The following is a 72089-nucleotide window of genomic DNA, read 5'->3' as shown; positions in this document are numbered from 1 at the left end:
TGACTGTCCGGAATGCAGTAATCAATATTGGGAGTTTAGGCAATCTCAAATCAACCGCCGGTCTATCCATGCCCAGAATACATATCATCATAATAACATGGATCGGCGCTTAAAAAATAAAAGTATTCATGATCGGCTAGGAAAGAGAGTTGTTGACCAAGACTGGGATGATCATGAAGAAGGAAGCAATCAGAGGGAGCATGTTTGGCACGAAGGCCAATGGTGCCCCAGAGGTTTAACAAGGAGCCAGAAGAGAAGAATGCAACACCTAAGGAATAAGAAGTTGGAACAGACTTAGGCATCCAGTAAAACTCAAGTATGGCATGCCAAGCAAATAGCCGATAGAAAGCAACCATTGGCTAATATTCGAATGGTTTTTCTATTGCTGTCAAAGTTCGGAGTCAATGGTGAAAGCCCACAGTCGATCCAAGCAGTCGGCTTTGAAAGTTTATTTTAATGGATAATCCAATAGATGGTACAGATGGTAAACTAGGACATGGCTTCACATCGGCTGATGAATTGGAAGAAGTGGATATTGGCTCTAGAGATAGACCTAGGCCGACGTATGTAAGTGCTAAATTGGATCCAGAGTATAAGCAGGAATTAATTAATTTATTGAAAGAGTTTAAAGAATGCTTTGCTTGGGAATACTACGAAATGCCTAGTTTCGACAAGTCAATTGTTGAGCATCGGTTGCCAATCAAACCTGGATATCGGCCATTCAAGCAAGCTCCAAGGAGATTCAATTCGAACATGCTTAATGATATTAAAAAAGAGACTGAAAGGCTACTAGAGGCAAAGTTCATCTGACCATGCCGATATGCAGAGTGGATATCGAATGTTGGCCCTATATATAAGAAGAATGGAAAATTAAGAGTTTGCATTGATTTCAGGGATCTAAACAAAGCCACACCCATGCATGGATATCCAATGCCAATAGCTGATATGTTAGTAGATGTAGCAGCCAGACACAAGGTTGTTAGCTTCATGGACGGCAATGCAGGGTACAACCAAATTTTCATGGCTAAAGAGGACATAGCGAAGACCGCTTTTAGGTGCCCTAGCGCAATCGGCTTGTTCGAATGGGTTGTGATGACCTTCGGTCTGAAGAATGCTGGTGCCACTTATCAAAGGGCAATGAATTATATTTTTCATAAGTTGATCGGCAGGATTGTTGAAATCTACATTGATGATGTGATGATAAAATCAAAAGGATGCAAAGAGCATCTAGCTGATTTGCGGGAAACTCTAGAATGCATGAGAACACATGGTCTGAAGATGAATCCTAATAAGTGTGCCTTTGGGGTATCAGCTAGGCAATTCTTGGGTTTTATGGTCCATGAGAGAGGGATTGAGGTCGGTCAGAAGAGCATGAAGGCAATTGACGATGCGGTGCCCCCAACTACTAAGACAGAGTTGCAATCTTTGCTTGGCAAGATTAATTTCATTAGAAGGTTTATTTCAAATTTGTCGGAAAGGGTTCTTCCATTTTCTCCCTTGTTGAAATTAAAGAATGATCAAGAATTCAGATGGGGTGACATACAACAGAAGGCGTTTGAAGAGATAAAAGAGTATATGAAGCGTCCACCCATGCTAGTTCCTTCGCAGTAGGGTAAGTCTTACAAGTTGTACATATCGGTCGATGACAAAACAATTGGATCGACCCTGATGTAAGAGTTTGAAGGAAAGGAGCGAGTGGTTTTCTATCTAAGCAGGAAACTTCAAGACCTAGAAACAAGATATTCTCCCACCGAAAAGTTATGCTTGTGCTTATATTTCTCTTGCACCAAGTTGAGGCATTACTTATTGTTGGCCGAATGTACGATTGTTTCCAAGGCTAACGTCATTAAGCACATGTTATCACTGCCAATACTAAATGGGAGAGTGGGAAATGGATTCTTGCGTTATTAGAGTTTGACTTGAGGTACGAATTGGCTAAAGCAGTCAAAGGGCAGGTAATAGTCGATTTTGTCACCTAGCATCGTAAACCAAGCATGAATTATGTAGAGCCGGTACCTTGGACGTTATTCTTCGATGGATCATCTTGCAAGCAAGGTGGTGGCATTGGTATTGTTATTATTTCACCTCGGGGGGCAAATTTTGAGTTTGCCTTTCCAACCAAGCCAATGGTTACCAACAATCAGGCAGAATATGAAGCTGTTCTAAGAGGGATTCAACTTCTTCATGAGGTAAAGGCCAAAGCAATTGAAATATTTGGAGACTCACTATTAATTATTAATTAGTTGATTGGCCTATACGAGTGCAAGGAAGACACTTTGAGGAGATATTATGACAAGTGTCAGAGGTTGCCCAAAGAGTTTCCTCATGTCTCATTTCAGCACATTCCGAGGGCACAAAATCAAGAAGCTAACCGTTTGGCTCAAAGTGCATCAGGTTATCGAGTAATTCAAGAAATCTTGAGCAATGAAACCTTGGATAATGACTGGAGAGTTGAGATAGTAGACTGCCTTAGAGATCCGTCATGAAAAGTTACCAAAAAGCTAAGGTATAAATCAACTAAATACGTTTTGCTGGATGATCAGCTGTATTACAAAACGATCGACGGAGCCTTACTCAAATGCCTGAATCAAGAAGAGGCTAAGGTGTTGATGGGCGAAGTGCATGAAGGGACATGTGGAGCTCATCAATCGACTTATAAGATGAAATGGATTATCCGCAGAACTGGATATTTCTAGCCAACAATATTAGAAGATTATTTTGAATATTACAAGGGATGCCAAGACTGTCAACGTTTTGGTAATATCCAGAAGTCGCCTGCATCGGCCATGAACCTAATAATCAAGCCATGGTCGTTTCGGGGCTAGGGAATTGATTTAATTGGCCAGATCTTTCCACCCTCGAGCAAGGGACATAAGTTCATATTGGTAGCAATAGATTACTTCACCAAGTGGGTTGAAGTAGTCCCCTTGAAAGCAGTAACTTCAAAAAACATGGTTGATTTTGTCAAGGAGCATATTGTGTATTGTTTTGGGATTCCTCAAACCATCACTACCGATCAAGAGACCATGTTCACATCAGAAGAATTTGGAGATTTTGCTACCAGTATGGGGATCAAGCTACTAAATTTGTCTCCTTACTATGCTCAGGCTAATGGTCAGGCAGAGGTGTCCAATCTGATTATGATTAAGCTAATCAAGAAGAAAATTGAGAAACAGCCCAGGAAGTGGCATTCAATGCTTAATGAGGCACTATGGGCATATAGGATGGCCTGTCATGGATCAATTAAAACATCACCTTATGAGCTTGTGTATGGCCATAACGCCATCCTTCCTTGGGAAATGCAGACTAGATCAAGGCGTGTTATGTTACAAAATGATTTGACAGCCGAAGTCTACAAATATCTTATGATGGATGACTTAGAAGACTTAAGTTGCCTTCGGCTGCACGCTCTTGAAAATATTGAAGCCAATAAATTGAGGGTCGCAAAATATTACAGTAAAAGGGTCAAGAATAAGCAATTTTTTGAAGGAGATTTGGTGTGGAAAGTGAAATTGCCGATCAGGTCAAAGGACAGTAAGTTCGGCAAATGGTCACCCAATTGGAAAGGGTCTTATCAGATCAAACATTGTGTGCCCGGTAATGCTTATATTTTGGAGACACTAGGAGGAGAAGAAGAGTTTGGCTGAGCAATCAATGGGAAATATCTAAAGAAATATTATCCCAGCGTTTGGATTAACACTTAAGTAGCTGATTTGTTCGGTCAACAACTCTAATAGCCGATATCAGAAAGGTATCGCCTCTAGTACAAAAAATGAACCCAAAGGAAAAGAAGCCGGTACGATGCGTATCGCCTATAGGGGGAAAGCAAACATGGATGAAGTGATACGTATAATATGAAATAAGAGACAAAGGAATTGTTTGCTAAAAATCACCTATTACAAGCTACGGGCCGGAAAACAATTTGCTCACTACATCATCGGCCAAAGTATTGAAAGCTATGGAGTTGGCGGCACTAAAGAATTCCTCAATCAAACGCTCATGATCCTTGGGAGGCACTGCATCCAGAAAACCATGAGGAAGGAGCCAAAGATTGTGACCTGAGTGGGCTTGTGCAGTAGCCAACGCTGTGGCAGCACCATGACAAACGCCATGGAGAGCAACCTCCCTAACGTGGTTTGGGATGTCATGCAAGCGGATTACTAGAACGGCGCCCCTAGCATTGACAAATCCTGCCACGTGGTCTATGAATGATCAAAGGCTTTCCAGCTAGGCAGTCAGATCTAAAAAAATTCAAAGGAAGGATTGATCAGAAGGTCTCGGAGGCAAAGTTAAGGAAAAGCGAAAGAAATTGTGGTAGCCATCTTACCTGTGATTTTGACTTTAGCCCTGGCCAACCGTTCCCTCAGATCAGCCTCGGAGGACGATCGGATTTGAAACATGGCCAGAGCCGACTCCGCGAGGGAAAGACAGTTGGTTAAACTTTGATCAGTCCAATCAATGGAAGCGATTATATCATCATTATCGATCTGCTTCCTCAGACAACTAGGAAGCCGGTGATGAGTCAGTGTTGAAGATGATATTGAAGGTTGAACCAAGTCAACCCTGTGCTCCGGGGTGGTAGAGACATCCCGAGTAGTGCCTTCTCGGCGATGAAGACACTGACGTGATGATGCGGACTCATTAAGAACTTCCTCAGCAAGCCTCTTGCTATTCTCCATGATCTCAAACCTACAGAAAAGCAGGGACTATGCTAAAGACGCAGGAGGTTTGAGATGAGACGGGTAGTTTTGAGCCCCAGCCATGGCCCGCATATATAGCCCAAGGAGGCGAGGAGGTAGATTTCGCCGAGGATATGAAAACTAAAAATAGATATGGAAATGGATCAACACTGGAATTTTAGGGGAGAGATAACGAAGAGATAACAGATTCGGACTTATTGCTTCCCCAGATTATGAAACGTCGTGGGATGGATGCGAAGAATTTACATTTAATCAGAAATCAACCCACCAAGACTTCTTTGGATTGAAGGGAGTCCGGGCCCCACAAGGCCAAAGGTCATCATGAACCAGGTTACATCGGCCAGATAATGGAATTCTACTAGGAGAAGGGGAAAGGCCGCTCGCTTGGTAGATTGGGAACTGTGGGAAAGAAGCCTGTGGCTCTCCTAGCAGGCGTTTGATGAAGCAAACAAGGGGAAAGTGTCAGCACATTTTAGCCCTTGCAAACACTAGAACAGCTTTGCGAGCATGGAGAGAAGACTCAGGTGGTACCACAAGACTTCTTCTAGCCACAATAGCTGATCCTCTTGTTCGACAAGGCACTAGAATGAGCGATACAATCGCCCTATACACAAGAATTCTTCTAGCCACTCAAAACCTTCATAGCAAAAGATGGACTATGGAGGGTCCGGCAAAGTCAGAGCTCGAGAGGGTAGGTAGAAGAGAAGCATAGCTGAATCGTCAAGCTGCTCTCATCGGGGGCGGATAGGCATTTTATAGCCAGCCTGGGAGGATGAATCCAAGTGCCCGTGAAGTGATGATGCTCTCAAAAAAGTTGTGAAACATGGGCTCATGAGCTGACATAAGCAGCGACAAACAGTAGACCCCAGATCAAGATTCTCTACCCGTGACTTCAGACCCATCGAAGATGAAGACGTGATAATTTTGGAATAAAATTACTTTTATTCCAAAATTGGGGGGCATGTGTTTACACCAGAATTTGGAAGAAGAGTTACAGGGGTTCGAAAGCTCCCAAAAATCATGTCATCATCAAGGAATCAACTACGTGGAGATCGGAACTAGTTGATTCGAATGCACTAGAGTCAGCTTTCTTCAGATAGCGCCAGCAGATGACAACAGAGGCTACGATCGGCGCTGGGATGAGATATACTGGACTCTACAAAAAGGGAAAGATTAGAGTCCAAGTTATCTTAAATTATGAATATTTTCATTATACCAAAGATTGTATTGAGTCGTACTCGAGTAAGGTTCAAGTTTAGACTCTAGGTATAAATATCAAACACCGGCTATTGTAAAAGGAACAATCAATCAAATACAAAGTCAATTACTTTTTCGGCTCTGGTCACCCCTTAGAAGTAGGAGTATAGTAGATCTTGGCGAGTCCTTCAGTGAGTACGGCTGCATCGATCCGGTCGACCTCCACTGCTCGTCTGTAAGTACCGTCATGGTTTATACCTCTGTTCGTATGGCTGCATCAATCCGGTCGACCCCCACTATGACTCTGGTATAGGCTAGTTATCGATTCTTGTCTAATTCAAGTATGGCATGTGTGATTCTGCCTCACACCCCACTGCTTGAATTAGATCAAGGTCAAGTTATTGGCTCTACCTTAGTATGGCAACCTTTGGTAGATTCATTAAGTTACTGATATTGCTTATTGCTTTCATCGTTTATCTAATTATAGCAATATCACTCTGCCCGATTGAGATTGATCTGGATCGGCCTTATATCTTATTTAACCCATCGTTTGCTAATCTAAAGTTGATCTAATCTACATCTTAAACGATGAGTTATGTTTTATCGGCTATTTTATATCAATCTTAATCGTGCATAGCGTGCGATTAAGGCATGTTCGATCTTGAGTAGATCTATTGGTTAGCGAGAACCGTTTCATGGCCCATTATCATGGCCTGTGGGATTTTGCCTCTCACCCCACTGTTAGCACCGTAGAGTGGGGATCGTTAGTTGGTAGATCTATTCTTGAGAAGGCATGACCTTAATTGGGCGTTATGCCTGAATCGGCTATTTAGCCGATATCGAGCACTTTCACGAACAGCTCATATTATGAGATCATTGAAGTAGAGATAAGTTGAAAGATTTGTTAGCCCCATGATCTTATTATTGTATTACGGCCTGCATGATTCTGCCTTATGCCCCACTAATATTAGTAATGAGTTAGGGTCGTCGAGTCTATTGTTGTTTCTACGGCCTGCATGATTCTGCCTCATGCCCCACTGGTCATGGCGATGGATGAGATCTAACATGTTCACTAGATTTATCTTTATTAAATGATTAAGCGGTGTTGAATTGTCTCTTTATACAAAAAGGAGTTCGGTTACTTGTAATCATTGGCTTAGCATAAACCGATCATCATTGATATCTTATTGCCATTGATTAATATTTGCTTAAATAATATTTATCCTGAATGATAATCGATTCTTCTTATACGACCCCATGAGCTTTAATCAATTTATTCTTATGAATACGCTGGAATCGACTATTTAGTCGATCTCCTCTCATATCGGCTCTCAGAGCTACACATTCGGGACTGTCCGGCAACACCGGCACGTTCTGCCCTTAATTCCTGATGAGCTTTCTCTCCTTGTCAATTGCAGGGTCAAATTGACTGGCATGTCTTGGGAGGATTGCGTAGGATCGACCACCCTTGCACTGAAGCCAGGCGAATCTGCTCTATCGAGCGGACCCTTCTGGCTTGCTGCGTGTGTCCTCGGCATGGAGGCGAAAATTATGTGTCGACAGATATGTTATGATCCCGTGATCCCTGTAATATGTTATTACTTACCGGTTATCTCCTAGATCTAACCGACTTGTAGCCCTACCCCCAGTTATATAAGGCGGGTAGGGGACCCCCTCAAAACACAAGCAATATCATACGATAGCCAATACAAACAAACAGATCACAGAAGTAGGGCATTACGTCGTGCTGACGGCCCGAACCTGTCTAACTCTTGTGTCTCTATTGCCTTCTTGTTCTTGATTACGCGCACCTCTGCCGATCAATCTACCTTCGTAGGATACCCCTCGGAGGACTGTCGAGCATCTTTTGTCGACAGGGAGAGATGCTTCAATAGATCACCAATAATCTCCCCTAATACGTATGATCCATTTGTCGGTTTTTTCTTCTTCCTTGGTCCTTCTGCTCTCTTCCATCGCTCGCCTAGATCCATCAGCATGGCGATCGGCCACACCATCAGTGGTCATGTGTTGCTGACCTGCTGCACGGCCTCGAGCATCTCGTGCTCTCAAGAGTCACCACGGTAGGACAGGATGTCTTGCGCTCCTCCCATGACCATGAGGACGACGCTCATCCCGCGACCATAAGGATGACTCGGTCCTAGTAGGTGGCGCTCCTCCCACGAGCATGAGCAAGGGTGACTCGATCCGAGCGAGTGGTGCTCCCACAGCCACGAGTGAGAACAACACCTGGGCCCCTCGGACGGTGGAGCGTGCGATGCTCCCATGGCCGCGCTCGGTTCGTGAGGCGAAGCCTCCCATGGCCGCGACTGAGGACGGCGATGCTCATGACAGTGTTCGGCAAAGGAGGGAGGTGACAGTTATCATAGGCCCAGTCTACTAGGGGAGATGCAACTCCCCCCTTTGAGGGGAGATGAGTATGATATTGGTGGTCGCAAAAAGGAGACTTACTGGGGGACTGCTGAGCGAGAAAATGAGCTATCTCCCCCAATATGACAGTTTTATGGGGATAGGGGAGGGGATTGGGGACGCTGGAGATGCTATTTGGTGAAAAAGACCTGGTTTGGTTTCTGAGATATATAAATCTACATATTAATATAGTCATCTTATTTGGGGTGCCATATTAATTCTCACGAGGTGTTTAGAAAAGAGTCCACCTTAGAAGTGTGATATGGGCCTTGCAAACCCTAGCAAATAGGAATTTTTCGAGAACGTGCATTGCACGTGTTTCATTAAGTAGAAGCACGGAATACAGGATCAGGGTGGTCCGGCGAGTTGGCTGGCAAACCCTGAGAACGCAACGCGAAAGAGAAACACACAACACACACGAGGCTTAGCGCCGCTGATCTAGATTGTTTTCAAATCCGCGACTAGGGATCTAGGTGCTTCCAGAATCAACCATTTTGTAAGTGCCGCCAGCTACGGCAAAAGCCCCAAACCCTATCGTGATCCACTGTCCTCCCTCGATAATGATTCCCCCAGCGATCTGGTGTGCTGCCGAGGACACCCGATCGAACTACACTGGTAGGGTCTTGAACATAGTTTTTTCCTTTTCTAAATATATAGTAAAAATAACATATCAAGAAAATCAATGTTTTATAATCTAAAATGGAGAGAGTATAAGTTAATGGAAGGTTATATTGCGTTATTTGTGTTCAAATACCTTGTGAGGAGTAGGAAACACAGTCCCTTACGACTGGATACGTCACCCACGTGGCCACGTTGCGACGAGTGAGAACACATATGGTCAACGTTTCTTTCCATTGGCATTGCAGCAGTTCCTCGCATCGCAACTGGAGCAGGCAAGAGGCTCAACAGCTCTCCGGCCCCCTGCGGCCCAGCATCGAGATCCAGTCGCTGCCTGTGGCGTTGACCCATCCTCTCGTTTTCCCTTCCTCCCGTTCGCCTGCTGTGCCCACTATCTCGCTCGTGGCCTTCGTTTCCTCGCGGCGACGACTGGGTGGGCGGTGGGGCGAGTGGCGCCGCCCTCTGCTAGGTCTTCATCAGCCCTTCGCCGGCGACTAGCAACCACCAGGTATGTCCGCCCCTAACCTTCCCTTACTGCTGTATGAAACCGAGTAGCTCAAACCCTAATGTAAGCTAGTATTTCTCTTTCTCTTCGGATCTGGCCCATACAGCTCCTTTTTTTTTCTTCTTCTTCTTTCTTTTTTTTGCAAAAAAGTATTGAATTTATATATGCACACAGCACATCCCTGCTCCTGAATCCTGAGCATGAGCGACTAGTCTGGAATTTCTAATTGGATTTTTTACATTTGTAGTTAGTATTTTCGCTTCTTAGTTTGGGCATCTGCTACTGTCATTTTATTGAGTTTTCCGTACTTAGGCATAAATTGACCAAACTATCACAGTTCACAAAGCTAAAGTAATTAGTGTGAAACTACAAACTCAAGGGTTCTGGCAGGATGTCCAAGAACTTTGCAGAAGTTTTAGTTGTTATTACGTTAGGCTACTATATGACAGCTGTCCAAATGGGCCCCAAATGCTGTGGAAGAGAACCAGGAAGGAGGACCTTCAAAAATCTATAATTCCAGACAGATTCCTTGCTAAAATCTACTTAAGTATATATTTGCAATAATTTGATAGTTTTTTATAGTTTTTTTTGTTTATTCCTGGCAGGATATCTTTTTATAGTTTTTTTTTGTTTATTCCTAGCATATACGCAGACTACTTGAGATGTATAATTAATGTAGTCAGTAGTCCATCTCTAGTCTTTGTTTGTGAAATGAACTCAAATCCATGATGATTACTTGAATTCTAAAGTGGTCCACACCTAAATTAAGTGGATTCTTGTGCACCCTTGATTCACACTGCAAAGTTCGTATTGATGCACACTTAATCATAAATATAGATTGGCATGTAACATTAGGAGGTGTATAACTAATTTTATGAGCTAGTGTTTGTTATTCATGGTACGATTGTGTTAGGGCCTGTTTGGCAGAGCTCTGAAACAAATAGGGGGCTGGGAGCTGAAAAAACTACCCTTTCCTGATTCATTGCCCATAAAGAATGAGTTCCTCCATAGAGTTTATCCTCAAAAACTATAGAGAATTACTTTTACCCACAATATACTTCTCTCAGAATCCAACACTGGACAAGCTCTACCAAACTATCCCTAAGATTACCTATTGATTCCCTGGAATATGAACTGTTTTTCAGTAGATATAGGAGTAATCAATGTTTTCGTATCGTATTATCGAGGCTAGTCGTATGACCACCGATCAGACGACTAATCGCGATTAGTCGTCGATAAGGGTCGATTAGTCGGTCCTAATCGGTCTAATCGGCTAGTCGGACATTTAGTCGTCCTTGTGCCTAGATGGCCTGATCGACCATGTATATACTATATATATGATGTAATACACAGCAGCAGAGTAGAGACAATAACCTTCAGAGGAGGCAGAGTGGTGGGACTGGTGGCTCATCTTGATGCTTGAGGCCTCCCGTGTCCGTCCTCTAGGCGTCGAGGAAGGAGCCTCAGAGAAGGGCGGAGCTACTGGGTCCCGGCAGGGGAGGAGACAGGAGCGAGCGGAGGTGGAGGCGTGGGTGGAGCTGCGGGTGGAGCTGCGGACGGAGCTGCTGCGGGCGGAGCTGCGGACACCGGCGAGGGGCGCGGACGGAGCTGCGGACGCCGGCGAGGGAGATCCAGAGGCAGGCCGGCGGCGGCTGCGAGAGAGAGGCAGAGAGCAGCAGGAGCTGGAAATGTGCCGTGTGGCTGCAACTCAAGTCACTCACTCACTCCTCTTCTTCTTACCCTAATGGGCCAGCTAAAGGTGGGCCGAATTCTTTAGCTGGGCCAAATTCTCCCTCCCCCGAACTAGTCGTCCGGCTAGTCTGATCGGACGACTAATCGTGATTAGTCGCAACTTATCGGATGATAAGTTTTCTAATCGGTCTAAACTAATTGAGGACCCTTATCGAGCACCTGGTTACGATAAGGACGACTAATCGCGATTAATCGTGATTAGTCGTCCGATCTGAAAACACTGGGAGTAATTGAGATAAATTACAATGTTTCAAATTGGAACTTTAAACAAGCACCTAAACTGTTTGGACTTTTTGCTGTCTAGAGTACTTTAATTTGTTTTACTTTGTTTTGACACAAGATAATTGGATTCATACTCAGGATTTGAACCTGTGAATTGGGTTTTAGAAACCTGTGTGCCACCAAGAGTGCGTCAAAAGAAAAGTAAAATTCCTCATCTAACGTGTCTCGCATATAGTGTCCACAAATTCAAGTAATACCCACTTTATCATTTGAGCTGTAGGTGGTTAATAAAGTGCACTCCTTGTGGCAAATTTGCTTTCAAATTGTTAGTTTAGCCAATCATTGTCGGAGTTTGTTATGATTTTCTTGTCTGGTGACCTGACTCATAGTACTGTTGAGCAGGCTATGCACTCATGAAGACAGAGATAGAAGAGGTAAGCATTGGACAGTTCTGGACTGAGGAAGACAAAGCCCTCTGTTCCTCCGTGCTGGGCTCGGATGCCTTCACATATCTGACAAAATGTGGTGGTGCCATATCTGAAGGTCTTGTAGCAGCATCTGTGTTGGCAGATTTGCAAAATAAACTCCAGAACCTAGTTGAGGCTGATGATCAGAGCATTCGTTGGGATTATGCCATCTTCTGGCAGCTCTCCCGCACAAAATCTGGTGCTGTTGTCCTTGGCTGGGGTGATGGATCTTGCCGTGAACCCCATGATAGTGAGATTGGCTTTGCTACATCTATGAGTGTTGGTGATGCATCTTTGGTGTCCAGACAGAAGATGCGGAAGCGGGTGCTGCAGAGGTTGCACACAGCATTTGCTGGGGCTGATGAGGAGAATTATGCTCCTGGAATTGACCAGGTCACTAACACTGAAATATTCTTTCTAGCATCTATGTATTTTGCATTTCCACGTCACGTTGGTGGTCCTGGGAAAGTTTTTGGTGCAGGGGCGCCCCTTTGGATTCCAAACAATAAGCACAATGTTTCCCCAGCAAATTATTGTTACCGGGGATTCCTTGCAAACGCAGCGGGATTCAAGACCATTGTGCTAGTACCATTCAAAGCTGGTGTACTTGAAGTAGGTTCAATGCAGAATGTACCAGAGAGTGCTGAAGCTCTGCAAACTATAAGGTCAATGTTTCTTGTGACATGCAGTAACAGGATAGCAATTGAGAAGCATGAGGATAATAGTTCTGTTCAAATATCGCCAGGTTTGACGAAGATTTTTGGGAAGGATTTGAGTATCAGCCAACCTTCAGACAGCAAAGTAGCTGATCCATCAAAGGTGGATGAAAGTTCAATGATTGCACAGAAGAGTGGTGGTGGTGAGAGCAGGTTGCTACCTAATCTCCGGAAAGGTTTGCAGAATTTTTCATGGAGTCAGTCTCGAGGCCTGAATTCGGATCAGCAGAAGTTTGGCAATGGTATCTTAGTTGAGACAAGCGAGACTGCAAATTGCAGCAATGGAGCTTCACATAGAACCACAGTGAGCGCATTTCAGCTTCAGAGTCCACAGCAGATCTTGGCCCAACAAGCATCTCAGCCCCGGGGGCCAATGCAAATAGATTTTCGTGTAGGGTCCAGTTCCAAGTTTGGTGTTTCGATTTCTCAAAAAGCCATGTTGGATGTGGGGAAGGGCGATGCCAATGACTTGTTCAATGAGGAAAGGGAGGGTCGACAGCCAAGGAAGAGGGAAAGGAAACCAACAAACAGGAGGGAGGAACCACCGCTTAGCCATGTTGAGGCTGAGCGTCAGAGAAGGGAAAAGCTCAACAAGCGATTCTGTGCTCTGAGAGCTATTGTGCCCAACATCTCAAAAATGGACAAGGCATCCATTCTGGAAGATGCTGTAATGCATATCAGTGATCTCAAGAAGAAACTGGAAAAGTTGGAGGCAGAGCGGGATCGACTTTCAGAGCAAACACCTGGGCCAGAAGTGGACATCCAGGTGGTGCAAGGTGAGATTCTTGTTCGAGCGGTATCTCAGATTGAAAACCATCCAATACAAAAGGTGCTGCAAGCATTTGAAGATGCAGAGGTCAAAGTCGGTGAGTCGAAGGTCACAGCCAACAATGGGACAGTTGTGCATTCCTTTTTTATCAATTCCCCTGGCTCTGAACAGCATACACGAAAGAAATTGCTTGCCTCTATTTCTAATGCAACTAGCTCTGTGTAGAATTGGGTGACTACTTGTTATATTAGACAGATTATTTTTGGTAGCAGTCAACTGATAACAACTGATGACATCCGTCAGTATTGGCACTGTCGGTATACAAGGCATTTCCACATATAACTCAGATCCTTACATAGAAACAAAAATCTGTAAGTACAGAACCGTCGTAAAATTTGTAACCGTCTGTTCTGGCTATTCATCAATTGCTTGTCTTATGGGAGACTGGTGACAGTGCAGTTGAAATGGGAAAGGGTGCTCTTACATTTGAATGAACAGGCGTTTTGGCAGTACTAACATATTGTATCTGTGTCATTCAATTCTACCAACTTAGTCATATGATTATATAACGTTCGGACTGATACCTTTTCTGTAACACACTAACACTATTTGATGAAATGTCATGGTTTCATGTGTAATTTTTTTTTTGGAACTCGATGATAGCTGTGGGAACTTTGCATCCATATATATATGAGAAAAACAGCTATAAGAATTAGAGAGTTTTAGACACCACTTGATGAATCAAGCATAGAGATAGTAGTAGGAACTTGCACTTGCATTTATTATTATATTTGGTATAATCTGTGAACGTATGTTCTTATGATAGGTGGATTAATTTTTCTGGATGCATCCATCATAGTTATTAAGGCGGTAAGGCGAGGTGCGGCGCCCGACCCCCTTCTAGACGCCTAGGTGTTTAAGGCGCGAGGCGAGGCGACGCCTTACTAACGTCTTAATATATAATACCACTAGAAATCAGAAGCAAATCATACCATATAATATCATAATAAATAGAGCTGCGTACCATGACGTAACATAAAGTAGCAAACTAGCAAATTTGAAATCTCTCATCTCTCAATAGGAGCAAATTAGACTCTAGTGACATAACATAACTTAATTACTAGTGCTGCTAGTCCATAGCAGCCACAGATAGCAAGCAACCAGCGGAGCAGAGAAGGAGCAAAGCAGAGGAAGAAAATGCATAACAGAGTCCACACAGCAGAGTAGAGGAAAGAGATGCTGAGCAGAGGAAGGAGGGAGAAAAGGACGCACCGAAGGCAAGGGGCAGATCAGGTGGGGATTGGGGACGACCTCTTCTCTTCCCCTCTCTCCTCTGTTTCCCTCTCGCTCTCCGGACGGCGGACGGAGCAGTCGCGACGGGCGGGAATCGCGGACGGGGTGGGAGTCGCGGACGAGCTGAGTCGTGTGGATGGGGCGGAGTCGCGCGGGGCAGCCGCCTGCGGCGGCGCCGGCACCGAATTTCAGGTGCTCCACCGCCCTCTTCTCTCTTCCTCTCTCCTTCCTTTCCCTCTCCCTCTCCCTCTCTCACTCTCTCGGACGGAGCAGAGTCGCGCGGACGGGCGGCCTCGCGCGGCTGGGACGGACTTGCGCGGGGCAGTCGCCTGCGCCACCGCCGCCGCCGGATTTGAGGTGCGTCGCCGCCCTCTCCTCTCTTCCTCTCTCCTTCCTTTCCCTCTCCTCTCTCGCTCTCTCAGACGCGATGGGGATTGGGAGCTTTGGCGGGAGGTGTAGGCGTGGCGCTGCTGCTTTTCCCGCGCGAGGGCGTCGCGCCATTCTTTTCCCGCCCGCTCGAGCGCGCGGCGCCGCTCTTTCCCCGCGCCTTTTACGTCCGCGGCGTCCACCTCAGCGAGGACGACGACTAGGCGACACCTTCGACCGCAAGGCGACGCCATACGCTGGGACGGTGCGGCGACAGCGACGCCGCGCTTGAAAATCCGCCCGGACGACTAGTCGTCGCCTAGGCGCTGGACTGCAAGGTCAATATCCATTGTAGTACTTTTAGATGTTGTCTCAGCCGCTAATCACAATCAACTTGCTGTATTGCTTCATGCATGTTTTAAGTATTTTGGGATGGTGCCTACGGTAGTTGAGCAACAGGATTGACTGCTGATGCCGAGCGGTATCACTGATCGTGTCGTCGCTTCCCAGTCACGGCTTAGCAGAGCTATAGTGGGAATGCTCGGTTGCTGTGGCGCGGACGGCCGGCAAACCATGTTCTTGCGGCATGAACCGAACTGCGAGGATATGTCAAACGTAACAACAGGAAAAGAGTAACAAAAGAATGGAAGATGCATTTGCTCGTCCAATGTAAATAAGAAAAAATATAAGAGATAGGAGCTTGTGTACGAACCAGCAAGACAGCTATGAAGCAATAGAGCGTGAGCTCTACAGCAATGGCCCCATGGGGCAAGATGTCAAACACCTTTTGAACTGGAACACAGTGTGACAAAATGAGGGGATCGATACAACAAAGCAGGGAGGCGATGTCATAGATCGTAGTTGAGGCAAGAGAGTTACAAAAATATAGGAGCGTGCGGCCACTTACTAGGGTGTTCGGCGCCATAGCCCATAGATGACGATGCGACAGGCAGCCATGCTGGATGACGATGGCAGTGCAGTAAGGTTTTTAAATACGTAGGTGGTGACGGCTCAGTTCAATCGAGCAGTTTCTTCCTAATTAATCTCATTTGTGGCTGCATTTGTGTTCCTGGAAGATCACGGGTCACAAACTCACAACAATGCAAAAATCAATTAAGGTTGCGGATGGTGGGAAAGAGAGCAGGGGAGACTGGAGAGGCGCATCAGCTGCCTAGTCCTTTACCAACGGATTGGCTGCCTTCTTCGGTGGCTATGGCCCAGTTCGTTTTACTGAAAAGCCAGACTGAGAAGTACTGTTCACTGATTTGTTGTGAGAGTAGCTGATAAGTTTAAATGAATAGGACCTATGAGATAATGATGATGATGTGTTAGTGGAAGTCAGTTTTAGCTAGTGTGAAACACTGGTGAGGAGAGAAGTGATGACGAAATTGTAGAGAAATCAGGATGCGAAGTGACTTGTGAACGTGGGACCCGGGATGGGTGACGTGGCCCCCGGATGGGTGACGTGGCTTAAGGAGAGAAAAATAAACTAATGTGGATCTCCTATTTAGCCCTTGTTTAGTTCGCGAAAAGTTTTCTCAAAAAATGCTTCAGTAGTCATCACAGCAAATCTTGCGATACGTGCATTGAGCATTAAATGTACATGAAAAAAAACTAATTGCACAATTTGGTTGGAAATCGTGAGACGAACCTTTTGAGCCTAATTAGTCCATAATTGAACACTAATTGCCAAATAAAAACGAAAGTGCTACAGTAACCCAAATTCCCAAAATTCGTAAACTAAACAAGGGCTTAGTTACAGAAGATACAAGATACTACGCTGTCCACAAGACCAGAATGCTTCCTCATCAGTCGCTAGCAGGTTTCTGTTGTCTTTTTTTTCTTTTTTTTGAGAAGACACTCAAAAGAGTACCATATCCGATGCAACATCTCTAAGAGTTCCAAACATTTTTTTCTAAAACCATGAAGTTTTTGAACTCATCAAAAATTGTGGCAGAACCGTCCAATTTAACCTAATCCCAAGTGTACTTATCAGCCATTTGACACTAAGTACATAAGAGATTAAATTAAACCCGGTAGTCTGTCGAGCACACCCAACGAGAAAACTCAAAAATCCACATTTTCATCAGGATCATAAACAAGTGAATAAAGCTTACAATATTTGTTAACCATTTCATACATCACAAGATTACATAAAATCAGAGTTAAAACTGATTTCATACAAGCAGCACAAGAAGGGTTATTTTATACAAGAGCAGCGGAAGTAAACAGTTTTGAATATTAAAGTAGGAGTATAGATTATGAGAGTAAAACTACTACGGTCGCGACGATAAAAGAAGCCTCGCTGAGTCTACCAGGAGGTATCCACACACAACAATAGTTAGCTCTAGCATCCACCTGCTACCTGCTACCTGCAACAGGGGGAATAAAACCCTGAGTACATAATGTACTCCGTAAGACTTACCTGACTAGGTGGGAGTAGCCTCTCGAGTCTGAAGGATATGCAGGAGCTATTCGGATAGCTATTTAGTTGTTTTGCAGAGAAACGTTACTAATAGTGCATCCTTATATTCAAAGTTTTAGTGGTCATATCAAGTTCATTACTTAACCATTCTAGGTAAGCTCCTGAACTACTTTCAAGCATGTGGTAAGCAATCAGAATATTTTTCATCCGGCAGAAGGCTCATCATCTCCATATTCCAGTTGTGTTAACTATGATGATAGCGAAATGACAAGTGGTATCCATATCCGAGGAGGGCGGCGATTACAATCGATGTATATCTAGCTGGGCAATCCCAAACACACGCCCGTACTTCTCTCGACGGAGCATGTACAAGGCAACCATTCCAACCGTATGACCAAGGCCCGAAAATGACCTGACCACCCCGGCGAACCCACCCTATGAGGCCCGCCCCGTGAACCGGAAACAGGTTTCTCCCCTCATAAGTTTTACCATGGACATTCCCCTCCCAAAAACAACCGCCAGAATGGCTAGAGAAACACTTCGGTAAACGTTTTGCGCACCTTAATCATGAGGAAGTACTAAGCTTCATAGTGAATTATAACTCAGGCCCCTGTTATGTGTTCGATACCTTCAAACTTGTCAAATGGCCACCAACGAACGGTCATTAATCGACACAAGCGGAAAAATGCAACCAGAGCCTCACTCTGTATAACCAACCATATCCAAACCAAAGCCCACAGTCCCGCCTGATCTTCAATTATTATCCATACCCAAACCATGTGATAGCAATAATAATATAACCAGGACCTATTTCTCGCGAGTGACAGCACATCACTTGACTTCTACCATAAGTTATATAGCATGGCATACTATACAATTTCTGTCATACTAGTAGGACTCATAGGATAGAATATTTATGCAGGTGAGTTTCAAGCAAATTCTATAACTTAATGCACGAACAACATAATAATATAAGTGCTATAAAAACAGGGGTTATGCATCGGGGCTTGTTTGAGTAAACCATCATTATACTATGTTAGTATTTTTCCATCTTCAGGACATGATCAACATCCTCCATCTTCTAATTTGACCACCATTACACCGGCTTCTGGTTCTACTTCATAATCCGCCAATTGATCCATCAACCATCATCGACCTAAGTGGTATGCATAGATGCAATGCATGCTTCAATCAAACAAGCATAACAAGACATTTACAAAACACACTACAAGACAAGCAACACATCATCACGGTGAAGGGTAACTAAACATTGGAGGTTCGACTCTCATCCTCTCTTAGCGACTTACTTGCGAGTTACTATTATCACACAAGCGAGAAAAACAACCATTTGCATTTCAAACATACAAGTGAAAGCTTATCATAACATGCCAAGCGCACTTCTACTTATTAAACAAACTTTGCCTAGTGTGGGAATATGGCCCTCGGTATCCACAAGACAAGACATGGGCCGCACCATCAGAGGTGGCCCAGCCCACAAAGATCAAGACGTGCACGACACTGGTCGACGTGCACCACAAAATATTATATAGTATCAAATAGAATACTTTCCTTGTAACTCTACTCCTCCAGAGTATATAAGGAGATGTAGGGGTCCCCTAGTCGACATCTATATACATCTTAATACAGTACACCAAAGACACAAAACGTAGCGTATTACGTCGATCAGACGGCCCGAACCTGTTTAAATCGCTGTCTCTACGCCTTGTGTCACCATCCGGTTCTTGATTACGCGCACCTCCACCGATCAATCTACCTTTGTGGGATACCCTTCGGAGGACTGCTGAGCATCTTTTGTCGACAGTTGGCACCCACCATGGGGCTCGTGCGCACTGATCTCTGACGAACCAGATGACGTAACTCAAGATCAACATCCTTCGCAGCAACTCGGCTAATTACGTCGACATCCTTCAACAACCACGACGCATCCCCAGGTAGCACGCGTCGACCGTGGTTCGCCGGCCACCGGCAGCCATGTGCACCGCATCTATTGCATCTTGCGCCACCAGGAGTCTCTCTCTCGAACGCGAGGATATGGACAAGCACGTACATGACTCCGTACGTCTTACACAACTAGGCGAGCAACCAACATGCTAATTGTGCCTGTACGTGCACGTGCATGTCTACATCACGCATGCACAAGATGGCTTCCCTCGCTGGCAACGCATCACTTTCATCAACGACATGGGATCGACTATGCGGGTTCGCCTGGGATCGACTATGCGGGTTCGCCCACGACTCCACGCACCTGACTGCGTCAAGCCGCCCGAGCCGCCAAGTGAGCCGCTAAGCGAGCTGCCTATATCGCCGACTAGATAACACCATACGTTGCCGACCCTACGTTCTGTCTAAAGCTAAGTCGTGCTTTAATATTTTTCTAAATATTCTTCAATCTTCGTATATCGTCATAATGTTTCTCCAAGCTGTTTTCTTCGTGTTTATTCTCCAAATAATTTTTTTCATATATACCATCTTAAAAATGGCATACAACTAAATCTAAGGTAAATCATCGAATAGTCATGTTGATGCTCGGGTGTCTCAGAGACGACCCTGTCTCCGGCTCCTCCCTACACGTGCACGAGAGTCTGCCCTCTACGTTATGGGTGGTCGACAGCGGCTCCTTAGCGACGCTTTGTTCTTCCTACACGCATACGGGCTCCGCGCTCCGCGTTATGGTTAATGGGCTAGCTAGGGCTGTAGACTCAACTACACACTAACTAGTCAGACGATTTATATTAAATATAAATACATCTTCACACCAACAGATCATCGAACTGCCTAAGCTATTTCATCACCATTGCTGATTCTTCTTTGAAGTTCATATATTTGACATCATGTACTACCCGTTCTATATATTTATATTGCAGGATCATCGTTTGGGTGATCGGACCACCTGGTGTTTGGACTTCTTCACCGATCAACTGGTCGAACCGCTAGGTTCATGGACTTCGTCGCTGACCAGTTGATCGAACTGTTCGCCGGTCGCTTCTACTCAATGCTCACTTCGCTGTCGACCAGTTGATCGGACTGTTCGTCGGTCGCTTCTACTCAATGCTCACTTTACCGCTGACTAGTTGACCGGACTCCTCGGTGCTCGGACATCGCCAGCTACGCGGGGGACTCCTCGGTGCTCGAGCATCGCCAGCTACGTCGGGGACTCCACGATACTTGGACATCGCCAGCTAAGCCAGGGACTCCTCGGTGCTCGGACATCGCCCGCTACGCTGGGGACTCCTCGGTACTCGGACATCGCTAGCTACGCCGGAGACTTCGTGTTGCTCGAACATCGCCTACTACGCGGGGGACTCCTCAGTGCTTGGACATCGCCAGCTACGTCGGGGACTCCTCAGTGCTCGTACATCGCCAGCTACGCGTAGGGACTCCTCGGTGCTCGGACATCGCCAGCTACGCCAAGGACTCCTCGGTGCTTAGACATCACCAGCTAAGCTGAAGACTCCCTTGGTGGTCAGATCTTGCTACATCTCATCGGTGTGCTATCAAGCTGCTCCATGCTGTTCGGATCAAGGTGCTGATCTTGGGCATCATGTCTAGGGTCTTGATGCCCGCATGTCAGATGACGTAGGCAAGCTGTCGGACTTCTTTTCTTTAACCCTGCTACAAGATTCATTATTCATCTTTCAATATGCTCGGGGACTAAGTGGCTACACTTCACCTGGCGGTGAATGTAGTGCTTATTTCTTGATTTACCCTCTTTATTGACGGAGTCTAAGTGGCTACACTTCTTCTAAGTGGAAGAATTTTCAATTTTTATCTTGAGCCCCTTACATCCTTCTAGCAAACCTTACTTGGCTAAGTTCAATGTCTCCTAACCAGTTAAACTGGTCAGCATTGACTTTTACCGCCTAGGTCACCAGTTAAACTGGTCGGCACTAACTTTCAACGCCTAGGTCACCAGTTAAATTGGTCAGCTTCGACCTTCACCGCTTAGGTCACCAGTTAAACTGGTCGGCTTCGACTTTCACCGCCTAGGTCACCAGTTAAACTGGTCGGTTTTGACTTCCACTGCTCGGATCACCAGTTAAACTAATCGGCTTCACGTCAAACTGATCGGACTTGTTCAAGACAGCGTTGCTCAAATGATACAAGGTGCTTGGGAACTAGCTGTGGGGATATGACCCCTAGTATCCATAAGACAAGATATGGTCTGCACCATCAGAGGTAGCTTAGCCCATAAGATCAAGGCATGCACGACACTGGTCGACGTGCACCGTAAGATATTATATGGTACCAAATAGAATATTTTTCTTATAACCCTACCCCTCCAGAGTATATAAGGAGAGGCAGGGGTCCCCTAGTCGACATCTATATACATCTCAATATAATACACCAAAGACATAGGACGTAAGGTATTACGTCGATCAGACGGCCCAAACCTATCTAAATCGCTGTCTCTGTGCCTTGTGTCACCATCTGGTTCCTAATTACGCGTACCTCCATCGATCAATCTACCTTCGTGGGATACCCCTCGAAGGACTGCCGAGCATCTTTTGTTGACACCTAATCATCATGTAAAACAAGTAGTATAGACAACATATATTAACCCTAATCTAAACACTTAACATATATAAAAACTTTAATAATTATAACCAAGGAATAAAAAGGTGATGCATCAAACATCTCTTTTGGACATGAAAAACTTATGGGTGATTCATTTTAACTAAACATAACTACTGCATAAATTTCATAATTTCTGTATAAGAAGATTATTTACTAACAATTGATTAAGATTTAATGGTAATAAAAGCATGTGACACATGATAAATCAATAACTCAGTAAATAAACATTCATTGGACATGGAATTTTTACCAGAGCACACACACATCCATACTAGTTTACCATAAAAATTTCGGTGCATTTGCACTACCCAAACATCCTCTATTAATTATACACATAAAAACTTAAATTATCTATACAACAAAAACCTTATACTAAAGCACAGATATTATATGTCTAATGCACAGATCTAGTCATGTGGAGTATAACAAAACCGGTTTGACATTTTTATGATTTTATATGATTTACTATGAATTATAGAAGTTTCATCTTATTTACACATGAAAGAAAAAGAAAATAGGAAAAGAAAAACACGCTTTGCATCGAGAACCCTAGATTTTCTCCAAATCTATATTTGCCCTTCCACCAAAACTTTGTCTCTAGTACCTTTACAACTGGAACCCTGGCCTTCTTTCTATTTCTCTTCTCACGCCCTTCTTCTTCTTCTTCTTCTTCTTCTTCTTCATGGAACAGAGCAGAGCACGCGCTCAGAGCGACCGATTCCGGTCGGCACGGACTCGTTGGCGGTAGGGAAACGGGTGCTGGGGAGTCTCCATGGCGTAGCAACCGAGGAAGGTCGATCGAGGTGGGGCTGGCCACATGCGCCAATAGCCACGGCGATGGCTACTTCGTTGACTCGGGGCAGCAGGCGGCAGTGGTGCTATGAGGCACGGCGGCCGATGAGGAGGGGTTGTGTGGCATCGGGCGAATACGGCGCACCCGTAGTTGGCACCACCGGCATCGGGGTAGGGCACAGCGGCCTACTCCGCGTGCGTACTGTGCCGCGATAGCCCGAGTAGGGGCCACGGTGGCTCTCGACTAGCGAGCGCGAGCGGGGCACAGAGGGGAGTGAGGAGGAGGTGGTGGTGCACGCAGTGGGGCGCGAAGGAGCTCAGAGGCAGGGGAATAGCGACAGTCGCGGGAGCTCCCCCGGTGGCCATGGCGAGCGACGTGAGCCACAGAGCAGGGAGAAGGCACGAGCGGGAGTACTAGAGGGAGAGGCTGAGAGTGAGCGGGGCGAGCTCGGCGTCCTCAAGAAGCCAGAGGCGGGGTCAGCGCGACATGGGCGGGCGCAGAGGCACAACACGATGAGGACGCCCCCGCTGTGCATGCACATGGCCAGAGCAAGGCATGGGCGATGGTAGTGGCTAAGTGCCCCTCTTGGAAGCAACCTGCAGCATTTGGTCAAGCTGTGGGGCCCACATCTTGTACAAAAAATCTTCTACACGGTTCACTCTCCAACTTTGGTTAAGGGATCATGATCATTAGCCAGACTGATTAGGAGAACATGGAGCGTTAATATTGCAACGTCGATGAACTTCCAACACTAGGAAACTTTCCAATCTCCCGAGGGAAACTGAATCTGATTCAAACTTTGGAGCCTTAACTAATCTATCAAACATGCAAACTAAGCACCAACAAGCACTCCACCACAAAGTTCATAACTTGTACTAAGTTTTTCACACGGACATATTTCAGAGTTTATTAATTAATTATTTATTTATTCGGCCTTTAACAAGCTATCAAGCAATTAACACCGATTATGGTTTTTGACATTTTTAAGCATTTTCTTCATATTTTTCCAACATGAATCCTAAACAACTTTTGTTCACAAACTCATTTAGAGATGTTTAAGCACAAAAGCAAAGTTGGGTGACATCACATATGTTAACTCTATATTAACAAAAGGTGATTCAAACAAAGAAGGCCTTGTCATTTTATGCTCTTTTGATTTCAATCATTATGCCAGCACCACATACGATCCAAATACACTTAGGTTCATGCAAAGCACTTAAGCAACACTATTCATGCACATTTTTATTACTAACAAAAGATTTATCTTTCCCTAAAAAGATTTAAGTTGGCTATAATTTAAAAGAACTTTTACTCCACATTTTTAGTATAACAAACAAGAGATCATTACAGAGCACATGAAACTTACTAATCAAGTTTTATTCTCTTTAACCTATCGCTAATTAGGTATTTAACACCAAGGGTGTTACAAAAATTATTGGGAGGAATAAATGAGACAATGTCCAACAATTTCCAATAATTCACTCCTAAAATATAGAAGATAATTTTACATTAGTAATCCTATACTATTTTTAAATTATTCTAACCACTTTTATATATTCTTTTTCTCTTGTACATTTGCATCAGGAATATTTTTCTACTCTTTATTCTTTTTCATGACCTCCCACCTTGAGATTGGCACATGGATACGCGCGTCTCCCTTCTTTTTTGTTTCAAGCGCGAAAAGATTTGGAGGTGAGATTAAGAACTGTTGGAGATGGATTTTTTCTATTTTTATTAAAAAATCCTAGATTGAGAGACTTTATTAGAAATTATTGGAAATGCTCTTATCGGAGTAAATATTCCAATAGTTTTCTTCTACTTAATGACATGTTGCCTCTGATACCGGGTGTACATCTTTAGTTCATCATGGTATGGGAACGCATCTGGATGGTAAACCTTACTGTTCTAGTTCCACGAAGAATAAATATAAATTAGAAGCAAATGGAATAAACATAAATTAGAGGACTACCTGCAATGCTTTTGTCTAAGAAGGGATAAGGCAAAAGTTTCCAGGCACTGAGTACTTTAGTTTATATATGACATAAATGCTGAACTTTACACTTGAACCGCAAAACCAAAAACTATGGGTCTGTTTGGAACACGGTTTTTTCAAAGGAAAAGTGAAGGAAATCAAAATGGAGGAAAGGAAGATGGTCATAGCGTTTGGAACAAAGGAAACCAGCGAATCCTTTCCTCTGGAACACTGTAGCGACAATGTGATTTCACGGGGAAAAAACATCTGCTCCTGCCTCTGGTTTTTTTATCCTGTGCGGTTATTGTCTGCTGGGTGGAGAAGATTCCTGTGTTATAAATTCCCGTGTTCCAAACAGCCTAAATTTTCTGTTCCTGTGTTTTGAAATCCCGTAGTTTTTCACTTTTCATCATACCTTATTCCTACGCTTTTTTCTATTCCTATGTTTTGGATTCCTTCGTTCCAAACAGGCCCTATTTGAGGGATTTGTACTACTAGAATTCAGCAGCAACACCATCTGTGGTTTCTCCTTGCAAAATAAAAGAATAATAGTTAAACACGATGCCGATGGACATGTATGGTTTAGAGAAAGGGTCTATTACTTTAACATATTACTGTCAAAAGTAGAGAAAAAGTCTAATCTCATCGATAAGGCTCCCTTTGGATTGGAGGAGGTTTTCCTGTTTCCTCCGTTTTTCCGATAAAAATTAACTAATTCCAGTGAATGTGAAATCCCCGCGTTCTGAAGAAGGCCTAAAAAAGAACAACCGTGGGTTACACATCTATTTCCTTCCGTCTCAAATATACAGATGCTGTTTTTATGTAAGCAAGTTGATCAATCAGTTCCAACACAATCTAATTACCAAATTAGAAGAACACTGCTGCAAGAAGGGATGGAGTGCAGCAGAGTGGCGTACATGTTCCTTAATCAGTGACGCGGCAGCGGTGCCAAAAAAAAGGAAAAAAAAAAAGCGGCTGCAACTCTATTCTCCCAACGTTCTTGTTGCGCCGAGGCCCAGCGCGTGGAGGGCTGGACGGTAACGAACGTGCCTAGAACCTGTTGGGAACTGCGAGCGGAAGCGCGGACGTTCGATCCGTCTCCTGAGACCTGACACCTGACTGCTCTCTGGGCTCTGGCGTCGTTCAGGGTGAGGATCCCGTTCACCGACCGGGCGAGCGCCGCCGCCACCCTACGCCAGGTGCCAGGAGTTCGTCGGCGACTCGTACCCATCAGGTATGCCCACCCTTTTCTCTTCCCTTGCTGCTGTCTGAAACCGAGCATTGAAACCCTAACTTGAGCTATTTATATTCGGATCTGATCTAATTACATGTGTATACTATTATGCCTACTAACTTCGATTTTCTTGCTAAATTATCAGGGTGTAGATGTGTACACCCATATCCTTTACTTCTCTATACATCAATTGGCTTCTGTGGGTTGAGCTATAGTCAGTTAAGCTTCAAATTACTACACTGTCTTGGTGGCTTTTAGGTAAGTATTAACAGTATTTAACTTCCTGACTAAATAAAGCTACAAGATTTGACTGCATCTCCATTTTTTTTGTTACTGTTTTTTCATTTAAATCTTGTTACCTTTAGCAACATATCGTTTCTGTTGACCAATGTGCAGGACAGCAGGAGTCACGACAACAATTATGGATTCCATGATCTACAAACATGATGACATGTCCCAAGAAAGAACCCTGCCATTTGGAGATACAGTGAACATGGGAGGAAGCAATGTAGAAATTCTCTCAAGAATAGAGCTCGATATTGCATTTGCCTCCGAGAAATTATTAAATTTGGAGATGCTGGTTATGGAAATAGCTCGTCAGGCTACTGACTTTGAGCCTGCTATGCTTGAAGATGAGTCTATTTCTTCTGAGACTGCAGAAAATGCTTTTGAATTGGACATCTTGTATGGTATTCTTGATGCAGAAGTCAAGGAGCTACATAACTTGATTAGTTCTCTTCAAGCTGATATTAAAAGTATAGAGCATCAGGATTATGAAGAAGAGTCTGGAGGCAAGGTAAAAGCTAGAATGGATGCAGCTAAATTGTCCTTGAAGCAGATGCAAGAGCTAATTGCTGATATTAGGAATGAGTCTACAAAGTTTGAGAAAGTCATTGTGTTTTCCCACGATAAGGAAGGTAAATAATCACTTCTCCATAGATTATGTACTGATTACATTTGTCCTTCCCTAACTGCATGTGTACAGGGACCATTGAAGCTGTTGGATATGATAATGGCCATCTGTCATATCAAACTGGTACGCAGACAGAAGATCAACACAGAAATGTTTTACATATGTTAGAAAAATCCATAGCAAGTGAGCTAGATCTTGAAAAGAAGCTATCTGATTCTATATCTGTCATAGAAGACCTCAGGCTGAAGCTCCATCATCAGGAAGAGGAAATATATTTCCTCGAGGAATCAACTGAAACAGTTTCAGGTAGAATGTTTGAAGCAGAAAATGCTTCAGATCTACTTTTTGGAACTTCAAAGGAACTTATAAATAGGCTTAATAACATGCAGTTTCATGTAAGTGCGCTAAAATGTACAGAAGATGATCTCAAGTCAAAACTAGAACAAAGCTTGACAAAGTTGTCTTTTCTGGAAAATAGCCCAGACAAGGTGGAAAAAGAGAGTGACAAAGTTGAAGCTGGATCACCATCATTACAGGATAAAATGCAGGAGTTAGAAAAACAGTTGAACGAATCCAATTTCCAACTCCAATTGTCACTAGCTTCAGCAGAAACAAGGCAGGAGGAGCAAAATTCATTGCAATCTGAGCTGAGCACAATGGAAAATACAATTAAGAATATCAAAGTTGATGTTTCACGAGCAGAAAGCAGAGCACAAAATGCAGAAATAAGGTGTATGCAGCTAACTGTAGCTAATATAGAGCTTAATGGGGAACTAGATGCCCTTAAAAGCGAGAAGTCAGATAAGGCCAATCTTTTGGAGAAGAAACTTACAGAGTCAAATACCCAATTAGAGCATGCAAAGGCAGCAGTTGATGCCATTGTTGAACAGCAGGGTATGCTGAAATGTACAATGTCTGATATGGAACATATTATCGAAGATCTGAAGGGCAAAGTTTCAAAAGCTGAAACCAGAGCTGAGAGTGCTGAATCAAAGTGCACACGGTTAACAGACACAAATTTAGAACTTAGTGAAGAGCTAGCATTTCTAAGAGGTCGAGTAGAAAGTCTAGAGAACTCGTTACGTGAAGCCAACCATGCGAAGGTGTCCACTGCCAAGGACATTGGTGTGAGAACTAAAATTATTACTGATTTGGTCAGAAAATTGGCACTGGAAAGAGAACGACTTCATCTTCAGGTATATGCACACACGTATTTCCAGGAAAAAAATTACAGTTGTCAATTTTAATTCTTGTTTCTATATACACACCTATATATTGTGTTACTATTGTTTAGAATCCAAAATAAGTGTACATGATTCGAAATAATTCTTGTGCTGAAGCATTTAACTTCTGTGTGCTGGATGTTGTATGGATTTTATCTTGTGGATTCCTAATTCAGAGGCTGGTCTCTGGCGGATGTAGAAACAATAGGTTCAGTAGGAAGGCAAGATGTTTTTCAGAACTGCATTTGGTAGGCTATGCCATATTTGGACAGGTCTGTGAATATCTGTAGGAGTGTTTGATTCTCTTAGTAGCACTTAGCCAATGATATGGGTTCAAGATAAGATTATAGATTACACTAGTGTGACTTGGACATTGGTTGGTAAATGCTGTCCAAGCTGCTGCATGTAAACAACACATGATCTCGAAATTATCAATTTAGTATCACTTCATAAACATTTTGCTGGAGAATCATCAGATGTGGGCTAGTAATGTTATTGTATACCGTGTTTTGAGGGACACTACTTTTGAACACAAGTTTCTGAGTTTATGTTTTACATTAATTTACTTTAGTTAACACATAGAAAAAAACTATATTCTGCCAGGTGTCATAAGCAACATTTATTCAAGTGGTTAAATTGAAAAGTTAACTTTCTAGCAATAGTGTTATGGTGGGCCGGACCTATCAGAGGAAGAAGCGCAGCAGTGGCTAGAAGGCGCGCGCGGCGAGCGGAGACAAGCTAGGCGCCATCACCGCGGCGCGCTGGACGCGGTCACCGCGGGACTTGGCGCCATCTTTTCAGCATCGATTTACTTGCGTTGTTAGATCATTTTGGTTTGTTAGATCACTTAAGCATTTTCAGGAGTTTGTTAGCAGTGTGTTGAATTTGCTTATAAGGCTAAACATTTGGTTAATGAAAAAGGCAGCCAGAGATTAGAGTTATCTCTCTTGCTCCCTGGCGCCCCCAGCTCTCGTGTCTCACGTTCCATTGCCCTAGCAACCGGCGATGAGCACGGCGCCGCCGACTTGCCGCCGGGCGTTCAAACCACGTCCACCCATCTCTCACTCATACTCTCTGCGCAGTAGGATAGGTTCCAACAATCTGGTATCAGCCATGTCTGGTCTTGGATCGTCGTCCGCCTCCGTCGTGTCCACCACCGCCGCCGCCACCACCACTTCGCCTCTCGTCATTCCATCTGCCGCCGTGGTCACCAGCTCCGCTGTCGTTCCCAGCGCGCCACCGCACTTTTCGCAGCCACAGCTCACCGCGATCCCCACCGACGCCCTCAATGTGCTCACCGCCGCCATCTACGGGATGCAGCGCCAGATGGGGGACCTCACCACGCGCATGGCCGCTCTTGTGGGATGTGGATCATGATGGGATAAGTCTCTGTGGTCTTTGTGGGGCTGCAACAGCATGGTGGTCTTGCTGCCCAGCATCCTTGACTGGAGGACAGCAGGGACTGGAGGACAGCAACATCTTGACTGGACAGCATCTTAGGACAGCATCTTAGAGGCATCTTAGGACAGCATCTTAGAGGCATCGTAAGACAGCATCTTAGAGGACAGTATATTAGCATCTTAGGCTAGCATCTTAGCATATGCTTGGCTGGCTAGCAGCCTATAAATATGTATGTATCCCCAACCCCTCAGGTTGGTATGGCATTGAGAAATAAACCAGAAAATTGTCTTAACTCCTAGTGTCATCCTCTCTCTATGAGAGTAAGAATTCTGCTACTACCATGAGTGAGAATTCAACGACTAACAACTGGTATCAGAGCCGTACTATCCTGTAGCATGAGTATCTCCTGCTCATCTCCTTTCCTAGCCACACAACAGCCCCAGCTGCGAGCAGCAGCAGCTCCGGCCGCTCCTGCTCACTCCTCCACCTCTGCGCAGACGAGGAGCAGCAGCTCGTCTGAAGCAGCCCTTTCCCCACGCAGCAGCCCCCCGGTAGCGCGTCATGTCCGCATGGCAGTCTCAGCGCTCGGTCGCCTCGAGCACGCGGCGTTGGCAGGAGGCCGAACTTGCCGCGGCAGAGGAACACGAGCGAGCGGCGGCAGAGACCGCTGCGGCAACGGCAAGGGCGTCGAGGCTGGCAGCGGCGAAGCTGGCAGCAGCCAGAGCGGAGGCGGAAGCAGCGGCGGCGGCAGATGCAGCGCGTGCGGCGGCAGCGGAGGTCGAGGCTCTGCGCGGCAGCATCGGCAACTCCATTTCCACTGACGATACTGCCGACGCGGACCTCGAGCTATTAGAGAGGGAGGCAGCGCGAGCGCGGGCGGCGCAGTGGGCAGCCGCGCACGCCCACGAGCGTGGCGGTAGCCCAGACAGGCGCGGACGCGCTGGCGGCGCTCCTAGAGGAGGCGCGCACGGCGGTGGCGCTTCTAGGGCAGCCGTGCACTCTCACGAGCGTGGCGGCAGCTCAGACAGGCGCGGACGCGCTGGCGGTGCTCCTGGAGGAGGCGCGCACGGCGGTGGCGCTCCTGGAGGAGCCGCGCACGCCCACGAGCGCGGCGGCAGCCCAGACAGGCGCGGACGCGCCGGCGGCGCTCCTAGAGGAGGCGCGCACGGCAACAGTGGCGGACGGGTCGATGGAGAGTGCGGCCTTCACAGGCAGCGTGGCTCTCTCACCGGATCGGTACCGACGGGTTGATGGAGAGCGCGGCCTTCATAGGCAGCGTAGCTCTCTCCCCGGATCGGTACCGTGGTTACCACGGGCTCCAGGCTGTTGTTAGGGACGTCGGTCCCGGCAGTGGGTGGCCTATCCTCACCAAGACCAACTACGTCGAGTGGGCTGCGGTGATGAGGGTAAAGCTCCAGGTGCGGCACATGTGGGAGGCAGTCCGATACGGCGACGTCGACTACGACCTAGATCGACGGGCGCTGGATGCCCTCATCGTTGCAATCCCGTCCGAGATGCAGTTCTCGCTTAGCAACAAGCGGACTGTCAAGGAGGCTTGGGACGCCATCGCTGCGGCACGCATCGGCAGCGACCGCACCCGCAAGTCCACACTGCAGGCACTTCGGAAGGAGTGGGAGAACCTGGCCTTCAAGCCAGGTGAGGACATTGATGACTTTGCTCTCCGTCTCAACACTATGTTGCAGAAGATGGTGCAGTTCGGCGATGACACCTACGGCGAGGAGAGCTGTCGAAAAGCTCTTCCACTGCGTCACCGAGAAGTACAAGCAGATGGCTCGCTCGATCGAGTCTCTGCTGGATCTCTCCACGATGTCGATCGAGGAGGCGATAGGTCGCCTCAAGGTCGTCGACAGCGATGAGCCACAATCCCTCTCGGGGCCCATCACCACTGGCGGGAAGCTCCTTCTCACTCGGGAGCAGTGGCTTGACAGCCAAGGTGACCGGAAGAAGGGGGAGCCTTCTTCCGCGACAGGCGGCCGCAAGCGTGGCAAGCCACGCAAGGCGCGCAGAGACGCCCAGGCCGGGGCGCGAGGACGTGCCGAGGGTGATGCCCGTGGAGGCGCCCATGGTGGCACCGCCGGCACGAGACGAAGCCTGCCGCAACTGCGGCTAGCTTGGCCATTGGGCCAAGGACTCCCGACAGCCACGACGCGGCCAGGCCCACGTCGCACAGGCGGAGGAGGAGCCGGCTGTGTTCATGGCACATGCAAGCATCGAGCTACCTCCAGCGGCACCGGCCGCAGCGGCTCTCCTCCACCTTGACGAGCCAAAATCACACGCCCTCGGCGACAGCTCCGGCAACGACAAGACTGACGGGTGGTGCCTCGACAATGGCGCCACCCATCACATGACCGGTCGACGGGAGTTCTTCACCGAGCTTGACTCTAGCGTTCGAGGCTCCGTCAAGTTTGGGGATGCCTCCGGCGTGGAGATCAAGAGCGTCAGCTCCGTCATTTTCACCGCCGTGTCTGGTGAGCACAGGCTGCTCACCGGAGTCTATTACATCCCCGCGTTGAGGAACTCCATCATCAGCTTGGGACAGCTGGATGAGTACGGTTCGCGCGTGGTGGTTGAGGACGGAGTCATGAGAATTTGGGATCGTCGTGGTCGCCTTCTTGCCAAGGTATCCAGAAGCGCAAATCGACTCTACGTCCTTAACGTGCAGGTGGCACAACCCCTCTGTCTCGCTGCTCGTCGGGACGACGAGGCGTGGCAGTGGCACGAGCGTTTCGGGCACCTTCACTTTGAGGCCCTGAAGCGGCTCAGTGCCACGGAGATGGTGCGAGGCCTGCCGTGCCTCGACCATGTGGAGCAGCTCTGCGACGTCTGCGTGTTGACGAAGCAGAGGCGACTCCCCTTTCCTTAGTGGGCGAGCTTTCGAGCCAAGGAGAGGCTCGAGCTTGTGCACGGGGACTTGTGTGGCCCGGTGACACCGGCCACACCGGGAGGACGACGCTACTTCCTGCTGCTCGTCGACGACCTCTCCCGCTACATGTGGGTGATGGTCCTCGGCAGCAAGGGAGAGGCTGCGGACGCCATCAGGCGCGCGCAGGCTGCTGCGGAGGCGGAGTGCGGCCGCAAGCTGCGTGTGCTGCGCACCGACAACGGCGGCGAATTTACGGTGGCTGAATTGGCGTCGTACTGCGCTGACGAGGGCATTCAGCGACACTACTCCGTGCCGTACAACCCGCAGCAGAACGACGTCGTCGAGCAGCGCAACTAGACGGTTGTGGGGATGGCTTGGGCCCTCCTCAAGCAGAGGGGGATGCCGGCTGTCTTCTGGGGAGAGGCGGTGGTGACGGCCGTCTACATCCTCAACCGCTCACCTACCAAGGCGCTCGACGGCAGGACGCCGTATGAGGTTTGGCATGGGCGCAAGCCGGCGGTCTCCCACTTGCGGGTCTTCGGCTGCCTCGCGTTCGCCAAGGAGCTTGGCCACATCAGCAAGCTCGACGACAGGAGCACTCCGGGAGTGTTCATCGGCTACACGGAGGGCTCGAAGGCCTACCGCATCCTTGACCCGAAGACACAGTGTGTGCGCACGGCGCGCGACGTTGTGTTCGACGAAGGGCGAGGATGGGCGTGGGACAAGGCGGTGGATGACGGCTCGGCTCCGACGTACGACGACTTCACTGTCGAGTACGTCCACTTCGAGGGAGCTGGGGGAGTAGGCAGCTCTTCTTCGGCGAGCGCGTCTACCCCAGTCCCCGAGCCTCCACCGACCCCGGCGCCTGCTACTCCGACAGCACCACGCTCTCCAGCCAGGACCTCTGCGATGAGTTCTTCGCCGGCTCCACCACAGCCGGCAACGCCACGCACTCCAGCACCGACAGGCACCACTCCGGGCACGTCTACTCCACCACCAGCTCGTGTCGAGCACAGCTCGGTTGAGCTTGCTACTCCGCTCTCTCACGACGAGGAGCGCGTCGATGCGTACCACGACGGCGAGCCGTTGCGGTACCGTACGATGGAGAACCTTCTCGGCGACCAGCCAGTGCCGGGACCGGTGCCTCACAACCTGGAGGCGCAGTTGCACCTTGCATGTGACGACGGCGAGCCTCGGTCGTTTGCAGAGGCCGAGAGACACGCGGCATGGCGCGCCGCGATGCAGTTGGAGATGGATGCGGTTGAGAAGAACCGCACCTGGGAGCTTGCTGACCTTCCCCGTGGTCACCGCGCGATCACCCTTAAGTGGGTGTACAAGCTGAAGAGGGATGAAGCCGGTGCCATCGTCAAGCACAAGGCTCGCTTGGTGGCACGAGGTTTCGTGTAGCAGGAGGGGGTCGACTTCGACGACGCCTTTGCTCCCGTGGCACGGATGGAGTCCGTGCGACTCCTTGTGCTAGCTGCCCAGGAAGGCTGGCGTGTTCATCACATGGACGTCAAGTCGGCGTTCCTTAACGGCGACTTGAAGGAGGTCTATGTGCACCAGCCGCCGGGATTTGCGATCCCCGGCAAGGAGGGCAAGGTGCTCCGCCTGCGCAAGGCCCTCTATGGCTTGCGGCAGGCACCGAGGGCGTGGAATGCCAAGCTGGATTCCACGCTAAAGGGAATGGGCTTCGCGCAAAGCCCGCACGAGGCGGCCATCTACCGACGGGGCAGTGGAGGAAATGCTCTGCTGGTGGGTGTCTACGTCGATGACTTGGTGATCACCGGCACCAAGGATGCGGAGGTGGCGGCATTCAAGGAAGAGATGAAGGCCACCTTCCAGATGAGTGACTTGGGGCCTCTCTCCTTCTACTTGGGAATCGAGGTGCACCAGGATAACTCTGGGATCACGCTTCGACAGACCCCCTACGCCAAGCGCGTCGTTGAGCTAGCTGGGCTCACCGACTGCAACCCAGCTCTCACTCCGATGGAGGAGAGGCTGAAGCTGAGACGCGACAGCACGACGGAGGAGGTGGACGCTACGCAGTACCGGTGTCTTGTGGGGAGCCTTCGCTACCTCGCCCACACACGGTCGAACTTGGCATTCTCCGTCGGCTACGTTAGTTGGTTCATGCAGCGACCGACAACGGAGCACCAGCAGGCTGTGAAGAAGATCATCCGCTACGTTGCGGGGACTCTCGACCACGGCCTCTACTACCCTAGGTGCCCTGGGGCGGCACACTTCGTCGGGTACAGCGACAGCGACCACGCCGGTGACATCGACATCAGCAAAAGCACGAGCGGGATCCTCTTCTTCCTCGGCAAGTGCCTCGTTAGCTGGCAGTCGGTCAAGCAGCAGGTGGTGGCCCTGTCCAGCTGCGAGGCCGAGTACATAGCGGCCTCCACCGCTTCGACTTAGGCGCTCTGGCTCGCTCGATTGCTTGCTGATCTCCTCGGCAGAGACACTAGAGCGGTGGAGCTTAGGGTGGACAGCAAGTCCGCTCTGGCCCTGGCAAAGAACCCCGTCTTCCATGAACGTAGCATGCACATCCGGGTGAGGCACCACTTCATCCGAGGCTGTTTGGAGGAAGGGAGTATCAAGGCGAGCTACATCAACACCAAGGACCAGCTTGCGGACCTGCTCACCAAGCCCCTTGGGAGAATCAAGTTCCTTGAGCTCTGCTCCAGGACCGGGATGGTTCAACTTTCCCACAAGACGACGCAGAAGACTTAGGGGGAGAATGATGTGATAAGTCTCTGTGGTATTTGTGGGGCTGCAGCAGTCTTTGTGGGGCTGCAACAGCATGGTGGTCTTGCTGCCTAGCATCCTTGACTGGAGGACAGCAGGGACTGGAGGATAGCAGCATCTTGACTGGACAGTATCTTAGAGGCATCTTAGGACAACATCTTAGAGGACAACATATTAGCATCTTAGATTAGTATCTTAGCATATGCTTAGCTGGCTAGCAGTCTATAAATATGTATCCCCAACCCCTCAAGTTGGCATGGCATTAAGAAATAAACCAGAAAATTGTCCCAACTCCTAGTGTCATCCTCTCTCGATGAGAGTAAGAATTCTGCTACTACCAAGAGTGAGAATTCAGCGACTAACAGGTCCCACGGCCTCCGCACCGGCCGTCTTGCCGTATGGTCTCCTGGGCTACGGTGGTATTCCCCAGCTACCGGCGTCGGGCCTAGTCCTCTCGGAGTTGTCCTCCGCACCACCGTTGGCACCCTCTCTTCCCGCCGCCGCTCCGTCCCTCCCAGCCTCCGTGGCCGTGTCCACCCAGTCGGCGCCGCCATCGCTGGGCGTTCCCATCACACACATCAACTTCCCCCACTCGCCATCCCCTATTCCTTCCTTCTCCTCCATCATGCAGGCGCCACTGCCGTCAGCCCCCATGCACATGCCACACCCGCTTCCACACGTCCCTCCGGAGCCGGAGCCCGCGGTGGTACCACGATATCACAAGTTGTCCTTCCCTATCTATGATGTCAAGGACGACCTGCTGGGCTGGTTCAACAGATGCGACCGGTTCTTCCGCGCCCAGCGCACTCTCGACGGCGACAAGGTGTGGCTTGCCTCGTTCCATCTCACTGGTACCGCCCAACAATGGTACTATGTCTTGGAGCGCGACGCCGGCGAGCCTGCCTGGGAAGAGTTCAAGCGCTTATGCCATCAGCGTTTCGGGCCGCCCCTCCGCACCAACCACTTAGCCGAGCTGGCTCGTCTGCTACTCCCGGCCAACGTCGCCGCCTATCAGGAGGCTTTCCAAGCCTGCATGGCGCACGCCGTCCGACTCACGCCGCACCAGCAGGCTCAGCTCTTCACTGGGGGTGTCCCGGAGCACATCCGCATCGATGTGGAGTTGCATGACCCTCAAGACCTGCAGCGCGCCATGAGCCTGGCACGTGCCTAGGAGCGCCGCAACGTTGCTCCGGCTCTGGCCCTGCCGGCTCCCCCACGGCCTCATCGTCGTGCCCCGGCTGCCATTACCGCTCCACCACCGGCCGCAGGGGCCACTAAAGCACAATTGGCGTCACCCTCAGCTCCCCCTCGACCGTTCAAGCGTCTGACTCCTGCCGAGATGGCCGATCGCCGCAAGCTCGGCCTGTGCTACAACTGCGACGAACCTTACGTCTGCGGCCACAAATGCCCCCACCTCTTTTACCTCGAGGTCTCGGATTATATCGTTGAAGTGTTCGAGGAAGACGCACCCGCCGACGCCGCGACGGCTCCCACTGCCGAGCCCGCGGCCTTTGACCCTGAGACACCGATGATCTCACTCTTGGCGATCACGGGGATTCGCACCGAGGACACGATGCAGCTGCGCATACAGGTGGGCGCGCAGGAGTTCACGACCCTCCTCGATTCGGGCTCGACGCACAATTTCATCAGCTCCACGGCGGCGCACCGGGCTGGGCTCCAGTTCCATGACAGCTGCAGCGCCCATGTCGTGGTGGCTAATGGCGACCGTGTGGCGTGCCGTGGCCTTGCCTGCGACGTCGCCATCCACATCGGCGAGGAGCACTTTACGCTAGACTGCTACTCGATCCGCACACTGGGGCCAATCCTTTGGGACTTTGATGATCTCTGTATGGCATTTTGGCACCATGGCTGCCGCGTGCTCTGGAAGGGCATCAGTTCTACCCACACGAACATCCCGTCGACAGGGCGCCTGCACGCCACCCGCGGTACTGAGCCGGCGCTACTGGAGTGGCTCCTCGACTCCTACGATGATGTGTTCACTGCTCCAACGGGCCTGCCTCCGGCGCGGCCTTGTGATCATCGCATTCACCTCAAACCGGCTGCAGAGCCCGTTGCCATTCGCCCCTACAGATACCCCCAGCTCCAAAAGGACGAGTTGGAGGCGCAGTGTGAAGCTATGCTCCAGCAGGGCATTATCCGACCCAGCACGTCGCCATTCTCGGCGCCGGTGCTGCTAGTCAAGAAACAAGACGCCTCATGGCGGTTCTGCGTCGACTACAGGGCTCTCAACTCGGCCACGGTCAAGGACAAGTTTCCTATTCCCGTCGTCGAGGAACTCTTGGATGAGCTCCACGGCGCAAGATTCTTCATGAAGCTCGATCTCCGGTTGGGGTACCACCAGGTCCACGTCCATCCTGAAGACGTGGCCAAGACGGCGTTCCGCACTCACCATGGCCATTTCAAGTTTTTGGTCATGCCCTTCAGGCTGTCCAATGCGCCGTCAACATTCCAGGCGCTGATGAACTTCGTCCTCAAGCCGTTCCTCCGCCGGTGTGTCCTCGTCTTCTTCGACGATATCCTCATTTACAGCTCTTCCTGGACCGAGCACCTTCAGCACCTGCGTGTCGTCCTCAACGTCCTGCGCGAGCACCGGCTGCACATCAAGCGCTCCAAGTGCGCCTTCGCCACCACCTCGGTCCATTACTTGGGCCACGTGATCTCGGCAGCGGGCGTCGCCATGGATGAGGACAAGGCGGAGGCCGTGTAGTCCTGGCCGCAGCCGCGTTCCGCCCGTGGCCTGCATGGGTTCCTCGGCTTGGCAGGGTATTACCGGCGCTTCATTCAAGATTTTGGCACCATTGCAGCGCCGTTGACACACCTCCTTAGGAACGAGGGATTCCAGTGGACTGAGGCCACCACCACAGCGTTTGCCGCCCTCAAGAGCGCCCTGTCCACGGCTCCAGTCCTGTACCTGCCCGACTTCAGCAATGAGTTCGTGGTGGATTGTGACGCCTCGGGCTCTGGCTTCGGCGCCATCCGTCATCAAGGCGCTAGTCCACTTGCCTTCTTCAGCAAGCCGTTCGCCGCCCGTCATCTCAAGGTCACCGCGTACGAGCGCGAGCTCATCGGGCTCGTCCAAGCCGTCTACCATTGGCGCCACTACCTCTAGGGTCGTGCTTTCGTCGTGTGCACCGATCATTACTCGCTGAAGTTCATGTTGGATCAGCGGCTATCCACGAACCCGTAGCACCAATGGATTAGCAAATTATTTGGTTTTGATTTCAGGGTGGAGTATTGGCCTGGTCGGCTCAACACGGTTGCGGACGCTCTGTCGCGCCGTGACGGTGACGACCCACTCTTATCCTCGCTCTCAGTGCCCACCTTCAAGCTCTTCGATGACCTCTGCCATGAGCTGGCTGCCTTCGACAAACTGCGGGAGCGCCGTGGCCGCGGGTGACCACGGTGACTCGTGGCGCGTCAAAGACGGCCTCATCCTCCACGACGGACGGGTGTTCGTTACGAGCACCTCGGCGGTCCTCCCCGACGTCCTCCAGCTCGCCCACATGGTGGGCCACGAAGGAGTCTAGAAGACGCTCCAACGTCTCCGCACTGACTTCTTCCTCGAGCACGACCGGCGCACCGTCCGCGACTACGTCCTCTCGTGCACCACTTGCCAGCGGAACAAGGCCGAGCCGCTACACCCCGCCAGCCTCCTTCAGCCGCTGTCGGTGCCCTCCCGTGTCTGGTCCGCTATCTCCATGGACTTTGTCGAGGCGCTCCCCAAGGTACATGGAAAGAGCATCATCCTCACGGTGGTTGATAGGTTCTCAAAGTACACCCACTTCATCCCGCTGGGCCACCCGTACACGGCGTCCTCCGTCGCCCGTGCCTTCTTCCACGACATCGTCCGCTTGCACGGCTTCCCCGACTCGATCATCAGCGACCGCGACCCCGTGTTCACCGGGCATGTTTGGCGCGGCCTCATCCGGTGGGCCGGCGTCCAGCTGCGGATGAGCACGGCCTTCCATCCGCAAACCGACGGCTAGTCCGAGGCGGTGAACAAGACGATCGCCATGTACCTCCGGTGCATCACCGGTGACCGCCCACATGACTGGCTGACTGGCTCCCATGGGCGGAGTATTGTTACAACACCTCATTTCACTTGGCTCTCCGCACTACGCCGTTCACGGTGGTCTACGGTCGAGCGCCGCGGCCCTGCTACCCTATGAGCCGGATAGCGCTCACACCGACACCGTCGACGCCATGCTGGCCAACCGCGACGAGTTCGTCACTGAGGTACGCGCCCGTTTGCTCCAGGCGCAGGAGTACGCTCGCCGACACTACGACGCGCATCATAGACCTCTGGAGTTCACCGTCGGGGACTGGGTATGGCTGCGTCTGCTGCATTGGCCTACTCAGTCTCTGGTTCCCGGCGCCCGTGGCAAGCTCGGCCCCAAGTATGCCGGGCCGTACCAAGTGCTGGAACGCGTGGGCACGGTGGCCTACCGTCTGCAGCTGCCCGAAGGTGATCGTATCCACGATGTGTTTCATGTGGGTGTGCTGAAACCATTCCGTGGCACTCCTCCGACATCCGTTCCGGCACTTCCTCCGCTCCAACATGGGCGACCTCTTCAGCAACCGGAGCGTGTGCTGCGTTCCAGCCTGCGTTGCGGCGCTTGGCACATCCTAGTCCAGTGGGCAAACATGCCGGCGTCTAAGGCCACTTGGGAGCCGGTCGATGCTTTCCACGCCGCGCATCCCTCCTTCCAGCTCGTCCTCAAGGACGAGCTGTTTCCCGAGGGGGGGAGAGATGTTATGGTGGGCCATACCTATCAGAGGAAGAAGCGCAGCAGTGGCTAGAAGGCGCGCGCGGCGAGCGGAGACGAGCTGGGCGCGATCACCGCAGGACTTGGTGCCATCTTTTCAGGATCGGTTTAGTTGGGTTGTTAGATCATTTTGGTTTGTTAGATCACTTGAGCATTTTCAGGAGTTTGTTAGCAGTGTGTTGAATTTGCCTATAAGGCTAAACATTTGGTTAATGAAAAAGGCAGCCAGAGATTAGAGTTATCTCTCTTGCTCCCTGGTGCCCCTAGCTCTCGTGTCTCACGTTCCACTGCCCTAGCAACCGGCGCCGAGCACGGCGCCGCCGACTCGCTGCCGGGCGTTCAAACCCCGTCCACCCATCTCTCGCTCATACTCTCTGCGCAGTAGGATAGGTTCCAACAAATAGTGTGCCAGTTCTCCATATTCTATTGAATGTGTTCTATTGTATAATTTGTTATGAACTTATGATACATTAAGCACCATATGCCAATACTGTTTTTCGGACATAACTATTTGAAATAAGTTTTGTGATCAAGATTGAATCCATGAGTATGTATTTTGAAACTATTTTGTGTGATTATTCGAATCTTATATTATTGTTGGGGTAATATACTGTTTTGGCTCTTCCTGATGGTTGCAGGTTGCTACGTTAACAAAGAAGAACAAGATGTTGGTTAAAAAATGTAAAGAGGATATTAATGGTAGCATACAAATGAGCAAAAAGGCTACTTCCAATCGCACTGAATTTCAGTCAACTAAAAAAGCTGAGGAAATATGTCCAGATTCTTTGCCATCACAAACTGTGGTAACATCTTGTCATATGACGCAGTACCTCCTTCCAAGTAGAATACAAGAGATCATAAAGTGTTGTAACCGTAGTCGTTGGATTGTCAAATTATTTCCATATACCATTGATTGATTTGGTTTGGCCTGGGCTTTGCTTGAGTTTGAGTATAGCTCAAGCAGAGTTGGGCTTTGGCTAACTAGATTATGCTCCCTTAGTACTTTGTCTAGACAAAACTACACAGTTACTTGCAAAATGCTGGTATTTAAATTTATTTCTACCCTTGCTGAAGTATTGGTTTAAATATATACTTACTGCATGTATGAAAATTTGGCTTATGCTGCTGCTTATGCTGATTTGTTGTGAGAGGAAAACACTCGTTCGCTGAAAAGTACTGCTGAAGTAGTGTTGCATAACAGGGCGCAAAAGTTCTTTAACAGTTACTTTGTCGCCAACCAACACATAGGTTTGCTGAACTTTTTCAGTCATATTTTTTTTTTCAAACGCACGAATCACTGTAGTTCAACAACCTTTTCTTTTTCTTTTTGAGACCTCAGCCACTGCAGTCAGAGTGGTTAATTGTTTTAATTTGTCTACATACACTTGCATGCTTGTTGCCCCATCCATCAGATTTTCTAATGTAAAAACATTAAACATATTCAGGAAAGAGATACTTGTGACTGAGTTTATATGTAGATAACACACGTGCATCTTGGATCCCTGTTGCTAAGAAACTCTTTGCACATTTGAATTCGTTGCATGTGCTTCTGCACTTAGCCGGATTTCGGAATTATATAAACTCTTCGCACATTTGAACACAACTTTTTTACATGTGTATGTAGGTGCAGAAACCATCAGATCCTATTGATAATGATGAAGTTAAGACTCAGTCCATCACAGGATGTTTCCACTTCCGAGGATGATTCCACATTGGATGACATTCATGAAACAGTGCGCACCTTAGAGCCATCACCACTAAACCGGAAATATACTTTTGTGGTATATCTAGTGTTGTTGGCTGCTGTCGTAGTATTCTTGTTACATGAAGATGGCAGCCCTGCATGATAGTCTAATTTTGCTGATGCGGTCAACACTATCACCTAAACATTTAGGTCGTCCGTGTACTACTATTTAGTATTTACATACCATCTTTGCTCCCACTTTGTCCATCAGTTGAGCAATTTTGTGTATTGTATTGTAGATTTGTGCCAGAAGGGCAGGCCTGGTGCAGTGGTGAGAGCTGTCTCACTGAGTCACTATGTCGTGGGTTCAAAGCAGCCTCTCCGTAGGTTTTGCGGCGGAAAGACTTGTCTCGGTTTATCCCTTTCGTAGACCCTACTCATGTGGGAGCCTCCGGCACTGGTCTGTCTCCTTTTTTTTATTGTAGATTTGTGCTAAACTGCTCGTGCCTTCAACTTCGACCTGAGTTTCTGTGATGATGCTAATCACTGTCATTTTTACTGTTTCTTTGTGGAGGAAATACTGTCAGATCACGAGAAATATGTTGTAACTGTTTACTCGTCAGAGTGAAAGAATATGCATCAGTCACTCTCCTTGTGGACTATTTACTGTTAGTACTAATGGAATTTACTGGAACAGTGTTGTTGATTATTTTCAATGCCCCAAATTTATGCTATCAAAATTCAAGCACGCCCTATATTCCATTGTAGAAGGCATTTTCGTTGTCCCAATTGAATCACACCCATGATGGTCTGGCCCTGAAACTCAGTTTTGAGCCCTGCTGCGGTGGAAATACATGTCTACAAACGCTTGATAGCCCTAAAATAGTAAATACTATAAAAAAATTGCGGTTACGCAAAGCTCGTTGATAAAACTCCACTATTGTTATTGTCTTGAAAAGTTTAGTGTGTTTTTGTGAGATTTACCTTAGGGGCCGTTTGGATTCCTGCATTTTGGAGGAATTAAAATCTACATAATGAATTGGGCTACTTGCTTGAAATTTGATATTTGATAACTTTCCCAAGCTCCCAAATAAGTCCATCTTAAATTCACAGGATAGGAGATGGAAATGAAATTTATAGATCACTATGCTATAATTCTATTCTTCAACTTATAGCACACTCCTTAATTCACTTCCTTGCAATAAAATGCAACATATAAATATGTCCCTCGTATGTTTAACAATAAATATACAAATATATTTTATATACAACTATATTAGCTTGATTAATCTATATCTAAATTATAATTATTAGAATGAATTCAATTTCAAGGATCCAAACAGGCCCATAGATTTTTATCCTGAGCTTTTTATCTATATATTCTCGGCACCGCCATGGATGAAGGAAAATAAAAGGTGAAATGAGCTCCCTACACTGCGGAAATGCTAGATTTAGGAGGTCCTTGTCCTGCTGGCAAGTTCAACATTTTTTTTAAATAACGCAGCTAGGTCACTGAAATGTTGAGTTCAAGGAGAAATTGGAGCCCGGCAAAATCTGCGTGGTTGGAGTCATAAACAGGTTCCGGTGAGATTCTATCTTTTTTGAAAGCCCGGTTCTAGCAAGATTTGAACCTGAGTTATATTTCCGCTAGATTGGCGAACCAACAAGGAAAAAGTCCACATTACCTCCCTCAACTTTTGCGAAGTCTGTTTTTCCTCTCTGAACTCTAAATTTGGGTAAACCACCTCCCTGAACTTTTAAAACCGTTCGTTTTACCTCCTTGACTGGTTATAAGCGGTTTTTAAAGGTGGTTTTGTCTTTTTCTTTTTTTATTTATTTCGGATGAATCTTTGAAAAATCATAGTAAATCATAAAAAATCATAAAATTAAAAATTCAATTTTATTGGACTCCACATGAGTAGATCTACACGGTGAACATATAATATGGTATACTTTAGTACATTTTTTTTTGCTGTAGCTCTAAATCTATGTTTTTCTATAATTAATTTATAGTTGCAGTTTTTATGGTCCAATTGTGGTGAAATTTTTATGGTGGGTTAATTATTGTATGCATGAACTATAGTAAAAATTTCATACTCATTGGATCAAGTATAACTTAGTTATAGATTTATTTAGGTATATGCTTGTTAAAAAGTATTTATAAATCCTTGAGCATCGGTTTTGACTGCTTGATTTTATTTCAGTTATCTTTCCCAGAATCTATGTGATGGATCCATATAAGCGTCTCGGAATCAGCAGGGAAGCATCTGAAGATGAACTTCGAGCTGCTGGGAACTTTCTGATAAGCAAGTATGCAGGCCAAGTCAAGCATTGATGCAATTGATTCTGCCCATGGATTAATAAGGTAAACACATTGTATTATTCATCAAATCTTCTAAACTGAAACTTTCTAAATGAACTTGTCTTTAGTGATAGATCATTAGATACATATGAGGGGCAGTCCATTTCAGTAACAGATCATTTACATACATGGGTTCCAACAACCAATGATTATATTTTGAGAAAGAGAAAGTGGCAGAAGTTTCTTTTGTATGGTTGAGGCATTACTGCTTTGGCCATGTTACGATCGATTTTTTCTTTGTTTCTCTGTGTTGAACGGCAGTGTCCCCCTCACTGGATGGTAAGGCAACAACCCCATGCTGGGCTAGCGAGGCTGCGGTGGCCTCTGTGCCGGGCAGGCAAGGCAGCTGCGGCCCCAACGCTGGGCTTGTGAGGCAGTTGCTAAGGATTTTCTTCCCTTTCGTTTTTAGCAGCAACGGTGACTGCGGATTGTACTGTGGAGGCCGATGCAACACACCTGAAGGGAGGTGTCTGTCCACCTGCCCCCCGATGATGCTCCTCTCTCCATCTCAGACTCTTGGAATTGTTCATTTAGGTCTAAAAAAAACTAGATGCAATCACTACTACACAAATGATTTTGCATGACGATGTCCTTTTATTAACGGAGGCAGTCACAAAATCCAACCGCCTCGGTTAATGCCTGTGACTAACGGAGGCGGGCATTTCTCATTTACTGAGGCGGTCACGTTTGCCCTCCTCGTAAAATCGATTTACGGAGGCGGGCGTATTAAGACAACCGCCTCTAAAAATCCTCTATTTCCGGAGGCGGTGATCTTAAGGCAGCCGCCTCCGTAAATCCATTTCCGGAGGCGGGCACACTATAAGGCCCGCCTCCAAAAGTAGTGGCCCAGCTCTCAGCCTAGAAAAAGCCCATCTCTACCATTCTACCGGGCTCGTATATAAGCAGCACCTACCTGAACCCTAGCCTCACAACGCTCCTCCCCAGCGCTGCTCCCCTCCCGAGTCGATCCGAGCACGGCGCTCCTCCCCTCCCGATTCCCGACCTAGGCACGGCGCCCCTCTCCCTCACAGCGCCACTCCCTTTCCTCTCCCTCATACCGTAGTGCCCCTCCCTCTCCTCTCCCTCTCTGTCCTACCTCTGGTGGCTCGCGGGGTCTCTATGGCGGCGTCCCGGTGCAGAGTCGTGGATGCACGGGCCCTACAGGCGGTGTCCCGGCGGTGGCGCGAGTGGCTCCTACAGGCGAGCGGGTTGGTGGCTCCTCCTGGTGGCAAGCAGGCGCCACCTCCTTGCGGCGGGCGGGCCGGCAGCACGGACAAGTCAGCGGGCGAGCTCCTCCCCCTTCGGCGCTGAGCTCCCTCCAGAACAGCGGCAGCCCCGACGAGCTACGGTGGCGCAAATCTGGATGCAGTGGTGGGCGGCCCGACGATGCGATAGACAGCCGGATCTAGATCTCAGTGCAAGCGGGCCGACGGCGGTGGTGCAGATCCGGCCACCCATGCTCGCGGTGGCAAGGGCTCGCGGCCTCCCATGCTTGCGGTGGCGCGGTAGCAGGCACTCGTAGCCGTCCGGATTCGATGAGCGGAGGCAGTGGCGGCGCTCAGATGGGCTTGGCGGGCTTCGTTGATGGGCTCAGCGGGCTCCATCGATGGGTGAAAGTACCTAGGATGCCGTCTAGAGGGGGGGGGAGTGAATAGGCGTTTCTGATAATTAACACCGAAGTTCAGACTCAGTTGAGTCCTACTCTCCGTTGAGGGAGCTGCGGACGACCCAACGAAGGTTAGCCCTAGAGGGTACCACGAAGGTCACTCTAGCCGGAGTCTTTTCCAACTCCTTTTCCTCCTTCCACTAGTTGATTCCCTCCCTTACGGCGGCGGAATCGACCATTACAAACTTTCCGAGGCACACCACAATCTCTTGGGTGCTCTCCGGCGACGCCTAGCCATCTAGGACCGAAGAGTCCAAGAGTAACAAATGCAAATCACGAGATTGACAATATGCACAAGTGCTCAAGTGGTGGCTTGTTGTCTTTTTCATATTCTCTCTCAACCCACAAAAGGATTTGGCAATTTGGATGAATCACTCACTAAGAGAGGGTTGGAGAGTGTTTGCAAGGCTCAAAAACATGCTAGAGGATCAACAGGATCAGCAGCCTCCAAAGGTGGAGGCTAAGGGGTATTTATAACCCCTTTGAAAAACTAGCCGTTATGTAGCCGTTGCCATACCGGATATGTCCGACTTGCACTGCGCTAACAGTCACTGAGTTAAAGTATGCGAGGTGTCGGAACTCCCGACGCTTTCCGTGACTTTCGACTACCGGAACTCCCGACCAACTCAAGTCGGAACTCTCGACCCTCAGCTCATTTGAAAACTAGCCGTTGGGCTCTGGTCGGCCATACCGGATACGTCTGGTATGAATACCGGACATGTTCAGTATGACCAGGACAGTGAACTCTCAAGTTAGCAAGGTGTCAGGACTCCCGACACTTTTTGGGACTTTCAACCCCCGGAACTACCGACACATGTTAGGACTTCCGACACACAACTCTTCTAAAACTACAGAGACAGAAAAGTGCACACCCCAAATACCGGACACGTCCAGTATGCAAGGGTACTGTGCAGAGAGTTAGAATCTCTTGTCTCTCTCACTCAAATCTCACATAGGTTGGCTTGAGCACTTATGAATAATCATCTATCAACATGATGCATCCCTCTTAATAGTATGACATTCCTATAAACTCAAGATTAAAAGGAAAAAAGGGATTATACCGCTTGAGTTGATTTCTTTCGAATTGATGCCGTCTTTTTCAATCTTCATCAAGTGAGGGTGCTAACATGTCGATATTGATCTTTTTACTTGAGCATAGTCATCTTGAGCATGTGACTTGATTCCATTCATCAAATATGAATAACTCCAAACGCATCAAGTCACTTCCATCAACTTGTCTAATATAGATTTGATCCTCCAGATCAATATGATCTTCATAGCTTGATCAGTACCTCAACTAAATGCAAATACTTCCTTCTTCACCCTAGCTAGAATCTTTAGCCGCCAAGCCATCGCTTGCCCTTCACCCTTGCTTAGTACCTCGAAGCCTTTCCTTGCTATTTTCACCATCTCAAACCATCAAGTCACATCTTGTGTTGAATCATACAATGAATTCCATAGAACACCATCTTCATCAATCATTGAAATCCCACAATAAATAAGCCTTTACATGAATTCCATTTGCATTGTTGCCTTATGCTTGAACTAGATTGTTTATACAAGAACACATTATTTTGGCTTTATATTTGAACTCAAGTGTATGTGAGACTTTCAATTTCCCGTTTCACACTTAGCAAACAAGTTAGACCTTTAATCATGTTGTCATTCAATAATCCAAAATCCACTAAAGGGCTAGATGCACTTTCAATCTTCCCCTTTTTGGTGATTGATGACAACCCGATTAAAGCTTACAAAATGATATAAACAATTAGGATTTTGGGTTCAATGATTTATGGAAGGCTCCCCCTTAATATGTGCAATATGAATTGAATTCACAAATGACCTCAAATGTCGATTTGCACATACTAAAACACATAGGAGACTCCCCCTAAATCATTGCATCCGTGGAGTGTAAGTGTGTGTGACAAAATAAAAATCATGATGCATATGACATGATATATCACATAAGAATAAATAGAAAGCATCACACCATATATTTTCAATCTAAAACACGCATGGTCCTTATGAAAGTAAATACATCATATATATCACACACATAGCACTCATCACAAAAATTGCTCAAGTCCACAAGCCACTAATTAAATCATGTCTCATGAGATACATAGATAAAGCTCAAAGTCTCAACTCTCACAAAATATAACAATGAAGCTTTCTCATACTCAAAACATTATAGCTGCAGTACAAATCTCTAGATAGAAAGCTAAGCTAAACATATGAAGCACTCTGAAGCTTTAACTCCCCCCTGAAGCTTTAATCACTCATGAGATACATAGATAAAGTTCAAAGTCTCAACTCTCACAAAATATAACAATGAAGCTTTCTCATACTCAAAACACTATAGCTACAGTACAAATCTCTAGATAGAAAGCTAAGCTAAACATATGAAGCACTCTGAAGCTTTAACTCTCCCCCTGAAGCTTTAATCACTTATTCTCCCCCTTTATCATCCATCACCATAAAAGGTCTAACAAAAAGAGCTAAGCACAAAGAGGGGCTGCAAGCTATATCTGATCATCGAGATCACTCATCACCATCACCATCACCATCACCATCACCCTCATCGTCAGAACATGGAGCACCGGGTGGGCGAGAAGAACTCTGACTAGGGGCACCAAGACCTCCATAGAAACCCTGACCACCAAAGACGTAGTCACTGGTCGAGTACCCGGGGCCACTTCCAAAGATATCCCCCCACCAAGCCGAGCCAAACTCCTCTTCTGTACTAGGACATGCCTGCTACTATGCCTGCTCCTAAGCCTGCTGCTGGGCTTACTGATGCTGAAGGAACTCGGTAAACTCTCTATCATATCTGATCTACTGCTACTCCTCAGTCTCTAGCTCACTTAGTGGAGGCCTAGGAGGGTCAAGCTCAAGTCTAGTAGCTATCTGCTTGAGAGTCTGTGTATCCTTCTTCGGCCTAATCTGAATGTCTCTACACATCCCAAAGATAGAACCAAAGAATCTACGGATGGGCGAGGGAGGACTGCCATGACATGAAGTAGAACGAGAGTGAGAACCACATGGCGGAGGGGAAGCTCCTCCTACTGCTGCACCACCTGTAGGTGCATTTGCCTCTACTGTTGCTGCTGCTCCCCTTGGACCTGCTGGAGGTACTCTAATCTTAGGCAGATCTGCAACTATCTTCAGGGCCTTATGAATGTTGTCATACTCAAAGGTGTGCCCTGTGACCTGCTTAATCATGTGCATAATGTACAGAGCAAAACCACGGCCCTTGAGGGGCCTCTCTCCAACACTGCTGATCTCACACCAGATGAAGTCGAATACACTGAAGGGCTATGCATCTAGTGCCATCCTATGGAGCAGGTTTCTAGAATAGTCTACAATGTTTCCCTTATCTCCATCCTTGTAGTCAATGGTCTTCCTGAACATCCTATCTAGGTATCTGTAGGTGGGGTGAAGACCAAGAACCTTCCCCACTGCTCCTCTCCAACCTCCTTGTGGATACATGTAGACAAGCTATTCTGGAGGCAACACCTGCTCAGTGTGAATCCTATCTCTCTGAAGATCCTCCTCTAAGAAGCCAAGTAGAGCTGCAAAGGCATTGTAATCCACACTATACCACTGGCCCTCAAGCATCCAGTGCATACGCTTCTCATTTTCCACAACATACATGGTGGCATAGAGCTGAGCTATCACCTCTATGTTCCAGTCATGCTGGAGCTCCATGATCTCATACACCCCTGTATGCTCACAAATGGCAATAGCATGATTGATGGAGGACTTTTGCATTTCTCTGATGTACTGCCAATCAATCCACTGAGATCTAGCAATCACTGGGTTTCTGGTGAGGATCACACTAGTGTAGAAGTCCATATGAAACCTCTAGGATCTATCCTCCTCTGATCCCTGGCCCTCTTGGTCATACCCTTACCACGATAATCAACTCTAGCAACATAGTTGGGTAAGACTAGAGCATGTACCTCAAGAAGTGCAAAGTGCATACCCTAGCATGGCTGATGTGAGTGCTGAACTAGAGGTACTTGTAGGGTTATGAGGATGCTACGCTAGCCGGAAAACAAAAAAAAATTTGACCTCATAAACCAGGACCTACTGCTAGTTATAGATCACGAGATTACCACTAGACACGTAGGTGCAGTGGAAGCAACTCGATGTTGTCATACGCGTCATAGCAGTGCCGTGTAGTTGCAAGGTCGTCTGTACGTCCGTCCCCTTCGTGCGGTTCATCCTTGTGCTCCAGATGCAGCAACTCTGAGGTATCCACACGTACAGGGAGGAAGCGTCGCGCCTTCAGACTGCTAGGTCCACGAGGAGCAGCAAGCGCGGGTGGCGGATGGGCGGCAGCGGCTGCCAAAATAGCGTGGATGCCTAGCCCCATTGCCCACCCCACTTATTTATAGGTGTCCCTAATGAGCTCCCGAGTTGGAGGCCCATTAGTAACCCTAAGCCTTGTCTAACTCGGTTCCAATCTAAATTAGGCTTCCAGCCCCTTAAGCGTGCGACCCTATGGGTTCACGCACACATAGACATGGCCCGAGTACTCCTAGTCGGCCATTAGTTGATAGCGGCCTCTAGCAAGGCATGTCAACTCCTATGCGTACGCAAAGATCATATCAGACGAACCACCACAAAACCACATACTTGTTATTCCCTTGCCTCACGATATTTGGTCCAACTCATAGGTTAACACTTAACCCAAGCACGACCATGCATTTCTTGATCTAATCATTAGAGTGATCCAGTGATATCTCTCTCATATAGAGAGAGGCAAATTCCTTCTTGATTGTCTATGTCTCATAGCATGTTTCCCGACAAACCCAAAAAAACCACCTTTATAACTACCCTTTTACGGAGTAGCATTTGATAGTCCCTGAGTAGGTCGTTTCACATCTTGAATACATACAACAATCTTAGGTCTAAGGACATAACGTACATGATGTGAATAGAGATAATAACAACATCTCACGTTGGGTCAGTCCAGCCCCATGTCATACATGTGCCCACATTATTAGTTTGACATCTCCATGTCTATGACTTGTGAAACATAGTCATCAACTAATAATGTGCTGATCCATTATTCATGTGCGTCCTCGCACGAACTCTGACCAGGGACAACATTAGAATAACCATACAAGTAAAAGAGTTTCACAAACAATTCACATAATTTCTAATCGATACAGGTTGTCTTTAATGGAAATTCAATGAACTCATAATATATCATGGATACAAGGCAATATAATCATCTCTATGATTATCTCTAGGGCATACTCCCAACAATCTCCCACTTGCACTAGAGTTAATCTTGAAGATATCTAATACCCATAGCTCTCATGTGCGCCTCATGCTTAGGCTGTGGAAGAGCCTTTGTTAAAGGATCTACAACATTCAAATCTATGTGTATCTTGCACATCTTGATCTCATCTCGTCTAACGAACTCTCGAATGAGGTGAAATTTCTGTAGTATATGTTTGTTCTTTTGGTGATTCCTTGGCTCCTTAGCCTGCGCAATTGCCCCATTGTTGTCACAATGTAGATTCAATGGGCTGGACGCATTCAAAAACACACCAAGTTCAATGAGGAACCTCCTTATCCAAACACCTTCCTTCGCAACTCTAGAAGCTGCAATGTACTTGGCCTCTGCTGTAGAATCGGTCACCATCTCTTGCTTGGAACTTTTCCAACTTACAGCACCACCATTTATTGTGAACACAAAACTTGATTGAGATTGTGAATCACCCGTGTTAGTTTGGAAGCTAGCATCGGTGTAACCATTTACAACGAGCTCCTCCTCACCTCCATAGATTAGGAACACATCTTTAGTCCTTCTCAAGTACTTAAGAATGTTTTTAACAAGTGTCCAATGACTCTCTCCTTGATCAGCTTGGTACCTGCTCGCAACATTTAGAGCAAATGAGACATCTGGGTGAGTACATATCATGGCGTACATGATGGAACCAATTGCCGAGGCGTATGGAACCTTACTCATGTGCTTCCACTCATCAGCTGTCAAAGGACACTGTTTATCGCTAAAGCGCATACCATATGACATAGGCAAGAACCCTTTCTTGGACTGTTCCATGTTGAATCGTTTCAGCACCTTGTCAATGTACGTATCTTGGCTTAATCCTATAAGCCTCTTCAATCTATCTCTATAGATCTTGATGCCCAAAATGTATGCTGCTTCTCCTAAATCCTTCATAGAAAAAATATTATTCAGTAAAGTCTTTACGGATTGCAACATAGGAATGTCATTCCCAATCAATAATATGTCATCCACATACAAGATCAGAAATACAATAGCGCTCCCACTTTCCTTCTTGTAAACACAAGGTTCTTCTTCATTCTAAACCCTTTGACCACTTCATCAAAATGAATGTTCCAACTCCGAGAAGCTTGCTTTAACCCATAAATGGATTTCTGAAGCTTGCAAATTTTTCCAGCATTGTTTGGATCAACAAAACCTTTGGGCTGTATCATATACACGTCCTCATCCAAATTTCCATTTAGAAAGGCTATTTTAACATCCATCTGCCATATCTCATAATCGAAATAAGCAGCTATTGCTAGAATGATCCGGATAGATTTAAGCATCGCTACCGGCGAGAAAGTCACGTCGTAGTCAATTCCTTGAACTTGCCGAAAACCCTTTGCAACAAGTCGAGCTTTATAGATGTGAATGTTTCCATCCATATCCTTTTTCTTTTTATAGATCCATTTGCACTCTATGGCTCTAACCCCATCAGGCGGGTCAACCAAATTCCAAACTTGATTGTTTCCCATGGAATCTATCTCAGATCTCATGGCACTTTGCCATTTCTCAGAATCTGGGTCCATCATTGCTTCCGCATAAGTCACAGGTTCGTCATCGTCCAACAATAACAAATCCCCATGCAACTCATGGATTCTTGCTAACCTTCGTGGTTGTGGCAGTGTTTCTACTGCCACGGGTATCTCAACTTGTTCTGCTACATTAGCATCACTCATAGAGTCCTTCCTAGCTGGCTCATCTTGAACTTCTTCAAGATACACCTTCTGTCCACTTTTCTCTCTTTTGAGAAACTCTTTCTCTAAGAAAACACCATTCTGAGCAACAAACACTTTGCCCTCTGATCGGTTATAGAAGTAATACCCTAAAGTTTCCTTCGGATATCCCACGAAAAAGCATTTGTCTGACTTGGGTGTTAGTTTATCTATCATAAGTCGTTTGACATAAACTTCACAACCCTAAATTTTCAGAAAAGACAAACTGGGACTTTTACCAGTCCACATCTCATGTGGTGTCTTAACTACGGACTTAGACGGTACCCTATTCAATGTGAAAGTGGCTGTTTCTAGAGCATATCCCCAAAATGACAATGGTAGGTCTGACTGGCTCATCATAGACTGAACCATGTCCAACAAAGTTCGATTTCGTCGCTCGGACACGCCATTTCTCTAAGGCGTTCCAGGTGGCGTAAGCTGTGGAACAATTATGCAACTCTTTAGATGATTGCTAAACTCGTGGCTCAAATATTCGCCTCCACGATCAGATCACAAAGCCTTAATTTTCTTGCCACGTTGATTCTCTACTTCATTCTGAAACTCCTTGAACTTTTCAAATGTCTCAGACTTATGTCTCATTAAGTCATCAGTGAAGGTATGAAGTATTGGAATCCGCCTCTTGCTGTCGTACTCATTGGTCCACACACATCAGTATGTATGAGTTCCAGCAAGTCTACCGCCCTCTTAGGAAAACCTATGAAGGGCGTCTTGGTCATCTTGCCCAGCAGGCAAGCCTCACATGTCTCGTATGATTCAAAATCAAACGAAGTTAAAAGCCCACCAGAATGGAGCCTGGAGCCTCTTCATGCGATTCTCACTTATATGACCTAAACGACAATGCCACATATAGATAGGACTTAACTCATTAAGCCGAGGCTTTTTAGCACTTATATTATAGACAGGAGCATCTTTAAGATTTTAAATAAATAACCCATTCACAATGGATGCAGAAGCCACAAACATGCCATTTTTAGAGATCACACAACCATTGTCTTTACTCGCAAATGAATAACCATCCTTCATCAAACATGAAGGTGACACAATGTTTTAACTTAAACTAGGAACAAAATAACAATTATTCAACTCCATAATAAATCCTGACGGGAGGTGGAGTTGTATCATCCCGATGTTCAACGCAACAACTCTTGCATTATTGCCCACGTGGAAATCAACTTCTCCCTTTTCCACGCTTCTACTTCTTGTCATTCCCTGCATCGTATTGCAAATATGAGCAACCGATCCAGTATCAAATACCCAAGAATTAATATAAGAATTAGCAAGAAAAATGTCCGTAACATAAACAACAAGTGTACAAGCTGCGGGAGTACCTTTACTGCCGCGATCCTTTATGAATTCCAAGTACAACTTGCAGTTCCTCTTCCAGTGACCTTTCCCATGACAATGAAAGCACTCAGCATCAGCAGGTGGTCCAACCTTGAGCACAGGTGGGTTTGGCTTAGAGATCTCATCTTTAGCCTTGCCCTTTTTCTTCTTCCAAGAATTGCCCTTCTTTTTAAACTTAGGCTTGTTTTGGACCGCCATCACATGGCTACTGCCAGTACCTTTCTTGATATCAGCCTCTGCTGTTTTAAGCATGCCACATAATTCATTCAAGCCCTTCTCCGCCCCATGCATATGGTAGTTCGTGATGAAATTTTTATAGCTGGGCGGAAGAGACGCGAGAATAAAATCAGTAGCTAATTCAGGGCTAATTGGGAAGCCCAGCTTCTCCAACCTCTGAGTGTAACCAACCATTTTAATCACATGTGGCCCAACTGCTGCGCCCTCTGCTAGCTTCGTTTCAGCAAAAGCCTTTGAGACATTGAACCTTTCAGTCCTGGCTTGAGTCTGGAACATATCATTGAGCGCCACGATCATATCATGCACTGCATGGTTATTGTCAAACTGCAACTATAGATCTAGTTCCATCTCTAAAAATCCATTTCACTCGTCACGCAAAAGATTTCTGTAGTAGTGAATCATTTTTTTGCGAATATTTCATTTACCAACCACGCCATCCAATCTCTTCATCATCTTGGGGTTCACATGTCAACGGACTTGTTCTTGAAAAAAAACATATTGGGGTTCCATAACTGATTACCTTGTCACATATATCTCTGTAGCAATAAAATGGAATAACATCAGGGCATAAAATTCTAGCTAAGGAACTGGGCAGAAAAAACATCGCTACAATAGTATATCAAGTATGCATATTGCTGACCAGTCTACTTTTCAATACCAAAATGGACTTCTGTCTCTCCTGAGCAAAGTATTTCATTGACTGCATATTCAGTATAAAGGAAATGAAATTACGAGCAATAGTAAACAAAATGGAAGTTTTACGGATGAATGTTATATGCTGATTCTTACACCTCGTTGTTGGACCTCAATCGATCTTTGCAGTGCTTCTCTTTTTCTTAGGAGGTGACTAAATTGATATTTTTCTGGGTGGCAATAGTTTTTTCCATGGTAAACGTAATTGATTTGCTGTGTACATCATTTGGCAGGCTTGGTTCTGCATTTTACTTTGTAGTTACTTTAACAACCTCTTTATGTTTCCAGATCTGATGGATCTCTTCAATTACACCAGCAAAGATACCACACCTTCCTCTTGTTTTTTTTTTGGTAAAAAAAATATATTCAGTGATTCAGTCCCTTTTCATCACTCCTGACACAACTTGTGAGATGTTCGGAGCCAGTTTTCTTAGTTACTCCTACAGTTTTTTTAGAACATGGAGGCCTGAGCATTGGATGTATTTTCTGTTTCTGTGTAGTCCTGAATGGAGTGGAACATGGAGGCATCTTGAGATGATAAAGCGAAATAATTATATGCATAATTAGTATCACCGAACATATACATTCTATTCTGTGAACTGTACTTTTCACTTACTACACAATTTATGCATTGAAATTTGTCATTTGAGATTAGAAGTATTTTTCTTGTTGATGCCGCTGTTAAGATAGAAGACAAATGCTACCAACGTCAAGTCGTCAACTGAATGGGGCTGCTGGGGTGCTTCTGCATGTTCTACTGATGGGCAGTTTTCCATTCCAAGGAAACTCTGATCAGCAGATTTTGTCTGAAACTGACCTACTACGTTAAGTCGCTCAGCGAATTCTAGGTCCTTGCATGCCAACGAACCCGGCAATGGTGCACTATAAATTGTTCTGTTTCCACACTATGTATACGTTCTGAAAACAAAAGTTATTGTGTATAAATCACTAATATGTAAATATTATGTTAGTCCTAATATTTCATTTTCACTTATACCAATGATGCAAATTAATAGATCGTGTGTCGCTTTAACTTCATTAATGGCATCAACCTCATTTCGAAAGCCCTTCTTATTGGAGCACCAAATTGAATTAACATAGTTTTTTTCACCCATAGCAACGCACAGGCATTAGCTAGTAAATAAAAAACCCCCAACTCTTTTACATGTTCCTGCGAAAAAAGAAACTCTTTTACGTGCCATTTATTTACTGGTAAGAATTGTAAGATGATATGGAATAGGCCGCAATGTATCTCATCTGCGGCTCCATGTGCCGGTCCGTAAGGTCCTCTTTGCATGTTCCACCGAGATTTGAACTCGGGTGACTGGATTCAGAGTCCAATGTCCTAACCGCTAGACCATGGAACCTGTGTGTTTTCAAAGTGCCTCCAGGTCCATATTATCAGTTTCTGCAGCACAAATGCCCAAAAAGTTTCCACCAGAGGATAGAGCCTCCCCGTCTCTTTCTATGTGCCTTGCGCACACTTTTTCTGCACAGTGGAGACGTCTCCTAATCTCTTTCTTTCGGTGTGTATGAACGCGCTCGCGTATGGTGTAGATGGCGGGTGTGGAATGTGTGAGTTGCGTGCGTCCTGTCATATCCTCTCGGAAGAAAGAAGCTTATTACCAGGGGCGGACACAGCGGTGGGGCCCGTATCGCAGCAGTGGAACCCCTGTGGAGCCCTCGGCAAAGTTCTAATGTGTAGGGGGTTGAGACTTTCGAACAGCATTGTTGTTCAGCCCATGAAATATTTTCTGGGTCCGCCGCTGCTTATTACTATGTAAACTAGCAAGGAATATTGTGAAGTCCTCGAATTGATGAGGCAAGTATGTCTAGTTGTTAGGCTGAGCATGGTTGCCGTTCCCGCGATGCCATGCTTGACTTCACGGTCACTTTGTATAATCGTTTGGTTCTCCCGCAAATTTTGTGGGTTTATATGCGTGTATAAATATAATGCTTGGTCTGTGGTGTTGTAGGAACAACTTTTCATCACATATTTAGATACGTGCGTGCCGCACGGGCATGGCCACTGGTTAATATAAAAGATAACCAAGATGTAATCAAGAAAATATTCTCCATGACCGATATGACTCTGATTTAGATACATAGTATTAGCTAGACACTAGTCACAAAAAAAGTATTAGCTTGACACTAAATATTACATATTATATAAAAAAGTACTTATAAAGGGTCTGTTTGGTCACGTGTGTGGGAGAAGTGCTCGAAAAACGCATGTGACCAGGTACCACCTTCAAGGGCAGGATCCAAACACGCCAAAACTGAGTGTCCTGAAAGAAGTGGCCTGTAATTCTTCATGGATGCTTAAGAGTAGAGCTTATAATTCTTGGCGTCAAGGATTATTTGCCGGAGTCCTCCAATAGAGGCGATAATCGTCAGCAGCACGCCGATCACGATACAGATCTGAGCAAACAGCAATAGATCGATCGAGAACAGTAAGAGCATGGACAGTTAAAACTTAGATCGATAAAAGTAAGAGCATGGACAGTTAAAACTTACAATGTTAATGAACCATGTGAGGCCGTACTTCTTAGGCTTCCGCACCATCAGCCACATTATGCAAGGAATCTGCAGGCCATGGAAGAAAATTGAACTAGGTTGCATGCTGTGTGTAATAATATAATATATAATTAACAAGCAAGAAATAAACAAGCTCGATCATATCGATGGAAGTCTTACGAAATATGTCGTTGGCGCGAACCCGAAGCCTCCGAAGAATCCGAGCAGGCCGTCGAAGAAGGGGAAGGTCAAGCCGATGAACATCGTAGCGGCGACATAAGCTGAGCGGGACACGAAGCGGAGCCAGAAGCCCGGCGTGAACTGGTGCTTCTTGACGAGCACGGTCTCGATCATGTCGAACATGGGCATGGCGAAGACCTGGTAGCCGCCGATGACGTGGATGACGACCATGAGGTTGGCGGCGGCGATGAGCCACCGCGGCTTGTCGAGGGTGATGAGCACGTTGGGGTCGACGGAGCTGCCGAAGGCGTAGTACCCCGCGAAGGCGACGGAGAAGTAGCAGAGCGCGACGATGGCGTAGGCCACGACGACGCCGCGCCACATGGGCTTCTTGGACGGCTTCTCCGGGGTGGACGGGATGGTGGCCTGGATCTCCAGCACCACGTTGTGCGCCGCGTACGCGAACGACACGGTGCCCAGCGCGCTGAGCATGCCGAACGCCTGCCCCGACGTCGTGGTCGCCCTGAGGCCGTAGTCGATGGCGCCGGCCGTGGCCTCGGCACCCTTGATCGCCGACGTGCAGAAGGCGATCATGGAGTAGGCGAGGGACATGACGGCGGCGGCGCCCGAGACGGCAGAGATGGAGTTGAAGTTGGGGAGCTGGGAGAGGACGAAGTGCGGGCTGGCAAAGATCATGATCCAGAACGTGAGGCGGATGTCGTTGCAGCCGCGGCCCTGGCAGACGAGGTCGTGGAACTTCCTCAGCGACTGCCCGCCGGTGACCATGTACACGATGTCGGTGCCGACCATGACGATGATCTGCAGGGGCAGGATGATCCAGAGGCCCAGGCGCTCGCCGAACACGTGCTGCCCGAGCTCGTGGTACCGGTCGAAGCGCTTGCCGGGCACCATCTCGTGCATCTCCACCAGCTGCCACAGCGTGTACAGCGTGATCACGAACGACATCACGATCGCCACCGTCCCGAGACCCCATCCCAGCTGCGACATGGCGAAGGGGAGGCCGAGCACGCCGGCGCCGACCATCGCCGTCACGTTGTGGAACGCCGAGTAGTACCACTTGGCCGTGCGCGACGACGTGATGGGCAGCCAGTCGTCGAGGTTGACGCTCTTGAGCTTCTCCTCCTGCTTCCGTGCCTCCATCTTGATCTTGTTTGCCAACAACTAACGAGTTGCAGCTGCGGGGCGGTTTGATGATTTGATCTGTTTTCTGTTGTGGGGCTGTCCACGTGCATCCGGCGCGTATATTTATACACAGTCGTAATTACGATGGCAGAGAGACTAGGTTTCAGACGACTCATCAAGACCTTTGCTGGGATCGATCGGCTTTCCCTAGCCACTACGGCGGGAGAGAAACTGGGTTTCAAACGACTTGACAACAAAAGCACGTGCCGTGCCCGTCCCGTGAGCAAAGAAACATCGTCTCCTCGTATCCCCTTCGGCCTCTAGGTATACTTGGCCATCGGGCCGGCCCAGCCCGGCACAGCACGGGCCCGTGCCAGGCACGGCCCGGAGGATGTCGGGCCAGCACAGCACGCGGGCCTCCCGGGCCATGCCCAGCCGGGCGTCGTGCCTGACCAAGGGCCCAGGCACGGCCTGCTGGGCCGTTTTTTGGGCCGGGCCGGCACGAGAAGGCACGGCCTGCCAAGCATGCCAGGCTGGCCCGAGGCCCATAGAGAAGGGAAGGGGAGAGCAGGAGGCAGAGCGCCGCGGCAGGCGGCCGCCACCGCCGGCGCGCTCGCCCTGGAGGTGGGGCCGCGCGGGGACACCGCGCGCGGGAGGAAGACGGTTGCGCGTGCTTGAAGCCTTGAACCCTTGATCCGCCACCGGGGAGCGCGCCCGCCCTTGATCCGCCGCCTGGGATGCCACCACCCTGGATCCGCCGCCGAGGACCGCCACACGCCTCCTTGCGCGTGGATCTCGTCGTCCTCCACCTCCTCGCGCCGGATCTCGCGAAGCCGCCGGATCTGGATCTCGTCGGGGCTGCGAGCTCGGTGGATGCGCCGCCTACTCCTGGCTGCACCGCCGCCGTGGTTGGAGGGAGACGGGGCCGCGCTCGCTGCCGTGGTCGAGCCGCGTCGCCGTGGTTGGAGGGAGAGGGAGGAGGGGCGCCGCCATGGTGGGAGCGAGGAGGGTCGCCGACGTGGTTGGAGGGAGAGGGAGGGCCACCGAGGGAGGGAGAGAGGAGGTGGGGAGGCGAGGAGCCGAGGAGGAGGCGGCCGCGTGGGGAGGCGACTGGGGCGAGGTCACGAGGATAGGGTTCGGCCCTCGGGCGTGGCCGTGTCCGCGTGGGGACTGGGGAGGGGGCTGCGCTGCGCGGGCGGGCTGGTGGCCTGGTGCTCTTAGCAGGCCGGCTGGCCGGGCCGCTGTCGGGCCTCCCTCCATTTCTCGTGCTGGGCCGTGCTGGCCCACGGGCTTGGGGGTCAGCCCAAGCACGGCCTGAGCAGCGGGCCGGGCCAGCCCGGGCCCGAGTTTCATCGGGCCGTGCTGGGTTCGTGTCGGGCTTTTTTTCCGTGCTTCGTGTCGTGCCGTCGTACCTCGTGTTGCATGGCCAAGTATACCTCTAGGTCACCTCTCAAGTCCTCCCCCACCCCCCCAAACCCACTACAGACGTAGGCTGGAAGTAACCCAAATAGGTTTGCTAATAATATTGTATCAAATATTATTATAGCATAAGATCATGAATTAGGATATATTAATTTACAGAATGAAAGGTTAAAAGAAATAGAAAAATTAACATCAACTAGATGGAAAGGCATAAAATAATTCTCTCAACATTTTCTATATAATGCCACACCACTGCTAAGCAAGGATATAATAAAGCAATATTTGATTTTTTTTAATAAACTACCAGACTCTTTAGAAACTTTGATATTTGAAGAATACAAGAAAGAATCTTAAGGATATGTTATCACAAGCTATAACATTTGTGTTTAAACATCTAAGAAAAATATGCACAAGTATACAAGCCCAAAGTTCTACTCCCTCTGTCCCATCCCAAAATAAGTGTCGTTCTCGCTTCTCATGGAGTCAAAATTTTTAATTTTGACCAACTATATACAAAAAATATTAATATTTATAGTATATAATTAGTATCATTAGATAGATCATTGAATCTATTTTTGTAATAAACTTATTTGGAGATACAAATGTTGCTAATATTTATTATAAACCTAGTCAAAGTTAGAAAAAATTGACTGACACGGATACCATAGTGACTCTTATTTTCGAATGGAGGGAGTATGAAAAAAAGATCAGAATACGGGTTTTGCAATAAGATTGTGCAAATGCCTTTGTCATGTGGAGAAGAAAGGCATACTAATAAAGAAATATTATAAAACTCTAAGAAGAAAGAATCAAATTTTAGAACAAAGAAAAGATATTTCTTAAGAAGATTAGATAATAGAGCCTATTTTCTACACAAAAGAAATGCAAGAAGATATAATCCTAGAAAGACTTATGATAAAACATGCAGGTGTTTTATGTGTAACTCACCTGATCATTTAAGTAAACCATGTCCTAATAAAGATGAAAAGAGATACTCTAGCAAATATGAAGAACAAGAAAGAGAACTAGTACTGTAATAGATAGTGTCAATGAAAATATATTAGTTTGTGATGAAATAAAAGATGATGAGTCAATATATTCAATCATATAAACTGATAAAATAGAAAATGAGCTTTTAGAAGATGAAATAGATTTAATAGATGAGCTAGCTGGTCTAAAAATAGAAATGATGAATCAAGTAAAATATGAACATGATTGGATTAGAGGGAAGGGTAATTACAATATTAAATGTGCATATTGTGCATACTATCCAAGTCAAGACAATAGGTTTACATGCAGCCTTTGTTTAACGTACAAGCTTGTGCCTCAGCCTAAAACCAACAAACCAGAAGTGGAGACAAAAAAATAGAGGTAGAACCTGAAGACAGAGTATTGTCAAGCAGAATTAGAAATCTAGAGAATAGGATAAATAATTTAGAAGCAGAGTTAGAATAAATAACATATAGGCTTGCCCAAGATAACCATCCTAATACTTCAGAGCAGAAGCTGAAGGCTGTTGCAAATATAGAACAAGTTATTCCCAGTAATAAGTTATACAACAAGACAAAAGATACTACTCTCAGTAACTCTATGTGTTGTTTTGCAGGAATGAAGAAGAATGAAAACGATGAAAATAAATATGGTCACAATATTCCTTATGAGTTCCTTATCCCTAGAATAAGCTTTAAGATGGAACAAATATTATCATATTTCACGCAAGATATCATTGATCTCATAATGAAAAAAAATGCTGAAATACAACAAGAAAACATCCCAGGATATCCAAAATTATTTCATGAATCTTTATAAAGGAAATAAGAGACATCAAGGAATAGCATTCAATACTCATATTCTTCCATTACTCCACCTAGATGACAAGCTGGTCATCAAGTCTCACCACCCATATCTGATACTAAAAGCTGATATAAACTTAAAATATTTCAGAAGCATACAAAGGAATAATACCCAAAGGCCCTGTTAGCTTCTCTTATAATCTGTCTTGTTCAGCTTGTTTTTCAGCCGGAACAGTGTTTTTCTCTCATAACAAATCAGCCGGAGCAGTGTTTCGGCTTGTTTTTTCAGCGAAGCGACCGGGGCCAAAATATCTCCCTACGGACCATCATTGATCATGGATACCATACTATTTATGGAACATTGGAAGAAATCCAACACTCTGATCTGGGAAAAGCTATCAAAGAAGCATGTAAAAGGCTATCATATATGCAAGGAAGATACAAAATACTCATATTTATATGATATATCATTCAAATCCACCAAGATTTACGCAGCCAAAAAGGTCCGCGACTCATATGTATATCACCAAGGTGGTATCTATGGGTTTCTGAACACATGGCCCTCAGATTTGTCTTAAGAACGTGAAGAATGGTTCTCCATGAAAATAAATCATGATAACCAGAGAATATTTAATGAAGCTAATGAAATAGAAGGAAATGAAATATTAGATTCGTCAATATCCCTATATATCAATGGCGAGCTATAGAACAATACTTTTATATATCAATTTTCCGGCGTGGAGGACCTGCCCTACACTCCGGATTTGATACCTAATGCTATCAATTGTGCGAGTGGGGAAGACCCCCTAAGCCACATCCAAAAAAAAATATTTGAAAATAAATAAATAAACATATACATATTATGCACCACGTGTTCGTCTGAGACGTGCTCTGAAATAGTATATACTGCCAGCAACTATGCAGCGGCTGCTGATGCGGTGCAAAACCCGCTGCATTAGGCCTAATCGCCATGTGCGAGGCTGAACGCGTGCAACACAAAGACCTCAGTTACAAGCCACGAGGAAAGACGTTCCTCAAACACATGACACGAGGAAAGCGCAGGAGAATCCCGAAGGGTGGTCATTATTCGATCCCATGCAATTAATAGAATATTAAATATATGCGGTGCGTGACAGCTGTTGTCCAGGTGTACAACAATAAACCCTTCGATACTGGTAAAAAAAGGCTCGACATCAATCGACCTGTTAGCTGGTTGGTTTTTGGGCTGGTTTGGACTGACTGGTGCTGGTTTATTGTGAGAGAAAAATACTATTGACAGGCTGGTTTGGGCTGATCGAAACCAACAAACGAACAGGCTAAATGAAGGAGCAGCAAGAGAGGAGGAAGCTAGAGTCCAGAAGCACAGCGCGAGTGTGAGTGAGAGTATTGTAGTCCTAGTTTCCCACTTCAACGTGTAGTCTCTGTAGTCCTGAGCAGGAGTAGTGCCTCGCCTGTAGTGATTTTTTTTTAATTTTAACCTTTTTTTAATATAATTTCAAATCTAACATTGATGATTTTTTTTAAACTAACATTTTTCACCGCACCTATTGCTCTGGCGCGGCCAAATACCTGTGCCGCGTCACAGGGCTGACGTGCCGTGGGGCGGCCGGGGGGCCGTTGACGTGGCCGGTCCTGCCGCGCCACCCATCATGGCGCGGCAATGCCGCGCCCTGATCTGTGGCGCGGCAGAACCAGATATATACCGCGCACGACCCGCCCGCCCGCACGCACCCTGTCTTGCCCGCTCGCCCGACGCCCGAACGCTGCCGCCGCCGCACGCGCCCGCCCGTCCACGCCGCGCACGCGCCCGCCCGGCCTCGCCTTGCCCCGCCCGCGCCCGCACGGCCCGGCCTCGGCCGCTCGCCCACATCGCGCCCGGCCACTCCCGCCGTGCCACGAACGCCGGCGCGTCAAGGCCGCCCGCTCCTAAGGGACCTCCCTCTCGATTTCATATTTTTTTGTTATTATGTAGTATAGTTAGTATTTTTTGTATCTACTATTAGTGTCTTTGACCAAATTTATATAATAGCGTACTAATATTTATGATACTTTCGTAATAAACTTATTAGGAGATAGAAATATTGATACTCGAGAAGCAAGATGTGTATTTATTTTGAGACGAAGATAGAAATAATGATACCGTTTTTTTAGTTTTGATCAAACTTAAACATATTTGACTACTCGAGAAGTAAGATGTGTATTTATTTTGAGACGGAGAGATTACTTGTAATTTTAGAACCAAATTTTTATATGGATGTATTATATATTTATTATCTAGTATACTTAGGACTTTGGGTTTAGAGATTTAGGCTAGTTAGGTTAGTGAATTTGTTTGTGAACTTACTAATGTTAACTTGAATTTTGTTAATTTGAATACTCTAACGCTTTGTTTATCAATTTATAATAGGATGGCCTCTCCCACGCAGCACCCGTTGTACCCCATTCTGGAGGTGGAGTACGACGACCAGCACCGAGCACACATCTTGAGTGACAACGACGCAGAGGTGTCCTTGCCTCCTTTGAGGCCCCGCACTCACACCAGGGCGCATCAGTGGGACGAGCGTTATACGCCGTACATACGGTGTGCCGACTTCCTCGAGCTTGTCCATGTTGTCAACCACGGTCTTCCGCCCCTTGATTCATCACTACTTACTGCAGCTGTAGACATGTGCGAGTGCATTCTTTGTACGTAAACTTTCTTGTAACAAATTGAAGGCAACTAACAGTCGTTCTATTCTTATAATAGGTGGAGGCCTGAGACCCACACGTTCCACCTACCTTGTGGCGAGATGACCTTGACGTTGCAGGACGTGAAGGCTATTTTAGGCCTTCGGTTGGGGGGACTTCCAGTGACATGGATAGTTGACAACGATCACTAGAGGGAGCTGGTGGCTCTGTTTACTGGTTTTCTTCCACCGGACGACGATGCTTTCAAGAAAAATAAGTGAGTAATTCAAGCCTATTTAATACTTACATTGCTTTACAGCTGGCATCGGGTCTCATTTTCTTTGATCAATTACAGGAAAAGTTCCGGTGTTTCGTCGTCCTGGATCACAGAGCGCTTTGAGTACTTGGACCCACAAGCTGAGGAGGCACAGATGGACAGGTTTGCTCGAGTGTAGCTCTGGCACTTTCTTGGTGCTTTCCTCTTCCCAGACGCCTTGGGCAACACCATCAGCTGGATCTTCCTTGACATACTTCGCCAGCCGTGGGAGAACATAGCGGGGTACAGCTGGGGCAGCGCAGTCCTGGCATGGACATATCGACAACTATACGTTGCCTGCTGTCGCACCTCAGGACATGCGAACCCTGGGGGTTGCTCCTACCTACTCCAGGTTTGGTGTTGGGAACGATTGTCCGTTGAGAGGCCCCTTAATAATGGTTTACCGGTAAGTACTTCGATTCATTATATTCTTTCAGGTAGTTAGATATGATTAGATTATTTGTTGCTAATTCATTATCATGTTCAATGCAGCAATGGAACGGGCATGATACACTCCCTACAGCTCTGTATATCTGGACAGAAGCACAGTTAGTTAGAGGGAATGCGTAGCGCAAGTATAGGGAGTATACGGACGGTCTCGACATCTTGACACAGCATCAGGTTACGCTCTCTATACTATCGTAGCAGTGTCTTCTTCGATGTACACTATATCACAACCTAACACAATTACGAAATTTCAGGTGTTTTAGTGTCATTGGGATTCTCCGGAGCTCTAGGACTATTTAAGTCCTGTCACTAGGGACGAGTCACATGAGTATTGCTGCGACGTCCCTCTTATTTTCTTCCATGTGGTCGAGATTCACTTGCCCATTCGGGTCTGCAGATAGTTTGGAAGAATGATAGGCTGTCCATCACTGCTTTGCTCCACCAATCAAGTATTGTACGGGTGCGTTATCGATTAATAACAATGCTATAATTCAGATGTGTGTTTGGTACAACTAATATCGTTTTGTTGTAGGTTTGACCGCAGGAAGAGGTACAAGACCAAGGATTGGCGCGTGACACACAGCTCGTACATCCATTTGTGGCAGACTAGGGTACCACATGCGGTCCTTGCGGGTCCTCCATATGACCAGCACACCTTCGATGAGTACATGCGGTGGCTTCACAGGTCTACGAGGACACATATCAAGCCTCCGTACACTGACGTGGTGATTGACGAGGACTCGGAGGAAGATGTCATCAAAGATGTGTACGACGTCAGCACTAGGGAGGACACACAGCTACAGAGAGCCCCGCTTCAAAGATACGTGGTAAGATACTTGAATGGTACAATTTGTTATCCTTTTGGTATTAAGTATGCATACTAAAACTATCCAACCGCGTTTCTGTATCTAGGCGACACAATTGTCAAGGCTGTCCAACGAAGCAGCGTTCCCGCTTCACGAGTCTAGAGGGCAGGGGCCAGGCGTTCTCGTAGCTTTTATGGAGGTAAACATAAACTTGTCCGTTTCAAAAATATTTCTTTATTGTATATGCGTTTGGCTAATGAACTAACTTTAACGTCTATTTATGCAGAAGGTGAAGAAGAGCTGCAGGAAGCTAGCTCAGAAGTTGAGCTGCATGGACACTCCTTATGAGGAACCGCCACTCCCCGCGTGGACGGGTGGCACGTCTTCAGCCTCTTTGAGGACACCAGCCGGCTCTTCTCAGGCGATGACGCAGGGTGCCACTTCCGCGGTGCGTACACCACCATATCATAGCGCTGAGAAGGACCCTACAACCGAGGACGACGATGAACCCCCGGGCTTCCGCGGACAACATGGCCAGTGGGACGAATGGCCGCAGGACGAGATCGGTATGTCTCAGCTAGGTGGTGACCCGTTTGGCACCCAAGGAGCCTCACAGGTACTAACAAAGATAGTTTGTTTCAGTACGTAGGCTCCATGAACTAACGATCATAAAGAATTATAAGTAATCGTGCGTATCATATACCTGCAGGGTACGAGCCGTATGCACCGTCGACGCGACCATACCGACGTTGGCTACACTCCCAATGTGTTGCCAACAAATCCGAAGAGACAGAGGCGTCCGAGGGATCCTTACACTCCTGGGTCTTAGTTTGTTTAGGTCAAACGAATATTGACATCCAAAACTTACGGGGTTATTTGGTTATGTTATGTCAAACTTATGTCAAAACAATGAATACGTTATGTGGCAGCTTGTCAACTTGCTTCTTATTCGTTTCGTTGAGTTGCGGCAGCACTGCCGGCGAGATTAAGTACCTTGTGTTCGTAATTGATTAGTTAAAATGGTATCTGGACACCGGTGGTAATTTTTCGTAATTGATTAGTTAAAATGGTGCATAACCGTATTATGAAAGACGAAAAACTAATCATTGGCTTATCAAATTCTCTATTCGACCGTGAAAAAACTCAACAATATACTGGCGCGACGCGTTTCGATTCTACCATCCAGGTAGCCCGGGCCGGCGGCGGGCGCAGCGGCCAGGTGGTGTGGCTGCTCGTGCGGTATGTTTGGTCCAGCCGCGCCACGCAATACGGCGCAGCACTACCGCGCCAGGGTTGGTGGTGCGGCACTGCCGCGCCATGGTCGGTGGCGCGGCAAGACCGACCACGTCAGCGCCCCCCCCCCCCCGGCCGCCCCACGCCACGTCAGCCCTGTGCCGCGCCACCATGCATGGCGCAGCATAGACATTTAGCCGCGCCAGGGCAATAGGCGCGGCCAAAAGTGTTAGTTTAAAAAAAATCATCTGTGTTAGATTTAAAATTATATTAAAAAAAAGGTTAAAATTAAAAAAAAAATCCCTGTAGTCCGCTCTTATAGAGCGTGTGTTAGTAGTGCCTCGCAGTTCGTGTGTTCAAGGTCTCCCGAGAGGAAAGACGTATGTAAATATGTTTATTTTAATAAAGCAGTTTAACTTTGAAAACCCTGTTGTTTGTTTGGTGTGATCTCACGAGATGAGTCTCTATGCTATGCTAAGGACCTTATAGGAGAAACTTCTGCGTGTGTTTTTGTTTTTGTTTTAGCCAGAGATAGGCGTCTGAGAGAACCCATGTAGAAAAGTATTTTGTTCGGGTGAAACTGTACGAGTCGATAGTAGCTTGTTAAAGTGTGCCATGACTAGAGAATATTAGAGAAAAGAAAATCCCTTCATTGAATATAGACTCGCGATAAATACGGTGAGTAACATGGGCAGAGCGTGAATTTGGACATAGGCGGCTGTTCAAAGCAGTAGCGATCATGCATTATTAGAAAATACGTATTGCCAGAGTATATATAGTAGCGGAGCTAGAAATTTTTAGGAGCTTATATATAGAAGTATTAATTTAATATAAATAAAAAAAAATCTTTTTGCACTCGCTGATGAGCCCAGCGGCTGCCCGGTGTCGCGAAGTGGTGTTTTGTGTTACAATATAAAAGAAACCTTAAAACTAAAAAAAGGACACTAGGTACTTCAAAGAAAAATAAAAAAATAATCAACCATAGGTCTCTAACATTCACCGGATCAATGATCAAATTAATTCTTAAGCTAGAAAAAAGAAATCACGGTATTAACATGAACAAAGAAGATAACATGAAGACTAATTCCAAAATAATATAAATGCTATTGGATATCGATTCAGAAGGAGAGTGTTGACGTTGGAGATGATCCAAATCACACATCAGCAGGGCCTTGAACGCCTAAGAGGTTGTGATCAACTTGCAACATAGCAAGAACACTGCATAATCAATGAAGCCGATCTAGAGACCGGTTAGGCTGATGTAGAGCTCGTTCTTGGTCCGAAAAGTTCCCGAACTTCTCCCGAGAAGACCCGTCAGGGAGGAGTGTGTGGAGGATCTCTTAGGACCAGCAAGGCCACCTAGGATTCTTGGTCGGAAAAGTTCCCAAACTTCTATCGAGAAGACCCGTCAGGGAGGAGCACGTGGACGATCTCCTAGGACCGGCAAGGCCACCTAGGATGCCCACAAATCTCACCGGAAGACGTGCCAAACAGCAAGAGGGGTTGGAAAAGGAGTAATAAATGGTGTAGTAGATGCGTTTTTGATCGATTGGATAGATGAAAACTTAATTGGCCGTGATTCTCTCATATATATATAGAGGGGGTGGTCTTATCCCAATAAAAAACATTTCCAAATAGTAATCTCCACGTTTCCCACGTCCAAAAATTGACTTTTGGAAGTCTCCTAGTCGGTTTCCAGAGAGGAGTTGGCTTAGCCGATAGGGGGAGTAGACTAAGTTGACTTTTGCGGGCTCGGGCAGGCGCCTCGGCTGGCTAGGAAGAGTCGGCTTAACAGACTCTGGCAGTCGGCTAAGACGACTGGGGGCTGCCTGGGTCGGCTAAGCCGACTGGCTGTGGCTCGCCGTCTTTCTCCGCATGATTTCTTCAATAATTTGCTGCGCCGTTTGACCTCCAATATGTCCAAGGTGTTTATAACTCTCTGGTGATGCCCGAAATCCACTGGGAACATTTTCGAGTGTCAACAGAGAGCAAACAAGAAAGCACTAATTACATTTAACAAGTTAATTAGAGAATGTACTGTGAGGATGAACTAGATATTTGATAGACAACATTAAAAGAAACAAAAGAGATGAAGAAAATAATAGAAAGATTAATTTGAACTATATAAGATGCTATTAGTGAAAAAATTAAGTATAAGTAACATCATTAGCTAGCTAGTTGGAACCTTAAACAACTAATTAAGGAGATGTATCGTGGGGTGCTGCCCCACTTCCCTCGGCCACGAGTGAATACTAAGTAGAACTACCACAACTGCGTCTGTACGAACTGGCCGTCTTGTTGGCTGCGTCAGCCACCAAGATCTTGCATATATATTTTTGCTAATATTTTCTCCTATTACAAGTATAATTATATAGCACTACTTTGTATTCATGGAACAGTAGTACGATACTATCCTATATAAATTTTCTAATCAACAAAAATTTCTTTTCCTAACCACAAATTGATATCAAAAGGCGATTCGTGGTTCCCAAAATATATACGATTCTGTTGATTTTTAAACATGAAAATTAATTAATGTGCTACAAAGTAGATGTCAGTTTGGTCTCGTCATTTATGGTTGCCACAACAACCATTCTTTATGTTTAAAAATATACAGAATCAATTCAAGTTTGAATATTTATTGTTGCCATAACAACCAATCTGTATATTTTTGCTAAAAGGATCACGGGATGGAATCATTGGAGTCTCCTTCCACAAATACCAGGGATTTCCTTTTTATTAAAATATAAAGGCTCACGGTATGGAATGCTAGGAGAAGAGGCTTGTCATACGTCTGATGGGAGCCCCCAGCTAGAGCTAACGGGCCGAGCAGGGCCCAAAGAGAGGCGCCGGGCAGCCCCAGCGTGCCATAGAGGGACTGCACGTGCGTCAGGGAGGGGCGCTGTCGTCCTCGCCGCCGTCATCTTCTGGAATGAGTTATCGTAATAGAGTTTGGTTAGTTATGGAAGGAAGAATCCAATATATAAGGATCTCCCATATAGTTGCTTGGGATACAAGTTCACTATGGACTATAAATACAAGGGGGATATAATCAATCTAATCAAGTAATAGAAGAGCGATTGCTCCCTTCTACCCCTCTCTCCCTTCCCTCTCCTACGCCAGCCACCTCTCTCCCTACGCCATCTCCTTCTCCTCTCTCCCCAAACCCTAGCCGCCACCTCTCCTCCACCATAGCAGCCACCCCTAACCCTAGCCGCCACATCCCTAGGGCCCCCTCCCAACAGGGTTTTTACCCCTGGTATCCAGAGGCCAGACGATCCGCTGGCCACCACCACCAATATCATCGACATTGACTGTTGGGGATTTGACTTCGTCACAAAACTTAACCCCTGAACTTTGGAATTATATTTGTAATTTCTATAACAAAGTTTGCCTGCAGGAAAGTAAAAGGCGAAGATGATATTTTGACTTTGCCCAAGAAGATTCAACTTCGCTACAAATAAAGAAAAGACTGGAACAAGTCGGAAGCAAAGACAAGATTTTGACTTCGCTTGACAAACGAAGTCAGGAGAAGATAAAACAAGAATTGGCAAAGTCTAAAGACAACTTCTTTAGAAAGATTGGCAAGTACAAGTTGAAGAATGAAGTCTAGAATAGCGAAAAAGATAACTTCGCACCTGTAGTTTAAAGGGGTTGTATTGATTAAAGAGAGGGGTAAAAAGGTCATTTGTATGAAAACACGAAGGCTAGGACCTCTATAAGTACCCCCTCTGACATGTACTGTAAGGGGATGAAATGATTGGAAGAAGTTTGACGAGTTCTTCGCTAGCCGCGAAAATTCTCCTCCAATAGCAGACCCACCTCAACCAGAACTCACCACTCCGGAGATCGCATACAAAGGAAGAGCACCATCAACAACAATGCCCTCCTCATAGCTCCCTCAACTGATAGCAGATCCCAAACTGCGTTTGGGAGAAATCTACGTAGCACCCACATCTACATCAGCAATGCTCGCACCAAGGACGCCCACAACATCAACATCAACCATGGCTACAGCCACCTTTGGCTACATCAACAACCTCTGGTATGCATCTTATCATCTGATAGGCGGCGCCCAGCAGTGGTACATGTGCCTCACATAGGACAAGGTGATGACTGACTTGGAGTTCTTCGCCCACTATGTCGATGAGCGCTTTGGCCCCCCTACCCGATGCAACCCACTAGGCGAGCTCATGTCCCTGCACAAGACTGGCACCGTCGACAACTACACAGAGCGCTTCCTAGCACACGTGGCTCGGGCCGGAGTACTAGATGAATAGCAACAGGTGAACATCTACACCGCCGAATTACTAGAGTGCATGCAGATCGACGTCGAGCTCTAGAACCTACAGGACATGGAAATGACCATGTCCCTCACTCGGGCGTGCGAACGATGACTAACAGTGATTTGTGACACCAACAACTCGACTAACCGATCGTTGACCCTAAAGGCGCCCTCATCGACAACCTTGACACCAGCATCTACAACAATGACACTGTTAGTTCCACCATGGCGCCTCACCGTCG

At 47.0% G+C, this 72089-nt stretch overlaps 3 protein-coding genes, 1 non-coding gene and 1 pseudogene across 4 annotated transcripts; 2 read left to right on the top strand and 3 right to left on the bottom strand.

Annotated features, from left to right (window-relative positions):
• The first annotated feature begins 9191 nt into the window (after positions 1-9191).
• LOC136512999 (transcription factor MTB1-like) lies at positions 9192-14045 on the top strand. The gene is made up of 2 exons (XM_066507001.1): positions 9192-9450; positions 11824-14045. Exon 2 carries the CDS (start codon positions 11835-11837, stop codon positions 13596-13598), a length of 1764 nt encoding a protein of 587 aa, XP_066363098.1. The 5' UTR covers positions 9192-9450; positions 11824-11834; the 3' UTR covers positions 13599-14045.
• An 11787-nt stretch (positions 14046-25832) lies between these two features.
• Positions 25833-42398, top strand: LOC136512163 (WPP domain-interacting tail-anchored protein 1-like; annotated as a pseudogene).
• An 8621-nt stretch (positions 42399-51019) lies between these two features.
• Positions 51020-51802, bottom strand: LOC136510662 (secreted RxLR effector protein 161-like). The gene has a single exon (XM_066505037.1). The coding sequence runs from the start codon at positions 51800-51802 to the stop codon at positions 51020-51022; it is 783 nt and encodes a 260-aa protein (XP_066361134.1).
• A 4528-nt stretch (positions 51803-56330) lies between these two features.
• Positions 56331-56405, bottom strand: TRNAQ-CUG (transfer RNA glutamine (anticodon CUG)). The gene has a single exon. It is a non-coding gene; the product is annotated as a tRNA-Gln (tRNA).
• A 745-nt stretch (positions 56406-57150) lies between these two features.
• On the bottom strand, positions 57151-58896 carry LOC136513763 (lysine histidine transporter-like 2). Its single transcript, XM_066507734.1, has 3 exons — positions 57736-58896; positions 57556-57624; positions 57151-57459 (listed from the first exon to the last, which is right to left on the bottom strand). The coding sequence occupies exons 1-3, from the start codon at positions 58894-58896 to the stop codon at positions 57361-57363; spliced, it is 1329 nt and encodes a 442-aa protein (XP_066363831.1). The 3' UTR covers positions 57151-57360.
• Between the last annotated feature and the right edge of the window lie 13193 nt (positions 58897-72089).

Source organism: Miscanthus floridulus, chromosome 16 (genome assembly GCF_019320115.1).
Source record: "Miscanthus floridulus cultivar M001 chromosome 16, ASM1932011v1, whole genome shotgun sequence".
NCBI classification, from domain to species: domain Eukaryota; kingdom Viridiplantae; phylum Streptophyta; class Magnoliopsida; order Poales; family Poaceae; genus Miscanthus; species Miscanthus floridulus.
Note: the sequence above shows the minus strand (reverse complement) of the source record. Positions and strands in the feature narration are given on the sequence as shown.

What these genes read in the sequence shown, in the direction of transcription:
- LOC136513763 (XM_066507734.1), bottom strand. Translation starts at nt 58,896, where the DNA reads ATGGAGGCACGGAAGCAGGAGGAGAAGCTCAAGAGCGTCAACCTCGAC. An exon ending in TCGCGCCAACGACATATTTC is followed by an intron (nt 57,625 to 57,735) that starts GTAAGACTTCCA and finishes CATGGCCTGCAG; the next exon opens with ATTCCTTGCATAATGTGGCT. An exon ending in TCACATGGTTCATTAACATT is followed by an intron (nt 57,460 to 57,555) that starts GTAAGTTTTAAC and finishes CTGTTTGCTCAG; the next exon opens with ATCTGTATCGTGATCGGCGT.
- LOC136510662 (XM_066505037.1), bottom strand. Translation starts at nt 51,802, where the DNA reads ATGGAACAGTCCAAGAAAGGGTTCTTGCCTATGTCATATGGTATGCGC.
- LOC136512999 (XM_066507001.1), top strand. Translation starts at nt 11,835, where the DNA reads ATGAAGACAGAGATAGAAGAGGTAAGCATTGGACAGTTCTGGACTGAG.